Here is a 71,270-nt window from a genome sequence, read left to right as displayed (position 1 = left end):
CTGTCTCCAGAAAGTAAATTCCCAAAAGGTCCACTCTAGTATCCTGACTCTGGATCCTTCCTCCATGACTCTCTCTCTCACCCACCTCTAGGCCTAAGTCTATCACCCCAATCTGAGGTTCTGCTTTCTCTATTAGAAGTCCCTACCATGTGTCCATTCAGCTGATAACCTCAAGATTGTTCCTGTCAACTCACTGGTTAATCTGTCTTCCTGCTGCCTCCCTGAACACCCCTAGCTCTGTCTCTCTGATGCCAGGCATGCCCTGTCTTCCCCAAGCCCCTGAGGTGCTCACTCCCGCCTAGGCTTATGTGTCTTTATAGGAGCAGGAGGAAGGATCCTGGAGGGGAGGTATGCAGTATTCATCTGGCTCAGCCCAGTTTGTGTGGGATTAGGGAGTCTGGGGTCACAGCTATATGTCCCAGTTCCCTGTGACTCACTCTGCACACAGAGTCTCACTGAGTAGTTTTGGTGTCCCAGTGGGTGCCTGGCTTGGCAAGTGTATTCTCCGCTGGCTTTGATCCCCAAATTGGACAGCTTCAGATACAGCACCCCAGGATCTGAGGCCTGGGTAGAATTCAAGATTTGGTTTCCATGGGCCCAGCTCAGTGTGGCTGGGGGCTTGCTATTCATCTCACAGACCAGAGACAGGGATTCCCCCTCTAGGACCACCAAGGATGAGGCATTTTCTGGGTATACTGGGCCTTGAGAGAGAAAAGAGGACCTTTCAAAGGTCATCCCTGACCTTTCATCCTTCTGGAGTCCAGATGGATTCCAAACCTTTCTCCTTCCCACCCTGTCCCTTCTCCCAAAAAACTCCAATTGCCTTCTGCAAACATACCTCTCCTATCTGGCCAGGAAATAATCATCTTCATATTCTGAGGAGGATCTGCAATGTGCGGCATTCACATTAGTTCTTATTCTTTAAAAGATTTTTGTTAATATCTCTTTTTAAATAGCTTAGATCTCCCCTTACACTGTTAGCCTAGAGTATTCATTACCACCCAAACACTTCCCTGGAGGAGAGTCCTCACCTCTTACCTGGGCAGAGGTACCAGGACCCATCTTCACGGATGAGGTGAGATTAGTACCTTCCGTCTTTACAAACCAGAACTGAAAATGGTAAGGCCCAAGGATTCCTTTTCTCCACACACACACACACACAGAGGATACCACTTATCTTTTTTTTTTTTTTAAGGCAATGGGGTTAAGTGACTTGCTGAAGGTTACGCAGCTAGGTAATTATTAATTGTCTGAGGTCGGATTTGAACTCAGGTCCTCCTGACTCCAGGGTTGGTGCTCTATCCACTGCACCACCTAGCTGCCCCAACACCACTTATCTTTGCCCTCTCAGGATCCAGGCACCCTGTATCCTATAGCCTGGCCCAACCACTCCCACCCTTCTCCTCTTGGGAATTCTCAAGCATCCTTTTCCTGCCCTCTCCCAGAACTCACAGGAAACCCTCAGTTGGACTGTGGTCTTTGTGGTCACACTAGGTTCTTTGAATGTCACCTGGCAGGTGAGGCTAGTGCCATGGTCCTGGGGTTGAGGGGTGAAGAGGAGTTCGGAGGAGTGGAGATCTTGGGAGGCAAACCTATAAGATGACAAGGCAATCCCAGACCAGAGGAAAGTGATAGGTGTCCCTTCTCTACAGGCCCCAGGAACTGTGCAGGTCAAATTCACCTGGTGCCCAGACTCCAGGCTCTCTGGAATGTGGATCTCTGGCTTCTGTGTTAGATCTGGGGGAGGAGAGAGAAAGTGAGGCAGGTGGCAGGAGGAGGGATCTATACCATGTGCATCTAGATAATAGCCTTGGGACTGACCCCACATTGTGATCCTTCCTATATATCCTGATCCTTGTCTTCCCATCTCCACCATCCCTCACCTTTTCCAGGAATTGAGCTTCTCATCCCAAGCAGAAGGTTCTGTATTATCTCCACCCTTCTGACAGTCTCAAAATCACTCCCTCTTCTCATTAGTGTTCCTTTTGCTAGCCCCCATGAAGGCCCTTTCTACTCCAACTTGTTTCCCTCAGTACCCACACCCTGAGTTTTTCACCTTTGATTGGGGTTATGATCTTCACAGAAGGGACCACAGTGTATCCACCTAGCCAAGAATCTAAAGACTGTTCCACTAGCATGTCCTTCCCTGAATCCCACATTGGTCCTACCGTGGAGTATCCACTACCACCCAAACACTTTCCTGGAGGAGAGTCCTCACCGTTTACCTGAAGGGATACCCTCTTCTTTCTGTAACCATAATTCACATTTTCTGTCTTCACCCAGAATTCATAACTGCCATAATCATTTTTCTGGGCTTTGGTAATATGAAAGGAGCAGCTGTTCATCCCGGGATCTCCAGTAAAGTGGAACCGACCTTGAGCCCAGGAATTGACACTTTCCTGGGGATCATTAGTGAGAGCAAGAGATGACTTCCAAAAGCTTATGTGGTACCAGTATCCATAAACTTTTCTATTATTCTTATTTTGTTTAGGATAAAGGAAGGAACAGGGGATGGAGACACACAACCCCTCCTGTACAATCACTGTCTCCTTGACCAAAATCTGGTGCTCTTTATCTTGAGAAATGGCTCCTGCAGAGGTAGAGAGAGAGAGAGAGAGAGAGAGAGAGAGAGAGAGAGAGAGAGAGAGAGAGAGAGAAGATGAGATTGAGACTCAAGCTGGGATTTCTCATGTTCCCTTATCTTGCTCCTCAGCCCTTCCAGGATCAATTTTCCCTCAACCTCTTCTTTCTCTCTCCAACCATTGTTGTCTCTGGCCTTACTTACCCCTCCAGAGCAGAGGCATTAGCAGCAATGGTAGCAGCAGAAATAGGTCCATGGTGAGTTCAAAGCTCTGGAGAGACCAGAGCTGTGTCTTGGGACAGAATGAGATCCAATTATAGTCTTCAAGGAGGAAGGAACAGGGAGTTGGGGCAAAGAGGAAGAGAGCAACAGGAACAGGAGGGGTGGGGAGAAATGGAAAAAGGAGTTCTTAGATCTTTGAACCTGGACTCAAGGAATTCCATATTCATGGGAAGGAAGACAGACTGGAGGAGAAGGGAGCTGAGATGAAGATGCCAATATGGAGGAAGTCAACATGCCCTCCTCCTTTGCTTGATTCCCTGTTGCCAGTGACTTGCTGACCCATAGTCTGAAAGGACTCCTTCCCTGGGGAAGAGAGAGTGTAAGGAACCAGACATGGAAAGATGTTTCTCTTTCATAGCCCTTCTCTGTCCCTCCACAATATCCCCTCTTATGCCATGCTGAATTTCACAACTGTTCCCTAACATTATCCTCCTTAGGATGGGTCTGCTATAATCTATCCATTTCTTCACAAGATTACCTGATCATTTGTTTTCCTGCCTCCAGAAGAGGACCCTGAAGTCCCATCCATATCTCTCTATGGAGTGAATGGTTATAATAGTGCTTGTAACATTAATCCTAGAAAAGAACTCACATTTATATAGTGATTTAAAGGACAAAATGCTGTCCTTGGGAGGCAGATAGTGAGGATCAGTAGAAGCAACTCACATGTTCTATTTTATCTTTTAATATATTTTTTAAACTGACAACTTCTGTTATTCCCACTCTCCCACTTTCCTTCTCCTACTTCCAGGGAACCCTACTTTATGATGGAGAGAATAAAATGAGGAGAAAAAAAATTCAACCAATCTAATGAGCATTCAGAAAGCCTGCTGTAATGCAAAAGATTATCTATTTATACTCTACTCTCCTAGTCTGCAAAGAAAAGGTTGGGGGAGGAGAGGGATTAGAGAGGGAGGGAGGAGCTTGGTTCTTACAAATTTACAGCATTTACCTTAGTTGTTATTGGTCTTTAAAAGACAGTTTTTTGTTACTATCTCTTTTTAATAGTTTAGATCTCCTCTTGCAACTTCCTTCCTCTTCCCAGAAAACCACTCCTTATAAAAAGAATTTTTTTAAAAAAGGAAAGAACATAGGCAAAAGAGAAAAAAAACAGCAAAACAATTAACAGAAAAAAATCCAACATACACAGTTTTCTGTATTGGCATCTCAACCTAAGCTCTGCACCCCACCCCCCAAAAACCCAAACAACAACAAAAAAACTCGGGTGAGATGTCTGGTATTTCTTATTTTAATTGGAACTTAATAATTTCCTAATATTCATTTTTCTTTTTAAAATAATCTCTCTCTCTCTCTCTCTCTCTCTCTCTCTCTCTCTCTCTCTTTCTCTCTCTCCCTCTCTCGTTTTTCAAGGCAATGGGGTTAAGTGGCTTGCCCACGGCCACACAGCTAGGTAATTATTAAGTGTCTGAGTCTGGATTTGAATTCAGATCCTCCTGACTCCAGGGCCAGTGCTCTATCCACTGTGCCACCTAGCAACCCACTATCTTTTGTTTTTAAAATTCCTCAATTTCAACTTGTCACTTTTCTCCTCCCAGAGAACCATCCCATATAACAAAGAACATCTTTCAAATATAAAGAAAGAGGAAGAAGGGCACTCTGCTCCTTCTCAAGCAACACTGAACAAAACATTTAAAAAATCTGAAAATATATTCAGTATCCACCCTAGAGACTCCCTACCTCTGCATTGGAGAGGGGGAGCTAAGGATGCATCTTGTAGCTCTCTTTAGGAAGCTATCCATCTCAATTATTTTGTGTCATTGTTCTTTTTATTCACATTGCTTTCCAATTATATACAATGATAGCTGCTTCTACCTATCAGTATTTAATTTATGTTATTACATATAATTTCCCAATTACATGTGAAAAATTTTTAACATTCATTTAAGGAAAATTTTAGTTTCAAATTCTCCTCCCTTTCTACCTCTCCCCTCTCCTTAAGAAGGCAAGACATTTTATATTAATTATACATTTGAAGTCATACAAAACAGATTTCCCTATTATCCATTCTGATATTACTCCTAAGTAAGGCCCTCACCCTTCAAGCTTTCTTGAAGATTTGAGGGTGCCAACAGATTTGAGGGTGCCAACTGATCAGTAAGAGAGAGTATACTTAGCTTATGGACAATTTTTTCTAAGTGTTACTTGACTAGGACCCATGGGCCTAGATTAGGCACAATCTTTTTTTTTTTTAGTTTTTTTTGCAAGGCAGTGGGGTTAAGTGACTTGCCCAAGGTCACACAGCTAGGTAATTAATTAAGTTTCTGAAGCTGGATTTGAACTCAAGTCCTCCTGACTCCAGAGCCAGTGTTCTATCTACTGCGCCACCTAGCTGCCCCTGGACAATCTTTTTCATCATCATAATTGTTTTTCAGTCCTGAGATAGATATAGATATAGATATAGATATAGATATAGATATAGATATAGACATAGATATAGATATAGACAGACATAGACATAGACATAGACATAGACATAGATATAGATATAGATATAGATATAGATATAGATATAGACATAGATATAGATATAGACAGACATAGACATAGACATAGACATAGACATAGACATAGACATAGACATAGACATAGATATAGATATAGATATAGACATAGACATAGACATAGATATAGATATAGATATAGATATAGACATAGATATAGATATAGACAGACATAGACATAGACATAGACATAGACATAGATATAGATATAGATATAGACATAGACATAGACATAGACATAGATATAGATATAGATATAGATATAGATATAGATATAGATATAGATATAGATATAGATATAGATATAGATATAGATATATACTCATGACTAAGTGACCTCTGATTTGCTCACCTGTTGTTGAGTGATAATCCTTTGAAGAGATGGCTCAAGGTATATCTTTTTTTTATCCTGTTGAAGAAAAAAAGGATTTTATATTTACTTTTAGTATTTTTAATCTGTATTATTATTATTGAATTTCACCACTTTAAATTTTTTATTGTTATCATCATATGTTCTTATTGAGATATTGCATATATACTTTATTAAATTGATAGTCTTTCTGATGTTGGACCAGTCTTAAAAAAATTTGGAGAAAACCTCTTTTGTCATGAGGAATAACTTTCTTTTTGTATCACTTTAGTCTATTGGCTGATATTTTAGCTAATATTTTTGCATTAGAGATTCAAATTGGTCTATCATCTTCAACTAGCAAAATTGGTTTATCACTTTCTTTTTCAGTGTGATCTTTACCTGGTTCTAAATCAATTGACTAGGGGCGGCTAGGTGGCACAGTGGATAGAGCACTGGCACTGGAGTCAGGAGTACCTGAGTTCAAATTTGACCTCAGACACTTAATATTTTCCTAGCTGTGTGGCCTTGGGCAAGACACTTAACCCCATTGCCTTGCAAAAATCTTAAAAAAAATGAAGATCATAAAACTGACACATTAGTAGGAAGCAAATCAATTGACTGCTTTAATACTTTTTATTTTTTGGATTTTTGCAAGGCAGTGGGGTTAAGTGACTTACCCAAGGTCACATAGCTAAGTAAGTCTTAAGTATCTGATTTTGGATTTGAACTCAGGTCCTCTTGACTCCAGGACAGATGCTTGACTGTTTTAATATAGTAAAATAAAAGCATAGCATCTTTACAAGTGTCCTTTTTATCACATGGAAGTAGAAAAAAATTCATTTCTCTTTTTAGCAGTTAGCAGCAAAAGTACAAATCATGAGTTTCATTATTGTGACTTTATATTTCTAGGAAGTTTCTTTATGTCAGAAGAGCAGATATATTTCCCTCCTTTTAAAGAGGTGAACATTTGCTTTAGTCTTTCCTCTTAAGATGCTTTACAGGACCCTTAGGAGGTTCAAAATAGACTTAGAAGATTTTAACTTATCATATCATTGCAGGACATCAATTGATATACAATTCTCTTTATAACCCCCCCCAAAATTGTACCTTTAGTCATAATGATGATAGGGTGAAGAATGAACCTTAAGACCCATAGGTAGTTTATTCTCCTGACCTTGCAAAACTCTCCTGCCCCCATGGGGTATGCCACTTTGCCTCCATTTCCAGACAATCAGGGTGTTGGACCTCTCGTTCTCTCTGGGGGGTCAGAGTAATAGTGGATCCAGAAAGTGAAGGAACAGTACAGGCTTTAGATGCCTGGGTCCTGGGCTTCAGGACACTTTGGTCCTATCTGGAGCTGATAGTTCTCACTTTCCAGTCTCCACCTTTCAGGGTCTCAGGGGTCTAACTCCAGTTTCTCTGTTCTGATTTTTCCTTCAGACAGTTATATTTCTGCTCTCCCCAGTATCTTCCATCACTGCACCACTCCAGTCTGAAATGTGTCAGTTTTCTATGAAGCCAACAAAGGTGAGGAAAAGAGGTAAGAGCAGTGCCCCCCTCCCCCCAGGGGCTGAACCCTACCCTCAGACCTTGGAGTTCTTCTCCCCATTGATCTCAGGCCTCTTCCCCATCCCTTTGCCTGTCCCTTTTCCTCTTTCCCCTGCCTTTGCAGTTTCTTCACCACTCTCTGAGCTCTCTCTCCTCCCCATCTTTCCTACTAGTCTCCTCCCCCCATAACTTCCCCATCTTCTTCCCTCTTTATCTCTCCCTGTTCCTCTCCCTTTTCAATTTCTCCTCTTCCAATATCTCCCCATTAGTTCTACTCTCCACAGCATCCCATCTTCTCCAGCCATTTCCCTCCCCTCTCCTCCCTTATTTCTCTCCTAGGTTTCTCCCTTCCAAAGTTCAGCCCACCTGCTCCTCACTTATCTATTCTGAAACACCAGCTTCAGGCCCTAATTTTTAGGACAAATTTACAGCAGATTGACTTGACCCTTCCCCACAGTGAGAGTCATGGAATATATGTTGGCTTTAGAATCTAGGGGTGTGTGAGTGGGGAAGGAGAGAAATTTCCTAATGGTTTTTTCTCCCCTTCATTTGTTACCCTAAAGTGAAACTTCCTGCCAAGAGTTTTGAGGTACAAGAAGGTGAAAATGCTGCATCCAGATAAGGGGCCCTTTCCTGTTGTTAGGGTAACTAGGAGCAGGAACCCAGTGGTCACAAAGACCTTGAAAGTATAGGGAAGATCACTTCTCCTAGCCCAGGAAACCCAGAATGTCAGTGTAGACTGGGAAAGACAGACAAGGTGACAAACTAGCTTTAAAATGGCCTTTATGGATGACCCCTTTATTAAATGTAAACAAGTTGGTCCTTGATTGAATTATGGGTTATTGGCAAGACATTGGCCACACCTAAGTGGTCTTTAGAAGACTACAGTTCTGAAAGCTATCTTAACTGAGATTGAGCCAGTGTAGATTTTGAAACAACTTTGTGGAATGTGATCCCAGTGCCTATATCAGAGGGAAGTGAGTAGGGGGAGGAGAGAATTTCTCTCTTCTTCCCTTCATTGGCCATGATATCTAACTCAGAGTTAATTGGCCAGTAGGAGATGTCCTTCCAACATTTCAATAGTGTCAAGGACAGATTTAAGGGATCAGACTTAGACACAGACACAGATATAGTAAAGCAATGACTTAAGGGACAAAACATTTCCAGGAATGTGAGTACCTAGCAGCCACAAAGATAGTCAATTATGGATGCAAAGAAGGATTAGCCCTGGCTATCAAGAGTCCTTTTGAGGAGCTGAATCTATGACTATAACAATAGACTTGGTGACCCTGAATGAGTTGTCTTGTCCACAAATGCTCCCTACCTGAATAATGACTCTTTGTCTCAATGGATGCTTTCCCATGTTTCTGGTGGGTGTTTTGGATATCTTTGGAAGAGTGTGTGCCATACACTCTCTGTGAGGAGAATGGAGCATAGATAAATTCTGAAGTGGAGACAGTGGGAGGAGTTGACAGTTTAATATTTGATGAAATTGAGGGAGAATAGTCTCCTCACCATTTTTTTTTTTGCTTTAAATCTGATTCTGAAAGGAAAGACAGATATACACTGCCTTCCCTAAAGGGAATTCCTTCCATATCTTAGATATATATGTCTATTTTCTATATGTGTTGTCTGCTCTGATTACACTGTAAACTACCCATAGTCTAACTGCACTCACAAACCCATTTAAGATTGACAAAGCAATTAATATGTAATATCTCATTTGATCTTCGCAGCAACCTTGGCAGGTAGGTTATTATACTTACCTCTATTTTCCAGATGAGGAAATCAAAACAAATAGTGAATTAACTTGTAAATGGCAAATTTATAGGAGACTGACTTGATCCATCCTCACAGTGGGAATCATGTCCAGAGTCACAGAAATTTAAGGTTGGATTTGAATTCAGGACATCTGGACTCCAAGTCCAACAGTCTTTGATACCTGGCTGCCTCATAATAATGTTTATTCTTCATTTTCAAAGAAGACCATGACATGAGGGAGGTGATGCCTTGACAGGCATGTGAGTTGTATTTGAGTGAGGGGATGCTGTGCTAAATCACCAACCTCACTTTCTCCTCCAGAGCCATCTGGGTCCATTGCCCAGATATGAATCAGGATGACTGGAGATGGCCCTGGATGCAATGTAATCAGGGTTAAGTGACCTGCCCAAGGTCACAGAGTTTGTAAGTGGCAAGTGTCTGAGGTGGATTCAAACTCCTGTCCTCCTGAATCCAAGGCTAGCTGGCTGCCTCATAGGTGCTAAATAGATGCTTGTCTGTTGCTTTATTAATTAAAGGAAGGCCTTGGGAGGATGACTTGGAGATGGTGAGATGAATATTTCATGCAAGGAAGTCTGATTTATCTTCTTTCCCATTTTTCTCCATCCAAGCTCAAAAGCTATATATTTATGGGTATTATATTTTTACAGTAAACTGTGAATTAAAATGTATGCCTTCTCTTACCCCCCTGAGACAGAGTTTTGTGATTTCCTCACTTAAAAGGACCACATACATAAATGTGATAGAATACTATTATTCTATAAAGAAATCGTGAGGGACAGTACTTCAGAATAGCCTGGAAAGACTTGTATGAATGATGCTAAATGAAGCAAGCAGAACCAGAAGAATATTGTACAGACTAACAGAAACATTGGATGATGATCAAATATGATGGACTTGGGCATTCAGCAGTACAAATAATCAAAGATAATGTTAAAAGATTTGTGATAGGAAATATCATCCATATCCAGAGAAGGACTATGGAGTTTAAATGCAGTCCAAAGCTTCCTATCTTCAATTTTTAAAAATTGTCTTATTTATTATTTTTTCCCTTTATTTTTTCCTGTTTCGATTTGATTCTTCTTTCACAACATGATTAATATGGATTTGTGTTTGATATAGTTATTTATGTATAGCCCTATATTAGATTTCATTCTGTCAGGGGCAGCTAGGTGTCACAGTGAGTAGAGCACTGGCCTAGGAATCAGGAAGATGGGAGTTTGAATCCAGTCTCAGACACTTAACACTTAATAGCTATGAGACCTCAGATAAGTCACTTAACCCTGATTGCCTTGCATCCAGGGCCATCTCCAGCCATCCTGATTCATATCTGGTCAGTGGACTCAGATGGTTCTGGAGGAGAAAGTGAGGCTGGCAACTAAGTACAACCCCTCTCACTCAGATCCAACTCATGCGCTTGTCATGGCATCATCTCTTTGAGAATGAAAGACAAAAGCATCATTAGGGGAAAGGGAAGGAAGGGAGGGAGAGAGAAAAATGTAAAACTCAAAATCTTGCCTAAAACAGAGATTGTTGAAAACTACCATTTTTTGCAGTTGGAAAAATAAACATTATATTTCTCCATGTATAAGATGTGTCTTAATTATGGGACCAGAAATTTGGAAAAAAATGCATTACATAAAGTTATTGAACTCCAATTTTATTCATCATAAAATTAATACAATTCCTCATCACTGTCAAAACTCCCATGAGCTTGTCTTCATCTGTGCTTGATGATGAATCACTGTCCCAGGAGAGGCTCTGACTGCTCTCTTGCCTGTGCTCTAGTCTGTGGTTGACCACAAGCACTACCTGGGCAAGTCTGGTGTGTGGATACATGCTTAGTCTATTCTGCTTCACGAGCCTGAAGTACCAATTGTGTCCTCCTTTGAAATCAGGAACTTCTTTTTCAACAATTCTTGGCTCCTGTTGAACCATCTTTGTGGACACAGGGATTCCACTTGCCCTTTGCTCTTTAATCCATCTCTTCAATTCCATGTTGACCTCAGGGCATTTGATTGACTTCTCTCATGGCCTTCTTCTGCCAAGGGTTTTCAGTCGGGCTTCTTCTTTCCATAGCCAGTCTCAGATTGTTTTCTTGGTTGGAGGAGGACCAAACTGACATTCAGCAGCATGATTTCCATTCACTTTGGCAAACTGGATCACTTTGAACTTGAATTCAGCCCTGGACAAAGGTCTTTTCTGAGCCATTTCTGGGCAGAATGTGGCAAGACGTAACCTAATGTACCAATAGCAAATGCAAAACAATGAGCACAAACACAACAAATGTTGAAAAAGTGGGAAATTCAAGTCAAAAAATCTATAACCACTGTATAAGATTATATGAGTTTTTAAACCTCAAATTTTTTGAAAAATGGTACATCTTATACATGGGGAAATATGGTAAAATATTATTAAAATTTTTAAAAATCAATTTAAAAAAACCCTACAGCTTTCTCCAGGATTTTCCTATTCCCCACAGACTTCTAGACTGGGCTGCTCTAAATGCAAGAAATTCTACTAAGCATTGGGGATATCAAATGGAGTAAAAGACACTCTCTGCCCTCAAGGAGCTTACAGTTTAAAGGGGATGACAGTACTCAAACAGTGTATACAAAGCAGGTCATAGGCAGCACAAATTGAACAACTTATATGTTGTTGGTTAACCCTACTGGTCAATCCATAAAGAAAGTGACACCCCAACTTTCTGTAGCCTTAAGAAAGGTTGCTCAGAAGATAATGTGGGTTGCTTGCACAGTTTTAGTGCCCCCAATATATCATGGGACACCCGATAAATTTGTATACACACACTTTTGCAATCTGGGGTGGGGTGTTGAGGTTAGCTCAAACCTTTATCCTCAGGTCAATAGCTACATTTTTCACTAGAGCATTTACATCTAGAAAAATCAGCATTTTTCATTTCCTACATTTGAGTCATTCTTTGATGCTGATGCTGGGAGTCTTCTCTTTCCCATCCCCCCTCTTCTCAGTTCCTTTTCTTCCCTCATTAGAGGGAAGTAAATTGGTCAAGGGCAGAGAGTAAACTGAGGGCTGTGCTGATGCTCAATACATTTTTATTAACTGAGCAACTACTACAAATGAAATCTTGATTTATTGTTTTGTTGATTGGCAGTGTAGGGGATGAGAGTTGGGGTCACTAATTAAAGATTGAGAGATGAAGACTGAGAGTTTCTTTGAATAGTGAACGAATTCATGGAAGCCCTGGAATTTTAAATAGCTCAGGATTTATTATAGAAGGCTTACAATGTATACAGATGAAAACTCCTAGAAAAGCAGTAGGTACTTTGAGGACAGGCTAGGTGAAGTTTGAGTGAGAGTGAGCCTGAGTGTTGTGTGTGTGTGTGTGTGTGTGTGTGTGTGTGTGTGTGTGAAAGAGAGATAGAGGGAGGGAGGGAGGGAGGGAGTGAGAGAGAGAGAGAGAGAGACAGAGAGAGAGAGACAGAGAGAGAGAGAAACTGTTACTTTATAATCATCACATGGGAAAGTCCCATATTCCATCTATCTTGAGTCTTCCTTGCTTCCACTTTATTGGTAACTCTCCCAGTATCCTGATATTTGATTTGGGGCAAATAAATTTCTTTGGACATCCATCCTATCCCCAAAGCTAGCACTAGAACCAAGGTTGTAATGCTGCTTCATTTAATAAAATAAAAGAGGACAGGGTAGAGTTGGTGGCCTTCAAATCACAGCTCGCCCTGTGGAAGCTGTCCCAGACAGGTGAAGAAAACCAAGAGGGAGGACATGAAAGACAGTCAGTGAAAATACCTGGATCTGAGAGATGGAGTTTCTTCTTCCTGAAACAACATAGATGCCAATGTTATTGCATCAAAGTGTAACTGGAAACATGAAAATGTAAAAATACTGAAAAAAGAGGGGAAGTATGTCTGGGTTATGAAGCACTTTGTCAAACAGAGGATGTTGTATGTGAATGAAAGGTGACAGGAAACTCTTGAGGCTTGAGTACAGGGGAATATGATCAGACCTGCCTTTGAGGAAAATCATTTTGGTAATTAGGGAGAGGCTTGAGAGAGAAGATTCCCCCAGCAGCTACTGCAATTATACGATTGTAAGGTTAAAAATACATACTATACTGGAAGTAAGAAGTATTCAAGATGACTGCAGATTGTTTTGTAGTGGCAAAAGAACTGGAAATTGAGGGGATGCCCAACAATTGGGGAATGGCTGAGCAAATTATGGTATAGGAATGTGATGGAATACTATTGTTTTGTAAGAAACAATGAATGGATGCTAGAGAAGAATGGAAAGAACTACCCAAATTGATGCCAAGTGAAGGAAACCGAACCAAGAGAACTTTGTACACATTGCCAACACTGTGAACTGATCGACTCTGATGGATGCAGCTCCTCTCAGCAGTTCAGAGATCTAGGACAACCTGTGAGATCTGTTAGGGACAATGCTATCCACATCCAGAGGGGACCAAAACCAGAAATAGCACAGAACCTGAATGGATTCTCTGTTTGCCTTTGAAAAAACCTTCTCATTTTTCCTTCCTGTACCATGATTTTTCCCTCTTTTCTCTTGATCCTAATTCCTCAAACACAAAATGACTAATATGTGGGCATGTTGAACATGGGTATAGATGTACAACTTTTACCAAACTGGTGCTGGGGTGGGAGTGGAGGTGAAAAGGGAGGGTGATGTGAAAATATGTGACTTATGAATATGCAGGTAGATGAATGGTGCAAGGCTTTCATGATATGTAGTTGGAAAAATGAAAATAAAATATCAAGGAAAAAAAGATGACTGCAGAGCCTGAATGAGTCTCTCTCTCTCTCTCTCTCTCTCTCTCTCTCTCTCTCTCTCTCTCTCTCTCTCTCTCTCTCTCTCTCTCTCTCTGTTCTCCTCTTCCCTCATACAGTTGGCAGACATTGATCTTTACCAATGAGGAGAGTTTCATACCAATGGGCTTTGTATCTTGAATCTCACAAGGTTCCTTGAGCATCAGTGAGATGAAGGAACAGAATTTGTAAACTGAGGAGATCTTAGTTTTTGCAACTCTATACAGTAATACTGTGTCCTCTCTGAAGTCTGATGAGGCAGAGGGGCTGGCACAGGTCCTTTATCTTCCCTTCACCAAGGTCCCTTGGTCAGAGGTTGAGTTGAGATAGACCTCTGGCACCATTCCTGCCCTGGCCAGGGGATGTTCAAATTTAAGATTTTGGGGGCCCAGGATGCGTGGGTCTTGTGGGGAAGGGAGAGGACACCAACTCATCTGGTGTAGTAGAGCCAAGTGAGGCCACAGGAGAGAAGAAAACCTCTTGGCAGCTTTGGGAGGAAGGGACAGGGGTCAGGAACTATTCTCAGTGACAAGGTAGCGAAAGCTGACTGAGGGAAACCAAAGTAGGAGACTGAGGCAGCTTTTCATCTCCCAGACCTAAACTCTGCCCAGGAGTCCTGCATAAGGCCACAGAAATTCTGGGGGCTCTACAATAGTACCCCTAGGTCCCCCTGCACATGGAGGTTCAGAGAGTTGGGCTGACACCCCCTGGGGTGTTGGGCTTGGCAGATTTTTACTCCTTTGTCTGGATAGTTTAGTCTTGGGAAGCCAGAATTCAAATACTGGGAGGAGTCCAGGAGGTGGTTCTTGTGGGTCTAGATAAGAGAAACCTGGGGGGGGGGGGGTCAATGATGAGGCACTTTCAGGAACTCTGGGTCTGAAGTGAGACGAGAAGGCCAGGGTTAAGTTCAGAATCACGATCCCTCTTCCCTCTTGGATCCAGACTGATCTCAGAAGAGGCTCGGATGTTCCATTTTTGTCTCTGTCCCCGTCCCTTCTACCCCGACTGCCTCCTACAAACCTACCTCCTCCATCAGCCCAGGAAATGTTGATGATTGTCTTCTGGGGAGAGTGCCTCTGGCCTTGGGTCTTAGATGCCACTCTTAGGGATGGGATGAGGCTACCACCTTCAGCCTCAGACACCAGGAGAGCAAATGAGAGTCCTGAGGATTCACTTCACTGCAGCCCCCCATCAGGATGCAGGCAGCTGGTATCCCCTAGACTAAGCCTTCCCCACCAGCCCCTCTTCGCTTTCCACCTCATGAGAACTCTGTATGCTTACTCTGGTCCCTGGGAATACTGCCTCACAGGCAGGGTGAATGCTGTGGTTCTGGGGTTGAGGAGTGAAGAGGAATTCAGAGAGAGAGAGAGAGAGACAGAGAGACAGAGAGAGATAGAGAGACAGAGACAGAGAGAGACAGAGAGAGAGACAAGGAGAGACAGAGAGAGAGAGACAGAGAGAGACAGCAACAGAGACAGAGAGAGAGACAGAGAGACAGAGACTGAGAGCAACAGAGGGAAAGACATACACACAGAGATAGAGACAGGCAGAGGATTCAGAGAGAGAGAGGAAAGAGACATAGAGAGAGAGAGAGACAGAGACAGAGAGACAGAGACAGAGACAGAGATAGAGACATAGAGAGAACTTTTAAAAAAGAATACATTTAATATAAATCTCTCTTTGAGACTGATTCCAGACTCATGGAGAAAAATAGAAAGATTTTGAAAACTGCAGACATGCAGGGGAAGCTAGTTCTTTGATATGTCTCTTCAAAAGACTTTAGAGAGTTTCTCCTTGGGTGAGATCAGACTCTCTCTCTTGCTTTTGAGTTGTGTTATTTGGCAATTTTTTCATTTATGTAATTTTTCCAATTTTTGCTGGTCATTTGTCTGGATGTTGACTATTCATTATTTATGAATGCTCTTCTGTGTAAACAGCATTTGGTGGGAAGGAGTTAAGATCTGTACCAGCTTATGCTTACAAAAGCTCAGGATAGCCTTCTTTCTCTTTTTTTAAAATTACAATAAAAAAAAGAGCCTTTCTTCTATTGAGCAGAAATGAACAAATGTCAAGAGACCAAAAAAAAAGACATGTCATGAATTCACTGCCCATGTAGATGGGAGACTAGTCTGTTTCTTCCCAGCCTGGAGACCCACAGCCATTCCTTGTCTTGATCAATCCCCAGGAAAGACATGTTGCTTTGGCCAGTTGTAAGTTTTTGTCCCCAAACTTAGACAGCACATGTGCCAAAGGGAGAACTTATGAGTTCTGATTTTTCCCCTTCATGGGATTCTCTTGAAATTTCTTGGGAAAAAATAGTGATAGATTTTGTTGGTTTCCTCCCAGAGTCTTGGAGCTGTCTTTCCTCAGTGGGTCCCAGGGATGTGGCTAGGACTCCAGGGAGAAGTTCATATCCTCCGAGCTTCTGAATTCCTAAGGTCCTCAATTGGTAGGCTGGGAGAAAGACAAGGAAAGTCTTTTTGGAGAAGATGAGATTTGGTCTGAGTCTTGAAGGAAGCTAGGGAACGCAGGAGGCAGAGATGAGGAAGGAGAGACTTCCAGGTACAGAGGACAGCCAGTCAAAGACCACCGAGTTGGGAGATGGGGTGTCTTATTTGAGGGACAGGAAGGATGACAGTGTTGCTGAGTCACAGAGAAGGAGGGTAGGCAGGAAAGGTAGGAAGGACTCCAATTTGGAAAAGTGTCAAAAAGAATATTACATTTGCTCCTGGAGGTAATAAAAACTCATTGGATTGATTGACAGGTTTTAGGAAGATCACTTTGCCAACGGAGTGGGGAGAGATTGGAGGCAATTAAGTCATCAGGAAGGATTTACTAAATATCTATTACATAATCATCTGGCTCTGTGCTAAGCTCTGGGGATACAAATAGAACCATAAAGACAATTAAGAGATCCTTGGTTGGCCTATGAATGCAGATTGAAGCATACTATTTTCACTTTTTTGTGGGTTTTATTTCCTTTTAGCATGGGTCTTTGTCATTTTTCACAGCATGACCATAGGAAAATATGTTTTCGAGATTGCACAAGTATTTTTTTTAGGGTTTTTTTTGCAAGGCAAATAGGGTTAAGTGGCTTGCCCAAGGCCACACAGCTAGGTCATTATTAAGTGTCTGAGACCGGATTTGAACCCAGGGACTCCTGACTCCAGGGCCCGTGCTTTATCCACTACGCCACCTAGCTGCCCCTCAAGATTGCACAAGTATTAACAGCACTTTTCATAATGGCAAAGAATTAGAAATTGAGGGAGACCTATCAACTAGGGAATGACAGAATAAATGATGGTATATGTATGTGATGGAACACTACTGTTGTGTAAGAAATCATGAGGGATGGAATTTTAGAAAAATTTAGAAAGACTTGCACGAGCTGATGATGAGTGAAATGAGCAGAACCAGAAGAACATTATACACCTTAACAACAACATGGGGCTGGTGATCAGCCTTGATGGACATGCAATAATCAGGGACAATTTTAAAAGAATTGAAATGGAAAAATGCTATCTATATCCAGAGAAGGAACTATGGAGTTTAAATGAAGACCAAGGCTAGAAAGAAGAAGGAGAAGAAGAATGAGGAGGAGGAGGAGGGGGGCAGGAGAGAGAGAGAGAGTGAGAGAGAGAGAGAGAGAGAGAGAGAGAGAGAGAGAGAGAGAGAGAGAGAGAGAAAATAAGGCAGTCCATTGGAGAAAGAAAGGTATCACTTTTGTATTTAGAGGGACTTGCCCTAGCTAGGAGATGGGTTACCTCAACATATAAGACATTAGTGAAGGAGGAGGGAGTCAGGAAAGACATCTGGGTTTTAAGAGATGAAGAGGAAGGAAAAAGAGGGAGTTCTTAGTGAATAATTTCAATTTTTTGAGGGAAGTATGAGGTAAGTTTCTCAGTAGAGGGTGTGGTAGGGAAAGACTGACAGAGGACTTGAGAAAGATTGAAATAACCACCATGATGAGTGGAATAGTGAACTGATTAGGGAAGGGTAAAAAAAATTGATTTGCTATATTTAGGCTTTATTGAGAAAATGCAACATAAATTTATAGTTGACCCAATCAGCACAATTTCCTGATTTTTTTCCAGTTCAAGGCCACAGAAATAGTTGGGAAGGGAGCAGATGGTAGGAGTCATCCAAGGAAGAGGCTTGACATGCTCATCAGTACCAAGAAAGGACAAGAGAGTCAAGATTAGGGGATAGTGTAGAATTGAACTTGTTCACCAGGAGTCGAGAAGGGAAAGAAAGAGAGTGTAGGTAATGGAGGGATTGGAGATCACATCAAGGTTGAAGAAAATTCACTTTCCAAAGAGTCAGTCATGAGAGTTATCTTTGAGAGTGAGAAGACAACCAGTTATGGAGAAGCACCCAGTTCTTATTCTTTGCCTTTTTCCTTTGACTTGACCAGAGTACAAGAAAATGGGGCTTAAGTAAGGGAAATTCCTCTCTTTTACTTCCCCTCCACTGGCATTTTGTAGAAGAGCAAGCTTCCCAATAGAGATAGCAAATTCAGGGGTGGCAAGATGAGACCATGAGGAAAAAAACCACATCAAGATTGCCCCTGCCCCACCTCAGTTCTCTTTCTCTGATCTCTCCTCCTCTGCCTCCTTTGCTGGATATTTCTTCAGATCATGCCCTCTAACCCTAGATGCCCCTTGGGTTATGTCCTGGCCCCTCTTTTCTTCTCCCTCTGTACTACATCACTTAGTGATCTCACACTCTTCCACAGATTTAATTGCCATCCCAATATTGATTCTCTTATCTACCTATCCTGCCCCAGTCTTTCTGCTGACCTCTGATCTCCCATCTCTAAATGCCTTTCAAACAGTTCAACCTGGATGTCCAATAGACATCTTAGACTAAACACATCCAAAACAGAACTTTCTCTCTAAACTCTCACCTACCTCCCACCTCTCTTATCACTAGGGAGGGCAACACCAACTTCCAGTTCCTCAGTTTCACAACCTAGGGGGTCAAACAGGACTCCTCACTATTTTTTATCCCCCATATTCAAACTGTTGCCAAAGTCTGAAAATTTCACCTTTGTACCATTGGTAGTTCAGTCAAAAGACTCATCTTCCTAAATTCAAATCTAGCCTCAGTCACTTACTAACTGCATGACCTTGGACAAGTCGCTTTACCTTGTTTGCTTCAGTTTTCTCATCTGTAAAATGAGCAGAAGGAAATGACAAACCACTCCAGTATCTTTGCCAAGAAAAACCTAATAGATGGGGTCATGAAAAAACAAAAACAAAGTCATCTCTCAAACACACTTTTTTTCTATTCTCTGATACTGCCCCATCACCTGGTGTGTACCCTTGTCCCTTCATACCTGGACCATGAACTATTGCAATAGCCTTTGTTAGGTCTGCCTGTCTCAAGTCTCTCCCCCCAATCCATCTTCCATCCAGTCACCAAAGTGACAGTCTGACCTCTCCAGGTCTGATAGACATTCAAAGCCCTTCATAACCCAACCTTCTCCCACCGTTCCAGTCTTTTCATACTTTACTTCCTGATAACAACATCAAACTCCACATGCTGACTTTGAACAAAGTTCTCCACAATTTGACTTCTGCTTACCTTTGTTTTTTAACCCTTCACTGGATGTCTGTATTTTTTTAATTAAATAAATATTTTATTTGTTTCCCAATTAAACTCAATAGTAGGTCTACCAAGTCATTTTCCCCCTCCCCCCAACAGAAAGCAATCTGATATAATCTTTAAGTTGTTTCCACGATATGTATAGATCAAAATTGAATGTGTTGAGAGAAAATATATATCATTAAGAAAGAAAGAAAATATTAGAGATAACAAAATTATGTTACACATAAGACAACTTTTTTTTTAGGTTTGTTTTTTTTTTTTTTGTAAGGCAAATGGGGTTAAGTGGCTTGTCCAAGGCCACACAGCTAGGTCATTATTACCACTTAGCCGCCCCTAATAAGACAACTTCTTAAAAATTGAAGATAATAATCTTTGGTCTTCATCCAAACTCTACAATTCCTTCTCTACATACAGATGTTATTTTCTATCACCAAACCCCTAAAATTATCCCTGATAATTGCACTGATGAAGTGAGCAAGTCCATCCTGTTTGATCATCACTCCATGCTGTGTTAATGTGTACAATGTTCTTCTGGTTCTGCTCATCTTGCTCAGCACCAGTTCATGCAAGTCTTTCTAGGCTTCTCTGAAATCTCACCCCTCCTGATTTCTAATAAAGCAACAGTGTTCCATGACGTACATATGCCACAATTTGTTTAATCATTCCCCAATTGATGGACATTCACTCAATTTCCAATTCTTTGCCACCACAAACAGGGCTGCTATGAATATTTTTGTACAAGTGATGATTTTACCTCTTTTCATGATCTCTTCAGGGTGTAGACCCAGTAGTGAGTGGTCTTGCTGAATCAAAGGGTAAGCACATTTTTGTTGCCCTTTGGGCATAGTTCCAAATTGCTCTCCAGAAAGATTGGATGAGTTCACAGTTCTGCCAGCAAGTGTGTACCTACACTCTCTTTCTTTCCCTTCTTGACTCCTGGTGAACCAGTTCAACTCTATACTATCCCCTAATCTTGAATCTCTTGTCCCTTCATGGTACTGATGAGCATGTCAAGCCTCTTCCTTGGATGACTCCTACCATCTGCTCCCTTCCCAACTATTTCTGTGGCCTTGAACTGGAAAAAAATCAGGAAATTGTGCTGGTATCTGTCCTAGATTGTCATTATTAATTATATTAGCCTGCCTTTTCAATCCAATTTTACACATCCCTTTCAAAATTGATCATTGTCCTTTTTGGTCATATTGGCCAATCTGAGAGGTGTGAGGTGGTGCCTCACAGATGCTTTAATTTGCATTTCTCTAATCAGTAATGATTTAGAGCAATTTTTCATATGACTATGGTAGCTTTGATTTCCTCATCCGAAAATTGCCCTTGCATATTCTTTGATCATTTGTCATTTGGAGATAGGCTTGTTTTTTTTTTAATTTGACTCAGTTCTCTCTATATATTTTAGAAATGAATCCTTTGTCAGAAACACTAGTTGTAAAAATTATTTTTCAATGTACCACATTTCTTTTGATCTTGGTTAGGGTGGTTTTATTTGTGCAAAAGACTTTTAATTTAATGTAATCAAAATTACCCAGTTTTTTAAAAAAATATTTCTTCTTTGGTCATTAATTGCTCCCTTTTTCCAAGGTTCTGACAGGTAAACTATTCTTGGTCTCCTAATTTGCTCATAATATTGTCTTTTATGTCTAAATCCTGCCCCCGTTTTAATCTTATCTTGGTATAGGGTGTGAGGTGTTGGTCTAATCCAAGTTTCTGCCATACTAACTTACAATTTTCCCAACAGTTTTTATTGAAGAGAGAGTTCTTATCCCAGAAGCTGGACTCTTTGGGTTTATCAAACAGCAGATTACTAGAATCACTTCCTGCTGTCTCTTTTGTATCTCGTCTGTTCCACTGATCCACCACTCTTATTTCTTAGCCAGCACCAGACAGTTTTGATGACTGATGTATTATAATATAATTTTAGATCTGATAAGGCTAACTCTGCCTTCTTTGCATTTTTTTCATTAAATCCCTTGATATTCATGACTTTTTGTTCCTCATATGAATTTAGTTATCATTTTTCACTAAAGTAATTTTTTGGAAGTTTGATTGGTAAACTAAATAAGTAGTTTAATTTACATAGAACTGTCATTTTTATTATATTAGCTTCTGCCTGCCTTTTCAATCCAATTTTACATCATCATCACCTTAATTTTCTCTTTCAAATACTCTACAATCCAGTAAAAACATATTCCTGATTAGAGGTTTGTGACTTGACCTAAGATAGTTTTTCCCAATGGACAGAAGCTGACTGTTAAGGCCGGGAGCCCTGGATTCTGGACACATTGTATGATTTGGCACAAGATGTTCCACCGCTCAGAGTTACAGGACTGACTTGCTTAGAGGAGAAGAAGGAAGAGAAGGTGCCAGTCTGCAACAGGCAGGGTGCTTCTTCATACCAGTGAATTGCCACACCCCAACCTGGAATTTGATATGCCATGGCTGTTCATTTGTCTAAATTGTTCTGTGCTTAGGATGTTCTTTCTCCTCTGCCTCTCACCATCCCGATCTTTATCCAAGAATCAGTGCAACTGCCCTATGAACCACTTTCAGAGAGCCTTCCAGGCTGCCCCTAGTAGAGTGGAAGCTCCCCGAGGCCAGCGATGGAATTGGATTCCTTTTTACCCTAAGCCCGCGGTACAGTGGTGGGCTCAGAGCAGGTGTTTAATGAATTATTGCTGAATAGTTCAATATCATGTATTGAAGTTTTCTGCGTGGATCTTTTCTCTGGGGAGGGGAGGTCATTGGGCTTGAGGCTGGGAGTGGTGGTGGGGGTTGTGAGGATGAATCCACTGCAGGGAGGGGTGGGCCCACTGTGAGAACGAGCCCACTGAGGGGAAAGGGAGAGGTCCTGCAGAAACCCACTTTAGCTTTTTTCTAGAGCAAGGGGACACTTGCCTCATTGGTCTACTTTTTAAAAAATAAGTGTGATGTAATCTGGATGGGAAATTTCCTCTGCAGGAGAAAAATTTCCTGCCTCTTGGACTAAAGAAACTGGGCTTAGATGCTACCTTTAGTGCAGAGTTTCAGTGAGACCTTGGGTTATCACCTAACTTTCTCAGATCTCAATTTCCTTATCTGAAATATGTGGAATTCATTTCTCATGACTCCTGAGGTCCCTTCCAATCCTTTAAACCAATGCAGGTCAGCATCTGGGGTAAAGCTGAAGTCCTTGATCTAGGAGATCTCCCAGCTCTCTATTCACTAAATTGGGACCATTGGATGAAGTGAAGAGGGGTGCAGAGGGCCCTGGACTATGACTAACTGAGATTTGATCAAAGCAGTGGCAGGGAGTGGTGGAGAAGGAGCGAGAGGGAGTGATCTTTGGTTTCTCCTCCCCCACCACTCTGGGAGCGCCAAACCATAGACAGAAAGATAGAGCCCTCAGTTGGGTAGAGCATATTTTATTTCTAAGCCTCAACGAGGACTTCCACATGTTTCTTCTCAGCACCTTCCAGAATCAAAGTGAAGCATATGGAGGTGAGGAGGTGATTGGGAATTAGGGGTCATTGTGTTGAAGGTCATTCTCATTTGAAAATAGCTCAAGGAGTCAGAGTTGGGGGAGTCCTCCCAAAAGGGCTAGAAGTAATCCAGTTCCCATTCCCCAGACTTGCACTGTGGTGGCAGAAACCCTGTTAGGGGAGTTCTGGCCCTTTATCGTCAAATCTTGGCAGATCTCAGTCACAGCTATGGGCCCAAAAATCCTGGTATTTTCAAGCAGATCGCAACCTCTGCCAACTTTCGGGGCACAGCCTTGGATGGCTAAGTCACCTGAGAACCCCCCTGTCCCCAAAGAGACAAAGAAAGAGCTCTCATTCTAGAACTGGGGATCCAGGTTGATCTCCCACCCCCCACCCAACCCACCCAAGACCCAGGAGTCCAGATCCTCACATTGCCACACCTCCCAGAGCCCAGGAGCCAAGATTCTCCAGCTGCTACATCTCCTAGAGACCCAGGAGTCCAAAGTGCCCCATGACCACCCAAACCCCAGAAACCCTGATTTGACAGCTTACAGCTCAGATTCCTCCAGATCCTGATCCCAGACCCCTGTTCTTTCAGGATACCAGATGCTCTAATCCCCCAAGTTTAGTCCTAGAAGAAGCCAGGTATGGACCTCACCTCCATTGAGCCGGAACCTTCCATTGTAACAGCGGGAGGTGCCCACTGGGCAAGAGGAAAGATAAGCTCTCGAACAGTAGGATCCCAAAGCCATACACATTGGACACTGGAGATCACCAAGGGAAGGGGCAACTGTTTGGACATGATGTGAGGCTCAGCAGTTTGTTGAGTGCTTAGGGGCCCCTCTGGCTTCCCCTCCACTCCCTCTCTGCCTCTGCCTCTCTCTTTCCCTCTCTGGATCTCCTCCTCTGTATGGTGGTTGTGATGGAAAGAGCCCAGCCCAACAGATTCCTCATCTTGGCTGCATTCTTGACTAGTCTATGTGACTCCTGCTCTTCTCTGGGTAACAACAGCTTTGTTCATTGACTATCTCAGGACTGTTGCGAGGATTCTGCTGAATAATGAATGGAAGCACTGAAGAGTGTAGTAGAACATGGGAAGTCAGAGCTGGGAAGCTCCTTAGAACTGGGGTGTCAGAGCTGGGAGGGTCTTAGAACTGGGGTGTCAGAGCTGGGAGGGGGCTTGGAACAAGAGATGTCAGAGCTGGGAGGGGGCTTAGAACAAAGGATGTCAGAGCCCTTAGAGAGCAACATGGAACATGAACTAGAAAAGATCTAAAAAAGTTACTCAGTTTAACGCTGTCATTCACATTTGGTGAAACCAAGCCTAGTGAGGCAAGGAGTGACCCAAATTTGACTAGGACTAGAGGTCTCTCATCCAGAGACCCCCCCCCCCCACACACACACACACTATGAGAGTGGGCCCCGCTCCCCCAGGTCCTGGGTTACCTGGACCAGACAGCTTTAGAATGGAAGCTGTGCTCTTGACGTCATTACACAGGCTGAAGGAGCAGACCCTGGTGTAGGACACGATGGTCACTCCAGGATACCCCACCCTGGTGGGGCCAGAGGAGGTTCTCCCAGACCCTATACACCCCTTACTGCTCATGATGAAGCCTGTGGTTCCTGGAGGTAGAGAGAGCCAGAGGACTGGGGTTCAGCATCCTTTGGATCCTATGAAGGGTGAGAACTGGGGGCTCAGGATTTTGGGGTACTCAAAGAATAGAAAACTGAAGGGTGGACCTCCTGATCCCCACAAGTCTGAAGGCTGGAGGTTAGGACCCTGAGGTCCCTTGTGGGGTTAGGGGCTGGGTAATGGAATGTGTGGGTCACCAAAGATTTCAGGAGTTTAGGATGCTGGGATAGATTGGAGCAGGGACTCCTCACCTGACTTTGTGAACAGCAAAGTCTCCTGACACAGCTCCCCGATCTCACAGGTGATGGTGTGCTCAGTGGTCAGGTCTTGTGGTTGCTCACCTATTTTTTCTCCCAAAAATGTTCTGACTCCCTTATAACAGGTCAAAGTCCTAGTGCCTGCAGAGAGAGGGGCCTGGCTCAGCACCAGCCTCTCTTCCCCTTGGGAATCTAGGTCCTCCACCCCTCATCTCCCACTCCAGGCTGATCCCCAGGAACTGTCCAGAGGGAAATCTTGGCCTTGGCTAGGAGGGGCTGGCTCCAGGGAAATGCCAACCTTGTCATTTCTGGCCTGCTTTGAGGTTGACCAAAGACTTCCCCCCACCACTACCACTAACCTTATGAGACAATACTAGCCCCATTTCACAGATGAAGAAATGGAGGTTCTTGCTTGTGATCACATGGACAATGAGTGGTCGAGCCAAGATTCTGAATCCCAGCACTGGGCATTTCCCACGAGATAACAATCTGGGGCAGGACTCCCCCAATCAGAGGCCAGCATCCCCCAAGGGCTTTCCTGGAGAGCTCCAAGATCTTGGGGAACATTGAGGTCAGACCCACCCATCTCCCCTCCAGATCTCCCCTCCGCCCCCCTTCTGGGAACCTTTGGGATTCCATATTCTCTCATATGAGTGGGCAAGGAGAAGCATGCAAAGGAGGAGGGAAAGGGCCCTGTAACTGGTGTCCCTTTCCAATATGCTGAAAATATTTTTTATTTATATCTAGGTCCATGTCAATGATCCCTTGAATTTTCTAATAGGGTATAAACTTTCTGAGGGCAGAGACAGTTTCTTTTTTGCCTTACTAACCCTGGTGGATATCATAGGAGCTGGCACACAGGAGACATTTAAAAAATGTTTGTTGATTGATCAGAAGAAGACATCATGGGGATGTCAACCTTACAGAGAGGTTGGGGATATGTTGGGTGGACAAGATTTTGGGAAGGGCAGGTCCAAAGTCAAGGAAGGTCAGGGATCACTGGAGAATGACCCTCAGCTAACGAGATGAGGAAGGGTCACTTCCCCGGAGGATCCGGGGGGGTTCTCCGACTTACTCTGGTCCCTATCATTTTCACAACTCTCTGTCAGAGAAATGGGTCCAATCTCCTTAGTCCCATTGAGCAGCTGGCAACCACCATAGGGCACACAGCCCTGAACTCTCAGATGATGGGAGAGCCCCCCTGGAGAGAGAGAGATGAAGGGGGTGAGATGGACTGACCCATGGACCCCTAAGGGCAACTAGTCCTGCTCCCCACTCAAGAGATCTAGGGTTCTGGACTTCAAACCAGATTAAGGAGGCCAAGTCCTCAGCCCCCCACCCCGTGAGACACTCAGACCCAGAGGTCTCACCTCCAGACAGCTGGACCATTCCATTGTAGCAGTGAGCTGTGCCCAAGGGGCAGGTGATGAGGGGAGCATCAGAAGGGCAGGAATTAAGAGATACACAGACTGGACACTGCAAGCCCCCTGGTGCTGGGGCATCTGGGAAAGGAAAGAAGGGGGGATCCCAAAGAAGGGGGAAAGGGGAGGGCCAGGTCCCTGTTCCCTTGGACCAGACCCTTTGCTCCTTCCTCTTTGTTTTCTCCAACATCCCCCTCTCCCTACCTTTGGTTCCTATAGGACTTCATCTTTTTCCCTGTTTTCTCTCTCAATCTCCCTTCTCTTGTCCAACTGCTTCCACTTCTGTATCTTCCCTCTCCTCTTTTTTCCTCCCCTCCCCTCCCCCTCTCCCCCATCTCCATCCCTCTATCTCTGTGGTTCCCAATCCTCTTTCCTCCCTTCCTCAGTCCAGGGTACCCTGGGATTCCAAACTCCACAAAGGAAAACTGGTGCGGAGGTCATTGCACAGGTCTGAGTGGCAGACTTTGGTGAAGGATGCAATGGTTATCCCAGGGGGTCCTCTGTGCTGGATGTCCTTCTCTTCCTGGGCAGGGGCCCTGGTACATCCCTTACTTAAAACTGCCATTTCTCTGCTTCCTGTAGGAGGGGAAAGAATTGCCAATGGAAGATTGGGGTGGGGCAGACTGGGTTGAGGTCCAGGAGTTGGGCCACTAGAGGCCCTGGGCCACTAGAGGTGGTGAGTTGGGGGTTCCAGAGCACCTTCCTTCTCTTAAGAGTTTCTTACCTGACTCCAGAATGATGAGTGTGTCCTGACATCCTTCCCCTGGCTGACAGGTCTCATTCAATGAGACAGTCCATGTGATGGGGAAAGCTGACCGGTCATCTGGATAGATCAGGAAGCCCATATTACAGACCAGGCCCTTGGTCCCTGGGGAAAAATAGTTAACATCAGATTCTGTTCTTCTTTCTGATGACCTAGAACCAGAGCATCCCAAATCTACAGCTGGAAACTTCCCCAGAGACCCCCTTTCATTTTACAGGTGAGGAAATTGAGACCTGCGAAAATAAAATGATTTGCTCAGAATCTTTCCATGAGTGCGAGACAGTCAGGATTCAAATGGCTCCCATCACGACAGGTACAGGAGTCTTTTCAGCTCAATAGTCTTTTCTTTTCTTTCTGTTTTTTTGTTTTTTTTTTTTAGATTTTTCAAGGCAATGAGGTTAAGTGGCTTGCCCAGGGCCACACAGCTAGGTCATTATTAAGTGTCTGAGGTCAGATTTGACCCCAGGTCCTCCTGACTCCAAGTCCGGTGCTCTATCCACTGTGCCACCTAGCTGCCCGCAATAGTCTTTTCAAGGTTGTTCCTGTTTGGTCCTTTCCCCCTTGATATCCCCAAACCCTCCCACTCTCCAAGTATCCTATATCTCTCTTTCCCTTCTCCCCCTGAAGGGCTGAGCCATTGAGTTGAGATTACCCACCTCCATCCTATAAGGATTCAGTCAATTCTTGTCTCACCCATGAACCTTTGGGTCTGGTTCTACAGCTCTTCAATTGAGTCAGCCAGAGGTCTCTAGCCCTCCTCCCCCTTGAAGGATCCCAACCCCACTCTCCAGAGTCCATCTCCCCCCTCCCCAAATCTTGTGGTTTGGGACTCCTGGTCCTTTCCAGAAGACTCCCAAGACATACAAGGAAGAACTAGGACTGCTCCAAGAAGCCAGAATAGCATCAGGGGTCCCATGATCTGGAAGCCTGGGTCTGTATAGCAGGCGAAGCTTGTTTCTGTCACCTTTCCAGTGATTTGGCTTCTTCCTTTCTTATGTTCCTCTCACTGAGCAAATATCCGCCTTACATTGGGGAAAGAAAACCCATAATTGCTTAACCACTGGCTCAAAGAAAAGGGATGCCAGGGGACAGCACCTGAGGTTCTGTAGGGAAATTTCAGCCCTTGACCCCTCCCACTGCTCAGAGACTCAGGTCCCCAGCCATGTCCCACAGGCCACTTGATTCCCTAGATCCTGCTTCCCATGGGGGGATCTATCAGGGTCTTTGGAATCCTAAAGGTTCCTATTCTTTAGTTTCCTCATCAGGTGAGGACATCTATGTTCCAGACTTGCCTCAGCCCAGAATGTGCCAATCACCTATGAAGACAGCCAGGGAAGGGAAGTTTCACAGCCTAACCCTGACTTTTCCCTCTCCGCAACCCCCCCCCCCTTAATACAAACTTCTTCCTGCCTAGGAAGGCTTTCTCCTTTCCCCCCAGTCCTCTCTCTTTCCCTAGATCTAGTTCAAAGAATAATGATTTAGAGAACTTTATCAATGACCTATTAGGTGATAAGCACCGGGTATTCAGAGAAAAAAAGGAAGGGAGTGAAGGATTGTACTAAGTTCTTTATACAAAGATTCTCTCACAACAACCCCTGGGAAGTGGGTGTTATTATGATCATCCCCATTTTATGGATGAGAAGACTGAGGGTCCCACAATGAGTAAGTGTCTGAGGTTGGATTTGAAGTCAAGTCATCCTGATTCCAGATTCAGAGTTATCCACTGTACCACCAGCCATCTCTAAAGGGGGGAAGGAAAAACTGCTTCTCTCTAAAGGAGGAAAAAACATGCAAACATCCAGATACAAGCAGATACAAGGGAGATAGAAAGGGATCTTGAAGGAAAGAGCATTGGAGGACCAGAAGTATTTCACAACAGATGAGATATTTGCTGGTATTTTCACTATCTATCCCCCCATGTCTGGAATGTTTTACCTCCTGCCTCCTGCCTCTGGACTTCCTTGGCATACTTGGAGACTCAATGAACACCCTACCTTTTGTGAGGAAAAGCCTCCTGGCCCAAGCACTGGGTGATTCAGGAGATGTGAAGGAGAAAGGTGTGGGTAGCCTGGGAGGGAGGAGAGGCCAGGTGATAAGGGACTTTACAAGCCAAACAGAGAAATTTTCTATTTGCCACTGGAATTTCTTGAGGAGAAAGGGACATGATCAGAGGTTCACTTTTGGAAAATCCCTTTGGAGGTTGAATGGTCTCCCCCAAGACTAAGGCGATAATCCGGGTGGGAGGTGATGGTGGCAGTGATGGAGGAGAGAAGACCCAGAGTAGAACTGACTGGTCCTGGCAACTGATTGGCTATGGGGAGGGAGAGAAAAGGATGAGCCCGGGGGGCTGAGACCCTTGACAAGAAAAGGGAATTTGGTATAGAAATCTATTCTAGAGGAAAAGAGGACAGAGATGGGAGAAAGGGGACAGGGGAAGAGGAGGGGACGTGTAGGTGATAGGAGAGAAGAAAGATCATGGGAGAGGGTAATCAGATACAACACACTTTTGAGGATGGCCAGGGTGAAAGGAAGGGGAGAATAGACCAAACTGGGGGCGGGGGAAGGGAATAGAAGAGGGAAATACAGCTAGCAATAGCAACTGTGGGAAAAAAAAATAATGAAACCATTTCTCTAATGGACTTATAATAAAGAATGCGATCCATCCCAAAGCCAGAGCTTTGGTGTCTGAATACAGATTGAGGCAGGCTTTTTTGTCACTTTATTTTTATGGGAGGAGGTTATGTTTACTTTTACAACATGATTATTGTAGTAAAGCTTTTGATGGCCACACATTTTTTTTTCAAGTTTTTGCAAGGCAAATGGGGTCAAGTGGTTGCCCAAGGCCACACAGCTAGGTCATTATTAAGTGTCTGAGGTCACACTTGAACTCAGGTCCTCCTGACTCCAGGGCTGATGCTCCAACTACTGCACCACCTCACCACCCTGTGGCCAAATATTTTTAACCTACACCAAGTAATTTGCTTTCTCTCTCTCTCTCTCTTTTTTTTTAGGTTTTTGCAAGGCAAACGGGGTTAAGTGGCTTGCCCAAGGCCACACAGCTAGGCAATTATTAAGTGTCTGAGGTTGGATTTGAACCCAGGTACTCCTGACTCCAAGACTGGTGTTTTATCCACTGTGCCACCTAGCCACCCCTGTAATTTGCTTTCTCAATGAGGAGGAGAGGGCTGGCAGGAAGGGAGAGAATTTGGAATTCAAGATTTTGGAAGTAAATGTTGAAACTTTGCTTTTGCATATAGTTAGGGAGGGGAAACTAAAAAAATAAATAAATACATAAAAGAATAGGAAAGTTGGGAAGAATTAAAAGTTTGGGGTGAAAGGCAATGAATTCCTCTTATCCTCCAGTTCTAGTTGACTCCATCTCTGCTTCTCTCCTCCTAAGGCTCAAATATCCATCTGCCCCACCCCCCCATCCCCAATGGCCTTTCATCCACATTCTGGACTTGTGAATAGAGGTTTTGTGGAGGAGGTCAGGGAGAAGTATTCTGGAAAAATCTGATGGACATAAAGAAGAGTGGAGGATGGATCAGTCAAGTCTGCAAAGTAGGGAAAGGACATGGCCAAGGGGAATGAGAACTTCCTTAGCCAAACAGACATCATTAAGGAGCTATGAACCCCACACTGGGGACAACCCTGCAGGAACAATTGGGAGTTGTCATACTATGAACTAGTGTAATAGAATTGTAAAAGATCCTGAACTGAGAAGGAGAGAGGTAGAAGAGATCTTGGAACACATTTTACCCTAATTAGGAGGAATCTGAAAGTATGAGATGTCAGAGGGGGAGCGGTCTGAGAACAGGAAATGTCAAAGTTGGGAGAGACCTTAGTACATGGAATATAAGAGGTATACAATCAAAGCTTGAATCATAAAAATTTATTGGAAAAAACCCAATAAAATAGATAAACCATTGGTTAATTTGATTTAAAAAAAGAAAGAAGAAAACCAAATTATTAGTGTCAAAAAATGAAAGGGATGTGTTCACTAACAATGAAGAGGAAATTAAAATAATTGTTAGGAGCCATTTTGTCCAATAATATGCCAATAAATTTGAATGAAATGAAATGTCTATAAAAGTATAAATTATCCAGACTAACAGAAGAAGAAGAAATAAAATACTTAAATAACTCAATCTAAGAAAAAGAAATTGAACAAGCCACCAGTGAACTTCCTAAGGAAAAGACCCAGTGGATTCACAAGCAATTTCTACCAAACATTGAAAGAATAATTAATCTCAATACTTGTACAGTGTTCTATCAAATTCCTTTTATGACACAAAAATGATGCTGATACCTAAATCAAGAAGAGTCAAAACAGAGAATATTATTGCAAAAATTTTAAATAAAATACTAACAAGATTACAACAATATATCAGAAGGATCATACACTATAACCAGGTGGAATTCAAACCAAGAATGCTGGACTGGTTCAAAAACAGGAAAACCATCAGCATAATTGCTCACTTTTTAGCTACCTTTCCTAATTGATTCTAATGTTATATCATACATTAATTACAGCTATCTGCCTGGGTCTTATATTTTTTTAGGGCAGCTAGGTGATACAGTGAATAGAGCTCCAGTCCTAGAGTCAGGAGGATCTGAGTTCAAATTTGATCTTAGACACTGGACATTTACTAGTTGTGTGACCCTGGGCGAGTCACTTAACCATGATTACCTTGCATCCAGAGCCATCCTGATCCATATCTGGTCACTAGAAGCTGATGGCTCCAAAGGAGAGAGTGAGGTTGGTGACTTAGCACAACCTCCTCACTCAAATCCAATTCAAATGCAAGTTTTTGCATCACCTCCCTTGTGTCATGATCTTCTTTGAGAATGGAGGACAAACATTATCAATCAATAATTCCCCAAATGATAAATGATCAGAGAATATGAACAGGCAGTTTTCAGACAAAGAAACCAAAGCTATCTATAGTCATATGAAAAAATACTCAAAATTACTATTGATTAAAGAATTGCATTATTGATGGAGTTGTGAACTGATTCAAACACTCTGGAAATCAATTGGGAACTATATCCAAAGGGTTAGAAAACTGTGCATACCATTGCTAGATCTATAATCCTCCCCAAAATATCCAATAAAGAGGGAAAAAACCTATTTGTGCAAAAATATTTATAGCAGTTTTTTTGTGGTGGCTAAGGATTGGAAATTGAGAGAATACCTATCATTTGAGGAATGGCTAAACAAGTTGTAGTATATATGATATGATATAAGGGAATATTATTGTGCTGTAAGAAATGACAAACAGGATGACTTCAGAAAAAAGCCTAGAAAACTTATGTGAACTGATGCATTATAAAGTGAACAGAACCAGGGGAATTTTATACACGGTAAAAGCTATATTGTTTGATGAAGTACTGAATGACTTAGCTATTCTTAGCAATACAATTATCCAAGCCACTTCCAAAGGACTAAGGATGAAGTAGATTATCTGTGTCCAGATCGACATCGTTTGAATAAAGAGTGAAGCATACTATTTTCAGTTTCTTTCATTTTTTTCTTTTATTCAAATTTTCTTGTCCAAAATAACTAATTGGAAATGTTTTACACAGTTGCACATGGATAACCTCTATCTGATAGTTTACTGTGTCAGGAAAGGGTTAGGGAAAGGGAAGGAGGAGGAGAAATAGATTTGGGACTCAAAACTTTAAATTAAAATGTTAAAGAATTGAACAAAAATATTTTATTTTTCCCAATTACATATAAAGGCAATTTCTACCATTCATTTAAAAATTTTTTTGAGTTCCAATTTTGTGGTATCTTATGTGCTTCAGGTCAAGGGTTATGAAGGGTTAACACAGAAATAGCTATGTGCCTTAACAAGCAAGATGTACTTCAGAGCTTAGATAAGGGAGTAGCTGCATGTCTGAGCTAACAAGATGTACTCCAGGGCTCAGATAAGAAAGCACATTCTGAGAAAATACCTTCTGCAACTGTTCTCAAAACATTCTGCACTTTGGTTCTCAAAACACTGTTTGGTTCTCAAAACATTCACCTAAGACAAACGCAAGGACATGCATGTGAAAAAGTGCTTTCTAAAACGCTTATGTGAGTGGTTACGTAAATGAAGTATGTATCCTGTGATCAATAAACGAACCAGCTTATTCACCACATTGATGCTTGTCTGAGTTCCTCTCCTAGCGGACTCAACACAATTTCCTTCCTCATTTCCTCCCTTCCTTTCCTTCTGCCTGAGATGTTAAGCAATTTGATATAGATTATACATGTTGCAATCATGCAAAACTTATTTCCGTAACGGTTATGTTGTAAAAGAAGACACGGTTTAAAAAAAAGCAACAAAGAAAGTGAAAATAATATGCTTCAATTTACTTTGCTGTCACCAGTCCCACTGTCTCCTCCAGAGTCATCTGGGTCTGGGGGACTGGAGATGGCCCTAGGAGGCAATCAGGGTTAAATGACTTGTCCAAGGTCACACAGCTGGTCAGTGTCAAGTGTCTGAGGCTGGATTCAAATTCCTGTCCTCCTGACTCCAGGGTCAATACTCTACCCACTGTGTTACCTACCTACCTACCCAGGTACAAGAGTCTTGACCCTGCATAAAGCTGCTGGTTCATCATTCCTGTGCCTTGGTATCTGAGGACTGCTGGGGACAGTCAAGAGAACGACTTTGTGAAGGTGAAGGTAGGATTCTCTTGATCTATCATCTTGATAAATGAGAAATATGGGGTGGCTAGATGGCACAGTGGATAGAGCACTGGCCCTGGAGTCAGGAGTACCTGGATTCAAATCCGTCCTCAGACACTTAATAATGACCTAGCTGTGTGGCCTTGGGCAAGCCACTTAACCCCATTTGCCTTGCAAAAATCTAAAAAAAAAATATGTGGGATAAATAAGAAATATTCCCGCCAGGTAAATTCTGAGAGTGGCTATGATATCCTGTTATACAATTGGCTGCCTATGAATCATACCTGAAATCAAACAGAACTAATGCTGTTATGTCTCTACCTTTCTCTTCACACAGTACATTTCATTGATAAGGGCAGGTGTAAAAGAAGATGAACCTTAATGGTAATTTTTCCTTACATTATACATGCTAGTAGAGTGAATTATCATTTGAATCACAAATAATAGAGACCATGAAGTCATACAATTGGTGTTATTTAATGTATGAGACTACCCTGTTAACTTTTTTCATCATCACAATATGATTAGTAGGAGATGTGACATAATTTTCAAAATTGGAATAAGAATTTTAAGCCTAAAATAGAATATCTTCAGTTTTGATTTAAAAAAAGGAAATGGAAGAATGATAAAATATCTAACATTACCAAATGGGAAAAAAATCAATTTTATATGGGTTTTCTTGTTCTACCTAAATATTGAACATATCTTGATGGGCAAACATGTTTTATTATAAATAGCTTATTTGATATGTAGTATCTTGAAGTTGCCTTCTAAATGTATTTATATAGATCCCAAACCAGAACTTTTTTCTGACAATGAAATTATTTTGTCAACTTTTAAATGAATTCAGTTTTGCATCAGGGGTTATCATCATCATATTATTAGTTCCCTGGCAAAATCTCAACTTCCTAGGGAAGGAATGAACAGCTAATAAGAAAAAAGTTAGAAAAGAAAATAGCTAGAGTGATAATTTTTCAGTTACTTGAAATAAATAGTTGCAACAAGATTAGGTAATTATCAATGCCAAATACACATTCGAGTTTGGCATTTTTAAAAAAAAATTTCCATTCTTATTTGAATTTGTCAGTTTAAAAATGTAAATTCCCTGGTCTAGTGATGTTTAACATTAGTGTTATTAAGGTTTGAACTGGCTCTCACTACCTGACTTAATTATTGTCATCACAAATTATAATTGCATTAAGATCTATTTTCTCAGAGACTTTTAGTAAAAAAAGAGATCTCTGCAATTGAATTGGAGAAGCAAATAGATTAGAAATTGCTCTGAAGCCCCACTCATTTCAATACTCTTAAGATGAGAGATCTCCAGAGGGCCATAGGGTTACATTAGAAAGTTTGAATCATTTTCATAAACTCCAAAGATTTCCAAAACTCATGTATAGGAAATCAATGTTTGTACTGCTATACTTAAAGAAATGCCCTATGGTGCCCCAATTTTCATATCTCATAAGGTATGTCTATATTAGACCTTGTGCTTCATGGTTTTCGATTGGTGAGTCACTGAAGACACATAGTATTATCTAGTATATGTTTAATCTAGTGTATGTTTAATCAAACGAAACATAATCAGTACGTTTTAAGTTTTGCCCAGTTCCCTCTTTATGATTGTCTTGGTGACCAAGCGTAGTATGGCAGAGGTGAAAAGTTCTCTCATTTATTTTTATACCTCTGGACTATTCTCTCTTATTCAGCATGAGTAGGGGACCATCTTATGAATATCAAGACGTATGTCTAGCCCATAACATCTCCTCTTTTCTAACCTATGGAGATGTCCAGCCATATTGAGACCACCTAGTCAACAGAGATATTTCTTTTTTCACTCAACTTGTGACCCTATTGATAATTGTTTTTTGTCTATTTTATAGATAACCTAGGTGTCATATGTCAACCAATGGAATTATTTGTAATTGAGATAGGCTTTCTTGAATGTCTAGATACCAACCCCCTATAAAAAGTTAGGTGAAAGAGAGAGCATCTCAGAATAATTAGAAAAGTTGCTACCTTATGAAGTTCATACCTTATGGAGCTACTGTTAAAGTGTAAAGAGAAGAGAAAGTTCATGGAATATTCATGGGAGCATTTATTTTGGTAGCAACCCCCCCCTCCAAATCTAAGCCTAGAGTCACTGTAGAGTGACTAGGCTAATTGTGGTGTATGAATATACTAGAATAGTATAGTTTTGTTACCTATAAGAACAATCTAATTTCTTATATTAGGGAATGAGCATGGCCTTGGAAGAAACAATGAAAGTGAAGAATCCAGAGATATTTAGGAGACCTGTATTTGAACTGGTTTGAAACAAGGTGGGCAGCTTACACAATGACCACAGTAATGTAATGAAAAAAAACTTTGAAAGACATTCAGATCAATACAGGGATGAAACGTAACTCCAAAGAATGGACAATGCTATCCTTCTCATAAGAGAGGTGGTGGACTAAGGATACTAAATGAGGCATATATGATCCAGCATAGCCAGTATGCTGGCTTGTTTGGCTTAACTATTCTTCCCTGTTACAAGGGATGTTTCTAAATGGAGGTAGAGAGTTCAGAGGGTGGGGAAATTATTAAAAATTATTATAAATATCTTTAAATATTTCTGTTTTATTATGCATTTAATCATTAACAAACTGAAATATTTCAAGAGACAAAGAAGACCAAAAAGAATGACTTGTGAACTATTTTAGGGGGTTTTTAAGGACTTATTAAAGGCAGCAATATTTTTAAAAACACTACCAAAGGGTTTATTTTTAAAAGCTTGCATAAGAAAACCATTGAATGTTAAACCTAAAAACACTTCCAATGCAATACTTCAGTTTGTATTATTCTTTGTTCTTTATTAAAATATCTAATTATACTTTCATTTGACTTTTTAAGTCAAACTGAGTCAATTTTAAGCAGTTCTTTTTAGTGCTTTGAGATCCTAATCCCTACTCTCATGTTCACTGATAAATTGGATAGTCAGACCTATTGTTACTCTTCAGAATTCTAGGGGTACCCCTGAGATTAGAATTTTCTCTCATGTTATCAGTTTGATTTCCTACCCTATCAATAAACAGTTATGGTTTAATGTTTCTTTTATAAAATAGACACCATACCGGAATTATTTTACAATTTTCATTTAGCCAAATAGCAACAATTAGTTTTTACAAAGTGATATTTTCCAAGGAGGTGTAGTGATAATAGAAGGAAAATCATCATTCCAAAAAATACTTCCTGTACCACCTTAGTCCCTGGAGGAATGGGTTCATACTAAAGCAATTGCCATCAAATTCACTTCCAAATCTGTTTAACTAAAGGATGAAATCATTCTAGAAAATAGCATCTTGGCTGTTGAGTCCAATTTGGTTCCTGGTTGGGTCCCACCATTCTTTTCAACTTTATATATATTTTTTAGGTTTTTTCCAAGGCAAATGGGGTTAAGTGGCTTGCCCAAGGCCACACAGCTAGGTCATTATTAAGTGTCTGAGACCAGATTTGAACTCAGGTACTCCTGACTCCAGGGCTGGTGCTTTATCCACTGCACAGCCTAGCCGCCCCCCACCATTCTTTTCACTCTCCAGGGTCTTGATGGAGCTTTCATTGAACCTTCAGTCAATTAGCCTTTCACATTTCACAAGGTCAAAACAAATTCTTCCCCCTAGAGCAGAAAAGGACAAAACACAGAGAGGCAAAGAATGGAGGCTGGAATTCAGGGTCTACATACAGCCCCCTCTACAAAAAAACCCTTATTTTTATCACCTAAAACATCCAGTCAGGAAAGAGGCTCAAAATGCCCTTGTGGTAGTCTTTTGTCCATCTATTGTTTCAGCAACCAACCAAAAAGGCTCTTTTTTACCACCAAATAAACAACCTAGAAACAATGTCTGCCCATGCTCTGAAATCCATATGTGGGTTCTATCATGTTAGGGAAGCAGCTTGTTATTTAGGATTGAAATGCTGGGATAAAGTGAGGCACTTACAGGTCATTGGACAATTAAGGAAAGGAGGCTGACAGCCCTAACATAGCAAGGATAGCCAATTTAGTTTTGATAAAACTAAAGCCTTCCCTGCCTTCCTCTCGATTAGGAATTGTATCTAGTTCTCTGGGCAGGTGAGGTGATTCCCCTAGTCTTGGGATGGGATAGCCACCAAGTCTGAAGTGTGCTGGTCCCACATGGGTGGACCTTTTCCTGCCCCTAAGACGGGGGAAGCTATCTCAATATAGTCAAGGAGGAACAATTTGAACCCTGCCCAATCCCTGCTCCCCCCAATTACATTCCAGTTTTGCTACCTATAAGAACAATCTAATTTCTTATATTAGGGAATGAGCGTTAATTAAGCATCTAAAGATCTAAAGCTGGAAGAACCTCAGAGACCATCTAGTTGGAACTTCCTCATTTTGCATACGAGGAAATTGAGGATCAGAGAGAAAGCAAATTTATATAGGGTCATACAGGTCACGATCATCAGAAGTTGGATCAGAACCTAGATCCTCTGAAGCTCCAAAAAGATGAAGATCATAAAGATAGTGAATAGATGAGTCAGGATTTGGGTCTAGTTCCTTTGAACCTTCTGAACAACCCTACTTTCTGACGTGATCATGTTTTCATTGAAACCTTACCTAAACCAGATTGGGGTATTGATTTAATTTTACAAAGTGCTTTGTTCGTAACGATCCCCCTTTAAAGTAGAAAAGAAAAAGCAATAAATATCCATTTTTCAGATGAGGAAGCTGAATATCAGGGAGAGGAAGTAACCTGGACGAAGTCATGCCATTTGTAAGAGGTAGAGTTGGGATTTGAAGCCAGGGTTCCTGAATCTGGTCCTTTTGCTGTATAACCCAGATCCCAAGATAGTTGCTTCTTCAGCCATTTCCTAAGAACCTACTGAGAGAATTTATATGATTTCCATTTTTTTGGCTATTACAAGCAATGTAGTTGTAAACATATAAGTTCAGTGAATTCTTTCGTTCTTTGTTTTGATGAATCATGAAGGTGTTTTTGTGTGACTCCAAGAAAAGCAGAATAGACATATCTAGCCTCTTTTTCCCTCATCCTTTTCCAAAAGAGACTTCAATTCCTGTCAGGGGGAAGCAGGAGGGTGGGTCCAGAAGCTGAATCACTAATCCTCCTCTCAAAAAAAAAAGAGGTAATGGGCTAGAATTATATCTGTCTGCTCCCTCAAATAGTAATAGTCCAGATGATATCATTTTCATCTTTCATAAATGGGGAAAGGAGACCTCAAGGTTTATATGTAAGGTTTAACTCTATTTAAAATGATTACCAGTTTCACAAAGAGCAAAGAAAATCATTTATATAAATTAAAAGCAAAATAGAAACCAGAAAAGGTAAACATAAGAGCATTATATTTCAGACAAGACCTGTAACAGTTTAATAAAGAGAGAGAATTACAGATCTTACCCAAAGGGAGAAAAATTCCCTGAAGTTTCTAGATAAAGAAGCCTTGAATAAAGACATGGTTGAGTTCTACATGTCTGCTTCCTTCCAGAGCCATCACCTTCAGCAACCTGAAATGGAATTGGCATCATCCATTTTCTCTGTCAAAGCTGGAAGTTAGAAGATGATCCAAAGGGAACATCCAAAGAGACTGAATGTTTTCTCTCCCCTCTTACCATCTGTACCTGGACCCTCATGCAGACTTGAGGCACTGATCTCCATCAGTGAGAAGAGAGGCCTCTGTACCAAAGGGTTAGAGCTTCTGAGTACTTTATTGTATTGGGATATGGCTATGGGGTCATAGATTCAACTATTATCTCTGTACAAATGTCTCTCAAATCTACATATCCAGTCTTCTTCAGAAAAACCTGGAAAGACTTATATGAACAAATTTTGAGTGAAGTGAGTAGAACCAAGAGAACACTGTACACAGTCACAATATTGTGTGATGATTACCTATGATAACTTCTCAGCAATATAGTGAACAAAGACAATTCTTTTTTTTTTTTAAGGATTTTTGCAAGGCAAATGGGGTTCAGTGGCTTGCCCAAGGCCACACAGCTAGGTCATTATTATGTGTCTGAGGCTGGATTTGAACTCAGGTCCTCCTGACCCCAGGGCCGGTGCTCTATCCATTGTGCCACCTAGCCGCCTAGATCAAAGACATTTCTAAAAGACTTGTAATGGAGAATGTTATCCACATCCAGAGAAAGAACAATGGAATCTGAATGTAAGCTAAAGCACACTATTTGCATTTGTTGTTGTTTTTCATTTTTTCTTTCTCATATTTCCCCCTTTTGTTCTGATTCTTCTTCCACAACATGACAATGTGGAAATGTATTTAGCATGATCGTGCATGTATAAATTTTACCAGATTGATTGCTATCTTGGGGATGGAGAAAGGATGGAAGGAAGGAAAGAAGGAAGAAAAATTTGGGATTCAAAATCTTATAAGGATGAATGTTGAAAATTATCTTTATATGTAATTGAAAAGAAATAAAATATATTAAGAAAAAAACCATTTACGGTCCTCATCTAGTCCCACAATCAGACTCACTATTGGACATCTCTCTTTGGGATCTATGCACAGCATCTTAACTCAACTGACACAAACATACAATACTTTGTCTTTAGAGGCAGTTGGGTGACACAGGGAATATTAGAGAAGTTACAAAGAACTGAACTGAATTCAGATCTTACCTCAGTCACTAGCTGTGTGCTCCAGAGCAACTCATTCAGCCTCTTTTTTTTTGTTTTGGTTTCCCCATTTGTAAATGAAGGGTAATAACAGCCTCCCTGGTTTGCAGTGAAGATGCAATGGAAATAATGATTGGAAAGTACTTAGAATGCTGTCTGACACAAGGTAAGTGCTTTATAAATACTACTTTTTATTATCATTTACTGTTGAGTCAGATTTGACTCTTCATGACCCCATGTGGAGTTTTCTTGGCAAAGAGAGAAGCTTTGCCAGCCATCCGACTCCGAAACTGGTGGGGGGCTGGAGAGGGGGAAAGGATGGACCAGAGACAGAATTAGAGAGAAGCTCTTAATTAAACCACATGTCTTCTTTGGAGGCTGGAAAGGAAGACACAGCTGTGAAGCTGTCCCAATGCAAGATCTTCCAGAAAAGGAAGCTGGCTGACTTATGGTTTCAAAAGCCAATCATTTATCAGTCCTGAAGCGGGAATCTTTTTGTCATTCCGGTGCTGAGTGTGGCCCTCTTTGTCCTTCTGTACAACCACCAACTGTCTCAGCCAAAGAATTATCAGCCGTTAAATGGATCTAATGAGCAATATTCTCTAAGTCAGTCCTGTCATGCTGTCACAGAAGGGAAGTCAACATCTGTGTGGGAGAATGTATTAATGCCTTTATTTGGAAGAGTTTCTTGTGAGGAATACTTGCTCTACGCTCACTACATATCTGTTCCCTTATCGGAAGAAGAAGCCCAATTTCCTTTGGCCTATGCAATGGTCATACATAAAGATTTTGAAACCTTTGAGCGACTCTTCAGGGCAATTTACATGCCCCAAAATGTTTACTGTGTACATGTGGATGAGAAGGCAACAGCTGAGTTCAAAGATGCTGTGGGGAGACTAGTGAGCTGCTTCCCCAATGCTTTTCTTGCCTCCAAGATGGAGCCAGTTGTCTACGGTGGAATATCCAGACTCCAGGCTGACCTGAACTGCATGAAAGACCTTGTAGCCTCTAAGGTGCAGTGGAAGTACCTCATCAACACCTGTGGGCAAGATTTTCCTCTGAAAACTAACAAGGAAATAATCCAGCATTTGAAAGGATTTAAAGGGAAAAATATCACCCCAGGGGTGCTGCCTCCTGCACATGCTATTGGAAGGACTAAATATGTTTTCAGAGAATATATGGGGCGTCAGACCTCATATATGCAAAAAACTCAATTTTTAAAATCCTCACCTCCCCATCAACTAGTCATTTATTTTGGCTCCGCTTATGTTGCGCTCACTAGGGAGTTTGTCAACTTTGTTCTCCAAGACCAACGGGCCATTGATTTACTGCAGTGGTCCAAGGACACCTACAGTCCTGATGAGCATTTCTGGGTGACTCTCAATCGGATCTCTGATGTCCCTGGATCCATGCCAAATGCATCCTAGGAAGGAAACCTCAGAGCTGTAAAATGGCGGGCCATGGAAAATGAAAATGGAGGCTGTCATGGTCACTACATACGTGATATTTGCATCTATGGAAACGGTGACTTAAAATGGTTATATGATTCCCCAGATATGTTTGCTAACAAGTTTGAGCTTAAAACATATCCACTTACTTTAGAATGCCTGGAGCTGAGGCTTAGAGAAAGAGCCTTAAACCAAAGTGAAACTTCTGTACAATCAAGTTGGTATCTTTGATAACCCTGTGACTTAGGGTTCAAGAGTCAAGACAGGAATCAAGAAGCTCTTTATTCTTTAAAGACTTGGTATTTATCAAGTCACATATTTCAAGGATTAACTCTTAAGATGATGATGAACATTTTGGCCACCCACAGTTCGGCCATAAAGGACCTGGTTTCCAAGTAATAAGCATGAACTGATCGAGTACCTATGACTTGGGCACCTGTAACTTTCCCCATTCTTCAAATTTCAACTTGATATGTTATTGAAATAATAATTAGACCATCTTTTTATTGAAGTCCCTTGTTATTATCTACACATCAGATATCCAAAGCATGCTCAAATATAAAGAAAAAAGCCTAATGTTCTTGTTCTGTGTCTCTGATAAAGAAGAATGCCTCCAAGAAGAAATTATTTCTGATTTTTATAAGTGCCACAGTAAGATATAGACAGATTCCATGCTCTTTCTAGCATATACACACACTAGATAGCTGCTTTCTTTTCCCAAACCGAGACTGACAGATCAAATATTGGTCTTTAGTACTGGTGTCATTGGTTTTCTGTAGTCTATAGATTATATATATTTTATGTTTCCAGTAAAGGATAGAGCAAGGCTTGAAATGCCTAATGATGGCTGTTTCACTGAAAAAAAAAGTCTGTGAAATTGTTCTTACTCCATTACAGATTCTAGGTTTTTCTGTCCTTGACTCTGTTTTATATTTACTTGCTGAGCAAGGAGTTGAGATGCCAACCTGGGTATTTGCTGGAGAACAGCTATGAAATGAAAATTTCCACTTTACTGAAGCATGAATTTCTTCTCTTGTGTGTATAGGGAAGACAATGCACTTTTATATGTTTATGGGTTTTGAGGAGGAGAGCTGCTTGAACTCTCTGTGGTCTCACAGCTGATCACTGCACCTTTCTGTGATTCCTTCCATGCTTCTATAATGGCATCCCAGAAAGTAGACTATACTTTGCTAGCAGAGCTTTATCTTGAACCAATATAAAATAGCTTTGTCAGGTGGTGTCAGCTATAGGAATATAAAACAATACAGATTTTGTTTCTATTTGCCTTTTTTGCCTTCCTTATAATAAAAGAGGCAATTCTGGGCATTTGTTCACAAGAAGGTTCTGAAACCTTGAAAATCAATCGAGGCTGTTAAGTCAGCACTAGGAATTGTAGAGTGGTTCTAAAGAAACTTCATTCTTTTACCATGACACAATCAGGGTTTAAGATACCCGCACCTGTGTTTTCCAGAAGGCGGCTTCAGGTTAGGGGGCCAGCTTGAGACCAAGAATCGAAGGGAGTAATACATCAGAAGATCAGCCAATCACCCTGAGAGGAAATTTTGCCAGTTCTTTGGTAACTGGCTTCTCTTGTTAAAACATTCCATTCATTTCTGAAGCTGGAACCCTCTCAGAAGAAATAGAAGCCACAATTTATTTTTCTTTAGAAGAGGAGTCAGTCATTTCATATTCTGCTATGGCATCCTAGGCCATTTTACTATGATGAAGAGAATGTGTTCCCACTAACAAAAGCCAGCCTCTTTAGTGACATTTGATTAAAGTTTTATTTGGCAACCCATCAATAATTTGGATTGCTAGATTTGTTTTATGGTTAAAAATTCTCACTAGAGAACAAATAGTATATTTTTAGATAAGAAAATGGTATTTTTCTTCCATAATTTGTGCTTGTTCAAAGCTATATCTGTGTCATATTTAAGGGGACCAACTTTGCCAAAGGGAAAGGTATGGCTTTTCTTGTTAAAAAATAAAATGTGACCAGAGTGGGGAAACCAAGCTGTAACCAGTGATGTCAGAAAATAGATTCTCAAGATCTAAATGGATAAGCAGGAAATTAAAAAATGTTTTATACACTGAACTTTGCCAGGAGAAATCTTTCAGGAATAGATGTTTACACTTCAACTCTAGCTCTCCTACACATTTTCCAGGGGGAACAGGTTGGAGAGTAGCCTCAAGCAGATAGATGATCATTGATATGCCTTTAATCTACTGATTATATCACTGTTTTGCATGATTTTTATGTTCTATTTTCATTGAAATAAATTAATATATTGCTTTCTATCTTTATGTAGAAGTTGTTGGTCATTAGCTAGTTATTTAAAATCCTTTGAGAATGGGACATTATATGAAGGCAATCATACATAAAAATTCATTGTTTAAAAGGAAGAAGTTTAAAGAAAACTTTTTTAAAATTTTTTTTTATTTTTTATTTTTTGTTTTTTAGTTTTTGCAAGGCAAATGGGGTTGGGTGGCTTGCCCAAGGCCACACAGCTAGGTAATTGTTGGGTGTCTGAGGTCAGATTTGAACTGAGGGTACTCTTGACTCCAGGGCCAGTGCTCTATCCACTGCGCCACCTCGCTGCCCCCTGAAAACTTATTTTAATTAAAAAAGAAAGAAGTTGAAAGGAAATGAGAATTTCTTTAATTAAAAGCAAAACAGAGGAGTCAAATTCTTAGAGAAAGAAGTGGGACACTAGACCATATAGAAGCACTGCTGAGGGTTGCATATTGATTTAGAAAACAACATACTAACATCTGTTTTATTATATTTTAATTTATTTTGTTAAATATTTCCCAATTACATTTTTGTTTTGTTTTTAGTGTTTGCAAGGCAATAGGGTTAAGTGATTTGCTGAAGGCCACACAGCTAGGTAATTATTAAGTATCAGAGGTCTGATTTGAACTCAGGTCTTCCTGACTCCAGGGCCAGTGCTCTATCCACTGCGCCACCTAGCTGCCCCCCCCAATTACATTTTAATCAAGCTGCAAAGGTGTCACTCTTTTTGATACCTCTAGTCTAAAAGATATCATCAAAGAAATAATTGAAAAAAGAGATGAACTGATCTTATGGAAAGAATAAGGGATAACTATGGGAAAGCTATTTGGTCTATTAGAATTCAGGCAATGTTAAGAGCATATGGGGATGGTTCAAATCCAGTCTCAGTCACTTACTAGCTGCGTAACCTTAGGCAAGTCACTTACCTTCCCACCCTCAGCTTTTTTTATCTGTAAAATAGACTTCTAATAGAACCTTTCTCCCAAGGTGATTGGGACAATAAAATGAGATATTGGTGCTTTTCAAACCTAAACCAGTGGTATGATGGAGGTCACTCTAACCAATTTAAAATTTTCATTATGAGCATTAACATCTTAGAAGATCAATTGCTAGTAAAACAGAGGATTGATTTGCTGTTTTGTTGATTGTCCAAATAAAAAAATGATGGATCAAATATTATTAATGCAGATTAAACTTAAACTTTAAAGTAAAAAAAAAAGCATCTTGAGGTCGCATTTGAATCCAGGTACTCCTGACTCCAAGGCCAGTGCTCTATCCACTGCACCACCTAGCCGCCCCTTAGTCTCTCTTCTTAATAATCCATCCTGCTCAACTGAGCAGGTCTAACCGTTTCACTTTCTTGTTCAAGAATGGAACCAGACTCTGAAAGCCTTTCCTCAGCCTCCCTCTCCAGGTCAAACTCATATTCCAGCCCCATTTCCCATTCGCTGTTACAACTACATAGTCCTACGTCAACTCCCTGCTTGTGACTTTTCACCTCCTGCCTCTGTCACCATCCACAAGCTGGGGCCCATTCCCAAAGGGAACACTCTTGGAACACCTGGCTCCATTGGAGACTCAACTCAGATGCTCCCTCCAACTTTTCAGATTTCCTCAATGACTCCCCTCAATGGTCTCCTCCTTTCCCCACAATGCCCTGCCCTTCTGCCAATGGTGTTTTACTCCATCTATGAGTAAATGTTGTTTCTTTCCCAGGGGAATGTGAGATCCCTGAGCCTAGGTTTTTTGTTTTTGTTTTATTAGTCTAAGGGTTCCAACTTTGCCTTGAACAAAGTAGATGGTTGTTGAATTGAACATGGCACCTGTCCTTGCTGCCACCTTGTGGCCACAAGGGAAGAGTGCATGTTCCTCAGTCTTCCAGAAGGTGGAGTTTCATCTCTTTATGGAAAAGACCTAAGGCAGAAGGCAAGAGCCCTTGACTTTCCTTGGTCTTGTGTTTGATAGATTCAGATTCTGGGTTTCTGGGACTGGACTGAAAGATTTATAGAGTGATATTGATGCCACTTCTGAGTTGGGCACCCCAGGGCCAAAACCTCTAAAAATTCCAAGGTAGGAAGACACAGGGAGGAGAAAAATAGCTCCTAACATGATTCCAGGTCATAAATTTTGGGGTTTGAAATCCTGTCTCTGAGTCTCCTGGCCAAGAGAGAGAGGGAAGAACTGTCAGATGATTTTCTCCTTTCTCCTAGATTCTGTCTCCTGCCTCCTCTTGGGTTCTATGGACACCCATCTTTCTTTGCCTCTATTTTTCCCAAAGTCCTAGGCTTCTACATTTTTCTGCTTCTGGCCCAAGGTCAAACCCATCCCTCCCTCATTCCACTTTCTTGCTCCAAGCATTCAAGGTCTCAGTCTTCTAACTTTGCTTCAGTCTCCATCCCTACCTCCCCAAATTCCAGCTAAAATGGACAGTGGGCCATCCTTGAATACACCAGGCTATTGACTTTGATGACCCTGGGTGAAGGCTGATGGAGGTCAATGGCTCTGTGTGGAGGAGCCAGAATTTCCATTTCTTACTGCAACTACTCTGAATGTGGTATCTGACTCTCTCAGTGTTGGCAGTTATTGGAGCAAGTGAGACTGGAAAATAATGGTAGAAGATGAAGCAATTTATGAGGAAGTGTGAAGTGCAGGAAGTGTATATTTTTGCCAGTTACTTTACTGGCGCTATTTCATTTGATCCTCACAGCAACCCTTTGAGGAGGAGGTCATTGTTATCCCCATCTTATAATTGAAGAAACTGAGGCAGACAGAAATTAAGTGACTTGCCCAGGGTCACACACTAGTAAGTGTCTGAGACTAGATTTGAACGTTGTTCTTCCAGATTCCATGATCATTGATCTCTCCATTTTGCCCCCAGCAGCCTCAGGGAGAGAAGACTCCTAGTACAAGAACATTATGGGATTATCTTGCAATGAAGGTCCTTGGCTCCAAAGAATGTTCAGTTCCCCATTCAAACATTTCTGCCACTCTAATGTTTCTTTCTATCAATTCTTTGAAGGTCCTCTCTTGAGGTACAATCAAAGGAGCTAAGTCCCATCATGTACTTACCATTCTCTTGCCAATTAGGAATCACACCTTCCTTTATATACACAGAGCATAGATGCTTCTCCAGGCAGTGAATGAGGGAGTGGATTGTGTAGGAATAACTTCTTTTGAAAAATGAAAAGTCTGTGGTGTAGAAATTTAAATAACTTAAATACTTTGTCATTTCCAAGCGAGTAGGAACTAGATTTAGTTCTCAAGCCTTGGATTCGAATCCTGACTGTAATCAGGGAAAACTCATTCATTTTCTTCCTCCCCCTACAAAATGGGGCAGTTAATCCCCTGCAAATGGTAGACCTTGATTCTGGATTCAGTATTACTGTTTTTAAAAGACTATTACTTGAACTGAAGCGTCTTCCCTCTTTCTCTTGTCTTTTTTTTTTGGGTGGAAATTTGTCCTGAATGAATATAGTTGTGGGACAGCTAAATGGCACAATGAGTCTGAATCCTGGGTCAGAAGTAGGAAAAACTCATTTTTCTGAATTCAAATCTGTCCTCAGACATTAGCAGTGTGACCTTGGGCAAGTCACTCACAATCTTTGCCAAGAAAAATTCAAATGGGTCACCAAGAGTCTGAAATGAGTGAACACCAACACAAATTTGTAATGAATTTTGTTTTCCTTGTCCTCTCAATGAGTAGGGGAGGGGGAAGGGAGAAGTAAAGAATTTGAAGCTGAAAATAAAATAAAATTGAATTTAAAAAACCGTGTCATTGTTTTGATTTAATAAAAATGTAAATAATCTGAATTTGGGTTTTTTGTTAGAAGATTTTCTTCATGATTTATGTGACTTTTTCTTTGGTGTCTGTTGAGTGCTATTTTTTTTCTTTTGGGGGTTTTTGCAAGGCAATGGTGTTAAGTGACCTGCCCAAGGTCACACAGCTAGGTCATTATTAAGTGTCTGAGTCCAGATTTGAATTCAGGTCCTCCTGACTCCAGGACCAGTGCTCTATCTACTGCACCACCTAGCTGCCCCCTTATGTTTCTTTTCAAAGCAACTATTAATTTCAATGTGATTCAATTCTTCTAATACGTTGCCATCCACTGGTGACTGGAAAATGATCTCTTGTTTAGAACCCAGTGAACCCAGCTAAGGTGGTGCAGTGGATAGAGCACCAACCCTGGAGTCAGGAGGACCTGAGTTCAAATCCGACCTCAGACACTTAATAATGACCTAGCTGTGTGACCTTGGGCAGGTCACTTAACCCCATTGTCTTGCAAAAAAAAAAAGAACCCTGTGAACATTGATCCTCCCATTCCACTGGAACTGCAATCTCATCACCTCACACTTGAACAACTCAAGCATCTCCCTAGTCTAGTTCATCCTCTGCCTGTTATAAGATAAGGCTTAGTGGTCTTGAGATCACTGTGTCAGTTTTCCCTTAAGGGAGACAGTGGCTTATAAATTCTATGCATGGGGCACATTATTATAAAATAGCTCAGTTGCTTTTTAGCTGTGTCTGATTCTTTGTGAACTCATTTGGGGTTCTCTAGGCATGGTCTTCCATTTTCTTCTCCTAAGATTAGTCCTGATGGTTTTGAGGTTACCATGATAATTCCACCTTAAGGAAAGTATAGGCTTATGGAACATATTCATGGAAAAATACTGTCAATAATATTTTTTGAAGGAAAGTGTCCCCCCAATAATATTTTATCTACTGCCAACTATTTTTTCCTCCTTAATAACAACCCCTCCCAAATAACATTCTGTCCCAATCCCTGATAGGCAATTCAGCATCTAAGAACCCCATTCTCAGAAGAGTGCTTTGGAGTTCCCCTTCCTAATGACCCAACATATCTCTGTGCTTCCTACCACCAAGCTGCCCCTAGAGCTAAACCCTATGATACTATGTGAGTACAGAAGAGAACTTTCATTTTTCCTTTCCTCCCTACTCTTTGCAATTCAACTTTGCATTTCTCATTATTTTACATTTTGTTCTCAGAACCTGAATTCATTAAGGGGTTGTTTTCCGTGACATCTCTGGCTGGCCCAAGGGTCTTTCCTTACACATAAACTGGTGAGAGAAATGATTATTTCTCTCATATTAATAACCAATTATTATATTAAGATTATTTTCTCTTCCTATTTCTTCATTCATAAACCAACTTCCATAGATTTTTTGGTTAATTGTTGAAAGACCTTGCTAAGAGCTAAGATTGCCCAGATCTTCAGAGCCATATACTTTTTTTCTTAGGTTTTTTGCAAGGCAATGGGGTTAAATGGCTTGCCCAAGGCCACACAACTAGGTAATTATTAAGTGTCTGAGGTCGGATTTGAACTCAGTTTCTCCTGACTCCAGGGCGGGCGCTTTATCCACTGCGCCACCTAGCTGCCCCATGATATACTTTTTGATCTTAGGTGAGATCCAACTAGAATCCTGTCTGGATGAGATCTTATCCTTAGGAAATAAGCCCCTGTCCTTGGAACCTTCCTTTAGAATGTAGGGTGACTCAGGTTATGAGAGGAAAACCAACCAGAGTAGTCTAGGTAGAGATGAATTCTTTTGCCCAGATTGCTGGAGGTGATTGAATCTCAGGATTAGGTCATGTTCCCTGAAGCTCCTCATTAATATGTCTACTCCCTCATTCATTGTTAAACAATCAAAGTTGATGTAAATCCTCAGGGACACCCCCTTTTCTAAAAGTATTTAAATATTCAAGCAGCCTCTGTGAAGGGTCTTTGGTTTATGAGAGAAAGCTATTGACCACATTTTTGTTAATATTTCCTTGCCATAATTAATAAAATGGTTGTTAGTTACCTAGAAATTACATCTCTTGAATTTTCATTCGTCACACTGATCACCCCAATAAAGATTTAATCTATTGATGGCCATACTTACATTGGGAGCCCAGTTATAGAAAGCAAAGGTCAACAGGGGAACCTGACCTTCTCTTAGGTGGAACTCTCTTATGCCAGAGGACTGTCCTAAGACACTAGCAAAATGATATTCTGACTACTTCACTACCCCCACTCAAGAAATACTATTGGGTCCTTTTTGTCTCAAAGCAAAAAATGCAAATTCCCATGTTTGGTATTTAAGGTCCTTTGCAACCTGGTTCTAAGTTCATTTCCCAACATTATTATTCATTACTCCCTTTAACAACTCTTCAGTGTTGCCAAACCGATCTCCCTGCTGTTCCTCTTATGTGACACTCCATTTCCCTCTTCCATACCTTTGCATAGGCTGTATCCTATGTTTGGAATGTTCTCTCTCCTAATCTTTGCCTTTTGCAACCCTTATCTCCCTTCAAGGGTTAGTTCAAGAGTTGCTTTCTGCAAGAGGCCTTCCCCTAGTTTAGTCACCACTGTCCCCCCACACAAATTATTCATTTTTTTGTATTTTGTATCATTTATTTTGTATACATTCTTAAGAAGCACCCAGAATTGTATCAGTCATATAATGATGACAGTGCTGAAAACATACTAAAATTAATGGTAGCTAATATAACAAAGCATTTTTTGTATTTGCAAAGCACTACATATTCATTCATTTGCTCCTCGCAACAATCCTGGGACACAGGTGTTAGTATCTCCATTTTACAGATGAGGAAGCTGAGGTACAGAGAGGTCAAGTGATTTGCCCCGGTTATATAGCCTGTGAGTTTCTGAAGTAGGATTTAAACTCTGGTACTTAATAAATATTTACTGATTAACTGACTGATTAGTGCCATTCAATGATGCCAAAATAACCAGCCCAAGCCTTTCTATGCTACTCTTGTCTACTTGAAGAACTCTTCCCTAATTTCTTCATCGAGGCCCACCCAACATATGGGACACCTTCCTCGTGGTCCCTTGGCATCCATTACACGGAGGGTATGAGTCTTGTGACCAGCCCACATTTGTGGCCAGTAGCACCTTTAGAGGATGATGGCCATTCCACCACTTCTCCAGTTGACTTCCTTCCAGTTGCTCACATTCTCTAGACTGCTTTTTTGTGGGATTCATTAACCTCAGTTGGATGGAAGCCATCATGTTCCTTGTCTCATAGACTTGTAAGGTCCCTGGAAGAAAAGACGGACCTTTGTTTCATGGGAAAGGTGGAGATCATTTAGTGAGCATGTCATTTCCTCCAAAGCAGTCCACCATCCTTTCCTGTTCAGTGTTGGGCTTGATTCATTGTCCATGGGCACTGTGTTCAGCATAAACAAACTGATGGATAAGATGTCCAACACAGCCAAATGCACATAATCGTGGGCGATAGAATAGGCATTCTTTATCCACTGGATGAAAACACACTGAAAGAAACAATGAAACTCATGGAGGGAATGCATGGGGAGAACCTAGGGAGAGAAGTCATGGAAAGAATCAATGGATTGGATCCACAGAAGAAAGATGATGCTGAAGCCTAACCCTTGCTCCCTTCACTGACTGCTTCCCTGATGGAAGTAGCTATGCCCCCTCCCACATCCCCAGAAGGGAAACCAACCGGTCCTGCTTTTGCAGAAAGAAGCCAAATCTCCTCCCATGACTTTTCCTTAAAATTCACAGGGAAGTTTCCAAGGAAGTCCACATATGGTACCCTCTGATCCACATGGGTCTCTATACCATGTCTAGGGATCAGCATAACCTCCAGGCCCTAATAGGCCTGAAGCCTCACCCCCTAAGGCCTGGTGGGAAGGAAGGTACCCCAATCTAGTCTGAGCAAGGGAGTTCTCGGGCCTCTAAGGAGGACCTCAGAATGAGCTTTGAGGAATGCCTCTCTCACCTTCTGCCTCCTGGATCACCCCAGAGCTGAGGGGGAGTCAGGAGAAGGGGTAATGGTGGGGTCATACCAGTGGGAGGTCCTGGTTGACAATGGGGCACTGGTTTTCCTTCTTCTCTATGGCAGAGCACACTCCTTAGGGGAGGCAGGAAGCCACTGTACCCGTCCAGCAGCGGAGGAGGAACCCTAGAGAGCCTTTGTGATCCGACCTTGAAAGTTAAACAAGAGGGGGAGTGAACCAGAGGCAAGACCAGTCCCAGAGAGGCAGAGGCAGAGGCAGAGGACCATTTAGTCTGTGAGCAGGGTAGGAGAGAAACCTCAGCGTGGGAAGGAAAGCGAAGGCCCATGGAGATGCCCTGCAATCTTCCCCACGGCTGGCCTGGCTGGTGTAAGGGATTCCTGTTCACAGGTGAGAGAAAGGCTGTGGGATGATTCCCTGGAGCATGGACTAGGACTCTGGGTCTGACCTAATCCCTGTCTGGCTTGGGACCTGAGGTAGGGGACAGTGGTCTTCCCTTTCTGGGCCTCAGTTTTCTTAAACTGTAAAATGAGGGGTAAGGGTGGAATGGTGGGGATCTTTAGGATTTTGGATGAATTAAGGAAGTAAAAATTGATGGATACTAATGTTATTAACCACTGAACAATGTAGCAGAAAGGGCAGCTAGGTGGCTCCATGGATAGAGCATCAGACCTAAAGTCAGAAAGAATCAGCTTCCTGAATATGGATCTGGCCTCAGAAACTTTCTAACTGAGTGACCCCGGGCAGGTCGCTTAACCTTGCTTGCCTCAGTTTCCCCTTCTATAAAATGAACTGAGAAGGAAATGGCAAAGCACCCCAGTATTTTTGCTGAGAAAATCTCAAATAGAATGAAAAGTCAGACATGACTGAAAAACAGTCTTTATTGTGCTAATTACGACTGATATAAATATAGAAAAATAAGACAGTGCCTGCCTTCTTCATGAAGCTTTCATTTTAATAGGAAAAAAATACCTCTAGACAACCTGGCCAGGAAGGGGTTGCTTTTGTTCAGGGAAGTCACAGGGGTGGTTCAGGGAATCATGGAGTAATTGATGGCTGGGTCTTTCCAGGAAGGGTGTTCTTCATCCAACAACTGTCCCCACAACTAGAGTCAGAAGTCATGGGTAGGAGAAAGCGTATAAAGAGGTCTTCGGGGTATCATGGTGGTTTGGGATAAGCAGAATGGGTGAGGATGTGATGAAGATAGTCCTGGGCAGGAGCAGAGGGGTCATTGATCAGAGATGCTCAAGAATCTCTGTTCAAGTTTCAGGTCTATGATATTGAGAGTCACTATTCCTCTCTGGGCCTCAGTTTCCCCCTCTGTGAAACAAGAGGATTAGACAAGATGGATTTCCTTTATTTAAAAGTCAACTTTATTTATTTTCATCCATATATACATCTATATTGTTAATTTACAAAATTTCCTTCCACCCTCCTTTCCCACCCCACCCCCAGAGGCAAACAGTTAGGTTAGCATTGTACATACATATTTTTATAAACATGTTTACAGATTAGTAATTTTTGGTATGAGGAATTAGGATTAAGGGAAAGAGATGCATAAGACTCCATGACCTTGGATAAGGTCCTCCCTCTGCCTGGGTCTCATTTTCTTCTTCTGCAAAATGTAAAGGTAGGACAAAAGCATCTGAAAAGATCTTAACCCTAGAGTTGGGCCAACCCCCTCATTTACAAGTGAGGAAACTGAGGCTCAGAGAGGTTAAACCCCATATCCAAAATCACTCAGCCAGTAAGGAACATTTTGAACCCCTGATCCATGATTTACTGAGGGCCCAGAGCCCCAAGTCTCCTCTCCATGGCTTGCTCAAGGTGACACAATAAAAGTCTGAGGCATATTTGAACCCTGGTCTTCCTAATTTCTAGTCAAGTCACTTAATTAAGGACCAGACCACCAGGGTAGGTTCTCTCCATACCAGGGCTTCTGGCTACAACTTCTCATCCCAGTAGGGGAAAGCTCTAGTCCAAGGTTGGTTCTGAAGAGATGGCTCTCCCTGAGAGATGCCCCAAGGAATGGTAGCAGGTTGGGGGCAGGGCATAATTCTGCCCTCCATGTCCATTCTTGTCTTCTGGTATCTCCTTTGTTTTTTAGTTTTTTTTCAAGGCAATGGGGTTAAATGGCTTGCCCAAGGCCACCCAGCTAGGTAATTATTAAGTGTCTGAGACAGGATTTGAACCCGGGTACTCCTGACTCCAAGGCCAGTGCTTTATCCACTACGCCACCTAGCCTCCCCTGGTATCTACTTCCATTGATCCAGAATATCTGGCAAAGTCACAAAGACGATTAGTGATAAGTAGTGACAGAATCATGAAACTGTAGCAGTTCAATCTCTCTTCTGTTCCTTGTCCTTTAGGAAGATGAATGAATAAATGAAAAAAACCCTTATTAAATTCTTGCTATGTGCTGAGCACCTGCTTGGGAGGGACCCAGGGGTTCTAACTTTGTCTTTTTCCTTTCTCAGCCACAATCCTCAGCTCTTCCATCCAGTTAGTTTCTTTGACCCAACTGAGCATAGCTCCTATTCCTTCCTATGGGTCTATCGGGAGCAACGTCACCCTTTCTGTCCAAGGGATCCCGAAGGAGCCTCAGAGTTATTCCTGGTTCCGGAAGGTGTCGGAGGAGTCCAACAAGATTATTAGCTATGCAATCCGGTCAGCAGAGCAGATTCAAGGACTCAACTACAGTGGCCGGGAGAGCCTTTTCCCAAATGGCTCCCTATTTATCACCAATCTTACTTCCAACGATGGTGGTGTTTACATTGTCCAAGTTGTCATCACAGATACGAAGTCAGTATTAGCATGGGGACGTTTGCAAATCATTGGTAAGAACCTTCCTAATGACGAAGGCCATCCAATCCATTTCTGGAAGATTTTTTTTTTCTCCTTCTCTCAGAGACCCCTTCTAGTGGATGGGGGTGGGAGGTGGATTTCAGGACTATGGAAAAGCCTCCTATGGATTATTGACAAATTCATCCAAGGAATTTTCTATTTCGAATGAATGTAAACTCCCTGAGGGAAAGGGCTGCTCCAATTTTGTCTCTTACCTTTTGGGTCTGGTACAGAATAAGCCCATAATAAATGTTTTTGGATTAGTTGGATGATTCATCTGAGGATGAGACCAAGAATTAAGAAAGGGTGGGGGATCCTCTTTCTTGTTCCTCTTTATACTTTGATTAAAAGAATTACTAAAAGGAAGTTAGGTGGAGCAGAGGATAGAGCACTGGCCCTAAGTTCAAATCTGGCCTCAGACACTTAAAAAAAATTACCTAGCTGTGTGATCTTGGGCAAGTCACTCAATCCCATTGCCTTGCAAAAAAACAAAAACAAAAACAAAAAAAGAATTATTAAGCTCCCACTGTGTACAAGACACTCAAGAGGGAGTGGGGGGCCTAGAGAACTCCTTTCCTGGCTATAGCAGGATGGAAAGAGAGTAGACTCAGGGAATGAAAAGACACAAAATTGGAAATTTGCCCTTTCCATTCTTTACCCCAAGGGAGAAACAGCTTCTTTGTTTTTCTGAAGACAACAATAGAAAACAAATCCATGCATCTGGACACTAGGGTATCTGGGGCCAGATAACCCAGGTCATGATCTCAAGAAAAGGCCTTCTCTCAACCTAGAGGAGTCAACTTAAGTAGGGGTGGGGGTAGGGGTAGGGCATCACCTTTCATAGTTCTGCCTGCCCTAGGGATCATATATTGAAATCAGAGTAAACCCAAGTGCTTAGGGTATCTATGAACCATAGCTTTACAGCCAGGAGAGACCTCAGAAGTCATTGAGTCCAACCAACCCTTTTATTTTCTAGATGAAGAAACTGAAGCACAGTCTTGCCCAGCATCACACAATTATCGGTGTCTGACACAACTTGAACCCTGGTCTTCCTGATTCCTAGGTCCAGTGCTCTAGGGCCTCTTCTCACAATGACAGGATATCCAAGCTGGGAGGACCCTTAAAACAAAGAGTGATGGAGCTGGAAGAATCAGAGACTCATAGATACCAATAGCAGCACTTTAGAAATATCACATTTGATCCTCACAACAACGTGGAAAGGCTGTTGTTGTGGATGATGATGATTTGTTTCAGTTGTGTCTGATTCTTTATGACCCCATTTGGGAATTTTTTTAGCAGAGAGACTGGAGTGTTTTGTCATTTCTTCTCCAGCTCATTTTAAAAATGAGGAAACTAAGGCAGAGTTAAATGACTTGTCCAGGGTCACCCAACTAGTAAGTGTTTTGAGATCAGATTGGAACCCAGAAATATGAGTCTTTTTGATCTTAGGTCTGGTGATCTACCACCTAACCAACCTAACTCTGGAAGGTTGCTATTATTCCTATTTTTACAGATGAGGAAACTGAGGCAAAGTGACTTGTTCAAGGTACATAGCTAAGTAATTGTTCAAGGCAGCATTTAAACCCAGATCCTTTGACTGTAAGTTCATCATTCTATCCATGCTACCTAGGGTTTTGTGTGTGTGTGCAAATACATACAGGTAGCTGGGATGTACTAGTACTACTACTATCACTGCTACTACTACTGTTACTTCTAATACTACTACTTCTCTTCCTCCTTCTTTCTTCTTCTTCTACTACTACTACTATTACTACTACTTCTTCTTCCTTCTCTTCCTCCTTCTTCTTTCTTCTACAAAGACAACTACTACTACCACTACTATTACTACTACTACCACTACTACCATCACCACTATCTCTTCTTTTTCTTCTTCTTCTTCTTCTTCTTCTTCCTTCTTTCTTTTTTTCTTTCTTTTTTCTTTCCTCCTCTTATTCTTCTTGTTCTAGGTCTTATTCTTGTTCTTCTTGTTCTTCTTCTACTACTACTACTACTACCACCACCACTACTACTACCACCACCATCACCACCATCACTACCATTTATATGGCACTTAATATATGCCAAGAACTTTGCAACAACCCTGCTGTTATGAGCTCCAATTTAGAGATGAATAAACTGAGGCAGACAGAGGTTAAGTGACTTGCCTCGTGTCAGAGATCTTGGAAATATCTGAGACTAATTTGGTCTTCCTGACTCCAGCCCATCACTATCCACTGCACCATGTAGCTCCTCAGACTGGAGCTGCCCTGTTTTCATCCTAATGTATAGAAGCTACCAAGGCCCTCTTAAGTCCTATCTTTCTGCCATTATTGGCATTTCCTTTCCTGGAGAAAACAGGACTCAGCCTTTGTTGGAGGTTCTCCCTCCAACCCCCTTCCATACATTTCTCTGCAGCTTCCTGACTCTCTGGTCTCTTCAAGTTTAAGTCAGGAAGTCCCAACTCTGGCCACTTCAGCACCCAGAGAACTAGACCCTCCTTAGTGTTCAAAGCCATCTGAAGAACTGCACCCCTGAGAACCTCACCCCAAGCATTCTTCCATGGGGAGTCTCCCTGCTCTGAACAAATAATACCAAGGCTCTCCCACAGGCCCTTGACCTAGTTATCTGTGGCCCTGTCTTTCCTCCCCCTCTTGGAATGTGAGCTCCCTCCAGTCACAGTCTTAGTCTTCACTCCCCACAGGGCTGGGAACAAAGTGTCCTCCAGACGCCTGGGTTCAAGGCTTAACTTAGTCAGACTTGCGTGAGATGTTGGTGAGTCCCTTCCTCTCTTAGGGTTTCAAGGATTGGACCCCATAACCGAAATTCAGGGACTCAGGTCTTTAGGCTCCAATCTCAGACTGGGCCCTCTCTCTCTTCTCTTGGCAGATTCTCTTGAGATCTCCCACTTTGGATTAGTCGCCAGCATTGTCCTTGGAGCCCTGGCTGGTGGGGTTGTCACAGGCGTCTTGGGCTACTTCCTCTTCAAGCGGACCCGAGGGTAAGATGTCCTCAGATAATGGACTTGACTAGAACCCATTTCTTTCTCAGGCACAGGGATGAGCCCAGCCCGAGTGTGTGTGTGTGTGTGTGTGTGTGTGTGTGTGTGTGTGTGTATGTTGGGGCGGGGGGGACATGAAGAACCTTGGTGACTATGACTTCAAACTAACCAACCTAGGGATTTCTGACCTGATAGCCAAGCCCTAAGACTCAGGGTTACCTTGTTAGTACAAGTCACAATATACAGTTTCTAGGAGGTTGGGTGGTTCTTGCCCATCCTCCTGGGGAGAAGAGGCCTGCCCTGGACCTCACTTCTAAACCCCTGTGCTTTCCAACAGACTCCTATCTCTTAGCCTGTCACAGAGATCCCCTGGCTGGGCCTCCCTCATGGGCTTACTCTGGTTTTGTACTTCCAACATGGACCATTTTGCCCCCCATTTTAGTCTTGATCTTGGGGTGCTTCCTGAAGCTTGGTTTTTGTCCTGTTCCCTCTGTTTCTCCTGTAGACTAGAGTCCTGCCCCCAAGTGCCAGTCTTCCCTCTACCACATCCCAAAGTGGTTTTTTCCCCAAAGGAACCTACCTCGTCCCACATGCCTGCTGAGAGACCCCCTTCCCTACAACCCCCCCATAATTTCCCTATTGTCTTCTGCTTCAGAGAGACTCCCATGATGCCACACTCAATACACTTTCCAGGTTCCATGGATGTTTACCTGTCCCATCCCCAGTTCATCTTCTCAAAGCTGGCCACTGGCTGGACCTCATCTTATTGCCTGCTCTTTGATTTCCTTATTCAAGCTGCCCAGATTTCCATCTACTTTACAGACATCCACATATGCATGTAGAAACACACACACAACACACACATGTGTATTGTGCACACATATAAATCCATAAACATGTCCAGATTATTTGATATATACATGTATAATAAAGCAATATATATAGAATACATATAATTCTGAATCTAACCAAAAAATTAATATTTTCAAATTAAAGTAGAACAGAGAAAGGAATATTTGTGAAACTGCTCATCTCTTCCTCCTGAAGTATGCTGTTTTGAAAAAGTAAATTTTATTGGTATTATTTTAACATAGTCTAAAATTTTTGCTATCTCCCCTCTGAGAGAGGGGAAAATATATACCTTATATTTTATATCCCTTAACAACAAAAACAAATTTAAAGATAAAAGAAAGTAGAGAAAAAGTCAAACTGATTGATATTGGGGAAAAAAACCCTAACAACTAACACCATGTATGTGTACCCCACCCATACTCCTAACAATTTTTGCAAAGGAGTGGTCAGAAAGTGGATTCCGTCTCTAATTTAGGAATCACAGGTCTCTCTCTTTTAAAGTCTCTAAAAAAAAGTCAGTATGTAACTTCCAAAGCTCTCCTTCTTGCCTCTGTTTCTTTCTAAACTGCCTTCTGTTCTCTTTTGTGTCTTTTTAAAAAAAAATCTCCATGACCTTCTTCTCTCTCTTTTTTTTTATTTTTTGGCAATACTATCTCTTCTCTTCATTCTCTGATGAAAAAAAAATTCTTGTAACAAATTAGCAGAGTCAAGCAAAATATTCACACACAAGTCATGTCTGAAAAAATCTTTCTCATTTGTTCATCCTTGAGTCCATCAGTGGGCAAGTAGCAAGCTGTATCTGCTAGAATCATGATTGGTCATTACAATGATTAGAGTTCCTAAGTCTTTCAAAGCTATTTGTCCTTACAATAATGTTACTGGTTTGCCTTACTTTAGTCTGCATCAGTTTGTGCAGGTCTTCTCAGATTTCCCCGAAACCTTCTCATTTATCGTTTTCTACATTTCTCCCTAATGCATCTTCCCTCATATCTGCTTCTTGCCTGAAAATCCCAGGGCTTTACCTCTGCATGCCTACCAGGCTTCCATGGTGCTAATTGCCTCCTCTCATGCCTTGTCCTCCACCCCATACTCCTTCCAGAACATTCTGTGTTGATCACTCTTATACTGGGACCACCTGCTCCCATGCTCCCCAGAATTTGATAAAAATTCCTCCTACCTCCCACTGCTAGGATTCTCACTAATTTTCCCAATCACACACTTCTAGGAAGTCTTCTTATTCTCCCAGGCTTGACCTATGTCACTGCCAACCAGCTAGCTGTTGGCACTGATAAGATCTCTTATTGCCCCACTGTGCTTTTGTATTGGCAGTTATCAACATTGTTATGGGAGTGTGGGTGGAAATGAAGAGTTGTTTTCCTACTGATACTTGCATTCTAACCCTTCCCATATCTTCAGGTCTTCCCAGAACATAAGAAGAGATACCGTTCGAAGACGGAGGAGTCATCCTATAAGTCAGAACAATGGTGAGTTTCTGAGTTTGGAAAGGAAAGGATCTATGAGGTTGCTCCCTCCTCATCTGAGAGTAACCAGTGTGGTTCAGTGAAAGAATACTTTAGTTAGAAGTCAGGACTCCGAAATCTAAGTCCCAGCTCAGGGTGAGACTCTCAACAAATCACAAGGCTCTCTGAACCCTAGTTTCATTGTCCGTAAAATGGGGGTACTCATATATGTCCCACCTTCCTTCATATTTTCATTGCACTTTTAAACCCATGCTTTTCCTACATATAAATCACAATTCATGAGTCTTTGGAGAATGCTCCCATAGTTAAGGTACTCTGCCTGGCTTTATGTAGATAGACCAAGTCGAATGGATCTATGCCCTCATTGATGAGGGCATTTCCTACAACCTCTCTTCCATGTATTCCCAGGATAAATTCATCTCAAGAGAGATTTACCCAACAAGTGGCAGGGGGAGTCTTCTTAAACTTCTCTCCTTATCCAAGATGTATCAGTGAAATATATATTGTCACTGAATCTCAATATTTGGAAGGGACTTCAATAGCTATCTAGTGCAGCCCATATGAAAAAGAAAGATCAACGAACTCGGAGGGGGAGTCTTCCCACCTGGACTAGAGGATCTTCAGTCAAGGGGACCCCTATAGGCTACAAAGTAACTTGTTTGATTTTGGACAGTTCTGATTGGTAGGAAGCTTTTTTCTGGCCTCAAGCCTCAATTTGCTTCTGGGCATCTTCTACCTGTGGCTCCTGATCCTGCTTTCTTGCAGGTCAAACAGGTCAAATCTAATCCCTTTTATACTGACAGAGATAACTTTCACGGTACAGTCCCTCCCCTAGTCTTCTCTTTTCCAATCTAAACAATCATCATCATATAATATGGACTCCAGCCCCTTTACCATCTGACTGTCATTCATCCACTGGACAGGCTCATGCATTTCCTAGCCTTTGTTGATCAGAAAAGCACAATACCCCAGTCAATAAGTCAGCCAATAAACATTATTTTAGCTGGTTTGGGTTTTTTGTTCTCTTTTGGGGGGTGGGATAATGGGGATAAGTGACTTGCCCAAGGTCAAACAGTAAGTATCAAGTGTCTGAGTAGGGATTTGAATTCAGATTCTCCTGATTTCAGGGTCAGGGCTCTGTACACTGCCCTGTCTCACCTAACTGCCCCTATCAATAAATATTATTTAGCACTTATGCTAAATGAAATATGTAAATATGAAAAAGAAAGTCTCTGCCCTCCAGGAACTTACTATCTAATAAGGGAAAGAGAACCCTCAAAAGCATATGATCTGACTGGGTCAGAGTCCATATAGTGCAATTATCCCCCCCCATTTCTAAAATAATTCCTGTATTAGTCTCTCCTAATACAGCTCAAGATACCATTCATGTTTTTGGGCTACCATAACATCCTGATGGCTTGTAGTCCACCGAAACCCTTAGATCTTTTCTAGACAAGCTATTGTCTTTCCATCTTTCTCTTGAAAAATGGTGATTGTATCCAAAGGCTCGACTTTTTAATAATCCCTATGACATTTCATCTTATTGTCTTTTGATCAATGTTTAAGCCCATCAAGATCTTTTCTGATTTTGACTGTCATCTAGTGTGGTTCTTCTCCCAGCTCTGGGATTCTCTGAACTTCCTCTTGGGTCATCAGCCCTAATTCTTGCTATTTCAGAGAATCAAAGATGTGTCTATCTCTTTAGGATACTTAAGAAACACTCTTTAACCTTTAAAATAGTATGGAAATTCAATGAACATTGTTTTGTTCATAACTTATGGTTTCATCAATGATTCAGACAAGGGGAAGTCCCTTTGCCAATGCAGATTGGTAACTGTTCCTCAAATGAGAAGCTTAGAGAAATGTCTGAGATAAGACTTGCAGAGAATCACACAATCAGTTTGCATCTAAGACTGGACCTGAACTCTGATCATCTTGTCTCTGAGGTCAACTCTCTAGCCATCACACCAAACTTACTGCCACTGATGACCATGAAAAGCACTTGCCAGTCTCCATGACTATTTTCACATCTCCTTTATGCTCCCTTTCTCCTCTAATAGCCTAGAAGAAAGGAAAAGTCCACACCTTTTCCCATAATCAAGTACCCAATGAATAAATTGCCCAGTGGCCTTGCTCCCTAGGGTCCTCTCCCCCTTTAGCAATTTACATCTCGTCTTGGAGAGAGAGAGAGAGAGAGAGAGAGAGAGAGAGAGAGAGAGAGAGAGAGAGAGAGAGAGAGAGAGATTTCTGATCCTTAAGGTTCAAGGAGGATTTCCTATCTGAATTTCTCCCACTCCAGGTGGAGAAGATATCGTGTATGAAAATCATCAGTGGCATCAAGGCATGACCCTGACTAGCCAGGTGAGCACACCCCCATTCTTAGCCCCAGGTCCCAGGTTCTACTCCATCCCTCCTCTCCTTTCCTCCCTGGCATAGATTCCTCAACCCAGACCTCATAGAATAGAGTATCCTCATTAAAAATACCCATAGACTCTAGAATGTTAGGGCCAGGAGGATCCTCAAAACATAAAGTGATCTTTAGAATAGGAAAGGGCAGCCCTGGCAGGGGTCTTAGAACAAAGAATGTAGTAGTTGGAAGGAACCTTAGAATAAAGATGGTGAGAGCTGAGATGGAGCTTAGAACAGGGAATGTCAGAACTGGGAGGGACCTGGAGATTATTTTAGATAATCCCTGTATTTTATCATTGAGAGAGCTGAGGTCCAACAAAGTTAAAGGGACTTGCTCAAGGTTTCATGGGTAGCATGTAGAAGAGTCAGAGTTCTTTTCCTATTGCCTCACCTTGGGTTTTCCTCAGATAAATCACTGATGATTTATCCAAGCAGAATGCCTCTCAACCCCATCCTCCCTTCCAGGAAAACTGATCCCTCATTCCTGGAATATCTTCTTATGTTCTGGGAAGACTTGAAGATATGGGAAGGGTTAGAACACAGGTATCAGTATGAAGACAACTCTTCATTCCCACCCCTACTCCCATACTTATGATAACTGCCAACACAAAGGTATAGTGGGGCAGTAAGAGAGCTTCTCAGTGCCAACAGCTGGTTGGCAAGGCTCATAGAGTCTTAAATACTCCAGGAAAGGATATCTTGGGGAAGGAGTCTGCCATGAAAGCAACCAAATATATTAATTGTGTACAATATTTTTACTTATAGCTATAGACTCAACAAAAAGGGAGGAACCTAACCACATTTAATTTCTTTCTTTCTTTCTTTCTTTCTTTCTTTCTTTCTTTCTTTCTTTCTTTCTTTCTTTCTTTCTTTCCTTCCTTCCTTCCTCCTTCCTTCCTTCCTTCCTTCCTTCCTTCCTTTCTTTCTTTCTTTCTTTCTTTCTTTCTTTCTTTCTTTCTTTCTTTCTTTCTTTCGAACAATTTAAAATCTGTCCACAACTTTTCCCATAGCCTAGTATCCAATCAAGTGACTACTACAGTTTGAGAATATTAGGACAAACTTGAAATGGTATCAGCCGGGGCAGCTAGGTGGCGTTGGTAGAGCACTGGACCCTGGAGTCAGGAGGACCTGAGTTCAAATGTGACCTCAGACACTTAACAATTACCTATGTGACCTTGGACAAGTCACTTGACCCCATTGCCTTGCAAAAACAAAAGAACAAAACAAAACAAAAAAGAATAGTATCTAATATAATAATAATACTAATAATAATCTAATATACTACTAATAATAATATAATAATAATGAGGGAAATAATATATAATCATAAATATATGCATATATAACATATATTTAGGGGAAACAAATATATCTATATAAAATATATATCTATATATATATATGTTTAGGGAATCATGGGCATTATACAATATGCATTCACAGACAAAAATCAGAATAATTCCTGCCCTCAAGAGACTTACCTTTTTTGAGGGGCCACACACAAATATACATAGATTATTTATGAAGACACAAGGTGTATACAAGGACATATATGTCCATATTAAATATAGTTCTGTGAATATGAAGTTCTCTGAATACCATATAAAATATTAAAATATTATATATGTGTATAAACACCTATCAATATATGCATATTTAAATGTCTCACCATTAGAATGAATGCATATTCTGATGTATACAAAATAGGTCGGAAATGAAAAAAGAGTAATTTCAGGAGGGAGGGGGAAAAGTATAAATATGTGAATAGCCCCTACTGCATGCCAGTCACTGTGCTAAATGGAAGGTCACACTTAAACTGAGTCCTTTAAATTGGCTCCATTTCCAGAAGTTTTAGGGAAGGGGAAGTTTCATTTGTTGAATCTCATCAACCACCTCTGTCACCCTTCTACAAGGAGGGAGCAAAATAAATTCAGCCAATAAAGCATGCATCCTAAAAACTGTTCTATTCATAATTTTTAAGAGGGTCATTGTCAAATTCATTAGGGACTCTGGAGCTCAAGGTAAATTCGTGCCCTATGATCTTTCAGCATCTCCTCCCTTATCAAGTAAACCAACTGTCAATCAAATGGACACATTCTCATAAGGGAAAACTGGAGTCAAGACCAGAGAATTGTTTTCTCACCTCCACTGACATCTTGTTTTTTTCTTGCTGCTACATTGAATCATAGCTCTATGTCTCAGAATTCATTCTAAGGGTTAAGATATTTTATTTCCTATGTAATTTCATGTATCTTATTTTATACATTAAAAACACAGTTCTAGACTTCCTCAGAGTTTCAAAGACATCCATAATACTAAAAAGGTTAAGTAACCCCCAAATTCTAATTTATCTCCATCATTTTCTATCTCAGGAAACTGAGGTCCAGAGAGATTGAGTGACTTGCCTAATGCCACATAGGCAATATCAGGGATGAGATTTGAATTCAGTTCCTCTGTCTGAAGAGCCAGTGATCATTCTACCATGCCTCACCGCCCACTGTCACATTGGCGCTCCTTGATGCTCTGTCCCATCTCCTTCCTAGAAGTCTTGGTGACATGAGGGTATGGAGGGCCGTGGAATTACTTGTGTCTCTTGTTTTTTCACAGAGAGAAGGCTTGTCATCCATTTCCTTTCCAGAGATTTTGGAGGCACCCCACCAGGTACTGTGGGTGTGAGAAAATCAAGGATCATGGATTTGGACTAGAAAGGATCTTAAAAATCTTATAGTTCAGCTCCATCTTTTTTACATTGTCAATCAACTAACTGACTCATAATTAGTATAATTTTTATTTTAATTAACATACTGTGTTCTAGGTACTGTACTAAAAGCTGGGGTACACAAGAAAAATAAAAATCTTTGATCCTGAGGAGCTTAAAAATGTAATGAGAAAGGCTACGCACAAAGGGATATTGAGAAGCCAAAGGAGGAAATGTGGGTGGAAAACGAAGAAATGCCTGGCCTGGGCTCCCTCCTTAAGTGAAGGTTTGAGGAAAACCTCACTGTCCTACCCACTAATCTGAGGGACAAAAAGTACTTGGAGGAAACTGAGACTGAGAATTTGTCTATAGTTATAAAAGTCGTAATCATCAGAGCTGAGACTCAAGCCTGGATCTTGCCAGCCTTAGCTATCCCTCATTTCTTCACAGGCATTAGATGTCAGCAAAATGGACGTCTATGATGAGGTCATGGTCTGGCCAACAGTCCAGGCCCCTAGGGAAGAGGACCTGATTTGATGAGGCTGTCCTTCTGGTTTTCACTTCCGGAATGACCTCCTTCACTTGGGACCCATGGATATTCTACAGAGACAGCATACATTTTGTGATGGTAAAGACCATTCAGTAAACCTCAGCAGAACCTCTATTTGGACCCCAGGGAGCACCTGCCTCCAGTGTGGAAAGAAGGCCAGGACCTCCTGGAGATCCTGCCACAGCCTTGAACTTCAGATTTAAAGATCCTTCATTGTCCAGTGGCAATGGGGACTATATAAAATTAGAGCACCAGGGAAGGGCAGATTTGGGAAGGACCTTAGGATATAGACCATGGCAGGGCAGAACTGAGAGGAACCTTAGAAAAAGAGGATATGAGTGCTTCAAGGGAATGTTAATGTTCTAGGTTCTGTTTTTAGGGGCTACCTCCTCCCTCACCAGCTCAAATTGTGTTCTAATGTTCCTCTCAGCTCTGCCACTCTAAATTCCAAATATGATCTGAGTAGTGCAGATTATTATCTTCCTTGTTCTAGGCATTTTTAAAATGAATTTTTTATGAATTCAGCCCAAGGATGGCATTAATCCAATTCCATTCAATAAATATTTGAAGTATTTACTATTTGACAGATACTATTTGCTTGTCACATAGTAAATACTTAGGTGATGGGGTGCACTAGATAGTTCTGGGACCACAAAGACAAAAAACAAGAGAGTTTCTGCCCTCAGGAAGCTTACCTTTTCTTGACTGGGTGGGAGATACATAGCATGTACATGGACAAACAAAACTAAAATAAATATAAAATGATGAGAATAGGGGATTGAGAGAGAACAAGTAACTGGAGGTAGGGAGGAAAGGGACAGAGTGGGTCAGGAAATACCCCCAAGCAAGGTCTGAATAGGAAATTGCCTGTCCTGTGATTTTTACTTTGGTGGCTTCCTATTCAACTGACTGATACCTCAGGGATTTTTTTATGACTTGTTAATATAATGCTCTCCTAGTTGCTTATTCAGGTCCTTTTCTTTAGTTTAAGTTTAAGACTTTACATTTATATCTACTAAGTGTTGTGCTGCTCATTTGAGAATTCTTTGCAAAGATCATTTTAAAAATTGTCTTGATATCTTCTATTTTTACATTTTGTTCATTTAAAAAATCAAATAATATTTATTGCCTTCTGTATGAACCTTTGGTGCAAACTTAATGTATGTATAATACAAAAAGAGACATTTTTATATATGCAACAAGGGATTTAAAAATCAGTGGAACTGAATATTCCTGTTAACTGGTATGGCTGAAGAATAGATGTCCTCAATTATTCCTTAGTTGAATATAGTGTCACTGACTTGGACAAGAAATGTAAGTTAAAAGCCATCCTGAATGATCTCATGTATTTTTTTTTATCTCGGTTTAGAAATAAAGTCCTTTAATCATTTCTTGAATCTAATACTCAACCCGTATATTTAATTTTCTTTCATCTGATTTCTAAATGACTTGCCCAGGGTCACACAACTAATAAATGTGTATTTGAACTCAGGTTTTCCTGACTCCAGGGTCAGTGCTCTATCCATTGTGCCACCTGGATGCCCCCATCTGATTTCAGTCAAAGAGTTACCTCCTTTCTTATCCACTCTTGCTGAGCCCAGAAATGCTTTTCAAATACCAGCATTTGTAAGTCAGAAGTAGAATTAAATACAAAGTCTTTTCATACAACCATGAAAATTGATTTTACTAGGAGCATATATTCTAGTGTTACTTATAGTATCATTTAAATTAATTTAAACATATATCTTCAGCTTTTAAAAAAAACCGTTAGTCTTTTTTTTCCTGGCTTGAAAACAATGGATCCAAATGATGTAACTTTAGTTTTGCCCTCCTTTTTAATGCCAAATAAATATTATCATGAACCAGTAAGGTAGAAGCACAAAGAAATGTTGTTTCTTTGTTGCTGTGCCTTTTGGACAATTTTTTAATCAAAGAAACTTGCATTTAGCATACTATAATATAGCTATAGTATAGGGTCTTAGGAAAATTTTCTTTGCTACCCTTCCATTCCATCAAATGTTTTACATATCCATATATATATATATATATATGTGTGTGTGTGTGTGTGTGTGTGTGTGTATGTGTATCTACAAATAAATATACAGACATATACAAAAAGAGACATTTTTATATATGCAATAATATATACACAGATAACCATGGTTATTTTATTTGAGTATAAATTATATTATCTAATAAATTAAATTAACACATAATTTATAATGTACAGGAGAAACTTGTGATGATGCCAGTAAGTTAAAGGTTAATACTCAAAAATCTTTATACATGAATAATTTACTCTATTTATATTATAAGACCATTTTGTTGACATTGCTGATACTTCAGCTGTCAAAATACTTCATGATCCTTTACTTTGACAAGTCACTTCTGCTTATGCCACATGTAAATGATAAAGGTGGCCGCTAGATGGCTCCAAAGTGCATCGAGTGCCTGGCATGGTGTCAGGAAGATTCACTTTCCTGTGTTCCACCCTCAGACACTGGGTGACCCTGGGAAAGTCACTTCCTCAGTTTCCTCATCTGTAAAATGAGCTGGAGAAGGAAATGGCCAAAACAATTCCAGGATCTCTGCCAAGAAAACCCCAAATGGGGTCACCAAGAATCAGACACAACTGAATAAAAACAAAAGCTAAATACTTAGGTTCATGATCTAAATTTGTTGTCTCGAAGCACTTAGATGCCCTGATGATTTGCCCTTGGATTGCCAATTTGTTCCTTGAAAGTCATGGTCCAAAACTTTTGACAAACAAAGATCACAAGATCTAACTCATCCTTGAACCTTGCAGGTCCTTTGTAAACTTTACTATCAAATCTTGTGGCTTGCTAAAAACCAGGTTTTCCAATTTAGACCTTTCCAATATTTGAATGTAAACAAAGCAGTCCCTAGGGAAATTGTTTAATTTCCATCCCCATTTTCCAGATGAGGAAACTGAGGTAGACCCTTGCCCAGGGTCTCAGAGACAGCAAATTAAATTCAGGTCTTACTGACTCCAAATCCATCATTCTACTGTGACACATAGCTACCCCAAGGTTAAGTGTCTTGGCCAGGGCAACACAAGGACTGAGTGATAAAGCTGAGGTTTGAACTCTGTCTTCTGACTCCAGATATGCTATCTCCCAAACAGGAGGGTGAGTGAGTTGGGGATTATATCACAGGAGGATCACTTGAAGGATCTGGGGTTGGTTAGCCTGGAAAAGAGAATACTGTTCAAGTTGTGAGTGGGTTATTGTGAGGAAAAGAATATAAAGTCAGCTGGCTTGGGATCATCCAAGAGTCCGAGTGGACTGCTTTGGAGGGACCTCAGGAGAGATAGACTTGACGTATTCAAGCAAAGGTCGGATGGCCTTTTATTGGTGATATTGTAGCGGGAATTCTTGGCAAGCCATAGATTGAGCTGCATGGCCTCCCAGCTCCCCTCCCCCGAGATTCTGTTACTCTCTGATAGTATCTTAAGTGTTTTTTTAGGTTGTTTTTGCAAGGCAATGGAGTTAAGTGGCTTGCCCAAGGCCACACAGCTAGGTAATTATTAAGCGTCTGAGGTCGGATTTGAACTCAGGTATTCCTGACTCCAGGGTCAGTGCTCTATCCACTGCACCACCTAGCCTCTCCTGAAAGATAGTATCTTTCAACTTATATTTTTCCATCTTGTCCACATGTTTCCCATCAAAAGTAGCTGTGGTCCATTTGAAGCATGGGACCAGAGTTAGGAAGACTTGAGTTCAAATCCAGGCTCAAGCATTTACTAACTGTGTGACCCTGGGAAAGTCATTTAACCTCAATTTCCTCTATAATAGTATGTAATTCTCTGGATTGCTGTGAGGATAAAATGACATCGTATTTGTAAAGTGTTTAGGGACAGTCCCTTGCACATAGTAAGCTCTGTATAAATGCATATTCCTTTCTCTTTGATGATGATGATGATATGTCCTTCATTCTTGAAGAAGATCATGACATCAGGGAGGTAATACCATGACAAGCACATGAACTGAATTTGAGTGTGTCTGTGTGTGTATGTGTGTGTGTGTGGGGGGGGGTGTTGTGCTAAGTCTCCAGTCTCACTTTCTTCTCCAGAGTCATCTGAGTCCATTGGTCAGATGTGAATCAAGACAATTGGACTTCAATGATTTGCCCAAGGTCACACAGATAGGAAGTGTCTAAGGCCGGTTTTGAACACCAACGCCAGTGTTCTATTCACTTGGAGCTAGCTACCCTTCCCTTTACTCATTTGTATAATAAAGTGCCTCAATGTTTTGTTGCATTTTTTTCTGTTGCCTTCTGTCTGTGACATTTTTGATTATAAAACCAAGAGCTAACAGGCAGCTAGGTGGTTCAGTGGATAGAGCTCCAGTCTTAGAGTCAAGAGGAGCCGAGTTCAAATCCGACCTCAGACACTTAATAATGACCTAGCTGTGTGACCTTAGGCAAGTCACTCAACCCTATTACCTTGCAAAAATAAATAAATACATAAATAAAACAAACCCAGAGCTGGAAAGGTCATGAGAGGCCATTAAGTACAACCCTCTCATTTTGAAGATAAAGAAAATGAGGTCCAGGGAGGGGAAGGGATTTGCCAGGGTCACATAGTAAGTATCAAGAGTCCAGACCTCTGACTTTAAGTCTTATGTTGTTGTTGAGTCATTCCAGTTGTATTGGATTCTCTATGACCCCTCTGGTGTTGGCAAAGAAAGTGAAATGGTCTGCTCTTTCCTTCTCCAACTCAGTTTCCAGAGGAAACTGCAACCTAGCTGCCCTGAAAATCTTAAGTCACTAGGCTAATACTGAGAGGTCCTCATTGATGCAGTTTGGATTTGTTCCTCTATTATTCCTACCATCCACTTCATAGGATCATGGAATTTAGTACTGGTGACCTTGGACCTCACTTAATCCAATCTTCTCCTTTTACAGATGGGAAAACTGAGGGTCAGAGAATTTAAAAGAAATAGCCAAGTGGTACAATGGATGAAGTACTGACCTACAGTCAGAAAGATGCAAGCTCAAATCTGACCTTAGACATTTACTATCTGAGTGATCCTGGGCAAGTCATTTAGCCTCTGACTGCCTCGATTTCTCTATCTGTAAAATGGGAATAATAATAGCACCCACTTTCCAGGGAAGTTGTAAGATATTATTTGTAACGCACTTAGCTTCCTTCGTTAAAAGTCCAGCTCCAGGTCATATAGTTAGTAATTAGCAGATTACTAATTAAACTGTGATCAGCTCACTTCCATGACATAGAAACATGAGTTATTGTTCTTTTTGACTTGAGATATGGGCCCTACTAAAGGGAAGATACAAGAGCTGTTGATAGGGTTCTACCTCTGTCAAGCTAAGAACAGCTTTAAGTTCCAGTAGTCTCTCTATGTCTTTGTTCCCAGTTCCTGGTCCCTGGCCAAAAATTTTCTAGAGTTCTCTTGGAGCAAAAACAGAAAGTCCATATCTGATGTTCCATGTTCTGGTTCTAAGGTTCCTGCTGTTCTCCCAGCTCTTCTGTTCCATGTTCTGGTTCTGGGGTTCTGCTGTTC

General features: G+C 41.4%; 4 protein-coding genes across 4 annotated transcripts in view; 2 read left to right on the top strand and 2 right to left on the bottom strand.

Annotated features, from left to right (window-relative positions):
* LOC141509694 (sialic acid-binding Ig-like lectin 13) overlaps positions 1-2,883 on the bottom strand; it is a 5,662-nt gene extending 2,779 nt beyond the window's left edge. Inside the window, exons 1-5 of the mRNA XM_074219421.1 lie at positions 2,786-2,883; positions 2,219-2,590; positions 1,453-1,737; positions 839-886; positions 438-701 (exon numbers count right to left, since the gene is read on the bottom strand). Coding sequence (XP_074075522.1) covers positions 438-701; positions 839-886; positions 1,453-1,737; positions 2,219-2,590; positions 2,786-2,837 — 1,021 coding nt within the window. The 5' untranslated portion in view covers positions 2,838-2,883. The remainder of the gene's footprint in view (positions 1-437; positions 702-838; positions 887-1,452; positions 1,738-2,218; positions 2,591-2,785) is intronic.
* A 20,019-nt stretch (positions 2,884-22,902) lies between these two features.
* CD177 (CD177 molecule) lies at positions 22,903-27,997 on the bottom strand. The gene is made up of 9 exons (XM_074192706.1): positions 27,906-27,997; positions 27,003-27,146; positions 26,675-26,854; positions 26,228-26,359; positions 25,933-26,058; positions 24,852-24,998; positions 24,414-24,590; positions 23,626-23,757; positions 22,903-23,289 (listed from the first exon to the last, which is right to left on the bottom strand). Exons 1-9 carry the CDS (start codon positions 27,955-27,957, stop codon positions 23,057-23,059), a joined length of 1,323 nt encoding a protein of 440 aa, XP_074048807.1. The 5' UTR covers positions 27,958-27,997; the 3' UTR covers positions 22,903-23,056.
* Positions 27,998-40,454: 12,457 nt separating this feature from the next.
* On the top strand, positions 40,455-67,124 carry LOC141509693 (cell adhesion molecule CEACAM4-like). The gene is made up of 8 exons (XM_074219420.1): positions 40,455-40,536; positions 52,003-52,285; positions 54,373-54,732; positions 57,626-57,737; positions 60,006-60,073; positions 62,370-62,431; positions 65,087-65,140; positions 65,628-67,124. The coding sequence occupies exons 2-8, from the start codon at positions 52,222-52,224 to the stop codon at positions 65,712-65,714; spliced, it is 807 nt and encodes a 268-aa protein (XP_074075521.1). The 5' UTR covers positions 40,455-40,536; positions 52,003-52,221; the 3' UTR covers positions 65,715-67,124.
* On the top strand, positions 40,530-47,845 carry LOC141509692 (N-acetyllactosaminide beta-1,6-N-acetylglucosaminyl-transferase-like). Its single transcript, XM_074219419.1, is given in 1 exon segment — positions 40,530-47,845. A coding segment is annotated over 1 exon segment (1,014 nt). The 5' UTR covers positions 40,530-41,035; the 3' UTR covers positions 42,050-47,845.
* Positions 67,125-71,270: the final 4,146 nt, after the last annotated feature.

This window comes from Macrotis lagotis, chromosome 1 (genome assembly GCF_037893015.1).
Source record: "Macrotis lagotis isolate mMagLag1 chromosome 1, bilby.v1.9.chrom.fasta, whole genome shotgun sequence".
Classification (NCBI taxonomy): Eukaryota; Metazoa; Chordata; class Mammalia; order Peramelemorphia; family Peramelidae; genus Macrotis; species Macrotis lagotis.
This window is presented reverse-complemented; position numbering and strand designations above follow the sequence as displayed.

Excerpts from the sequence above, each read along its gene's own strand:
- LOC141509693 (XM_074219420.1), top strand. The coding sequence starts at position 52,222 with ATGGAGATGCCCTGCAATCTTCCCCACGGCTGGCCTGGCTGGTGTAAG. Across the intron at positions 54,733-57,625 it reads GGGACGTTTGCAAATCATTG|ATTCTCTTGAGATCTCCCAC; the intron begins GTAAGAACCTTC and ends TTCTCTTGGCAG. Across the intron at positions 62,432-65,086 it reads GCATGACCCTGACTAGCCAG|AGAGAAGGCTTGTCATCCAT; the intron begins GTGAGCACACCC and ends GTTTTTTCACAG.
- CD177 (XM_074192706.1), bottom strand. The coding sequence starts at position 27,957 with ATGGGACCCCTGATGCTATTCTGGCTTCTTGGAGCAGTCCTAGTTCTT. Across the intron at positions 26,059-26,227 it reads AATGGTCCAGCTGTCTGGAG|GGGGGCTCTCCCATCATCTG; the intron begins GTGAGACCTCTG and ends CTCTCTCTCCAG. Across the intron at positions 24,591-24,851 it reads TTTGCTGTTCACAAAGTCAG|GAACCACAGGCTTCATCATG; the intron begins GTGAGGAGTCCC and ends CTCTACCTCCAG.